General features: G+C 28.6%; 8 protein-coding genes across 12 annotated transcripts; 3 read left to right on the top strand and 5 right to left on the bottom strand.

Annotated features, from left to right (window-relative positions):
• The first annotated feature begins 10,613 nt into the window (after window positions 1-10,613).
• On the top strand, window positions 10,614-13,064 carry LOC113862121 (aluminum-activated malate transporter 13-like). The gene is made up of 6 exons (XM_027495258.1): window positions 10,614-10,947; window positions 11,067-11,213; window positions 11,347-11,622; window positions 12,185-12,285; window positions 12,484-12,624; window positions 12,714-13,064. Exons 1-6 carry the CDS (start codon window positions 10,614-10,616, stop codon window positions 13,062-13,064), a joined length of 1,350 nt encoding a protein of 449 aa, XP_027351059.1.
• A 1,155-nt stretch (window positions 13,065-14,219) lies between these two features.
• On the top strand, window positions 14,220-14,624 carry LOC113862123 (antifungal protein ginkbilobin-like protein). Its single transcript, XM_027495259.1, has one exon. It carries the CDS (start codon window positions 14,220-14,222, stop codon window positions 14,622-14,624), a length of 405 nt encoding a protein of 134 aa, XP_027351060.1.
• Window positions 14,625-15,469: 845 nt separating this feature from the next.
• LOC113861787 (protein trichome birefringence-like 10) lies at window positions 15,470-19,402 on the bottom strand. Of its 2 annotated transcripts, XR_003504338.1 has the most exons (5): window positions 18,488-19,222; window positions 17,355-17,744; window positions 16,516-16,674; window positions 15,878-16,339; window positions 15,489-15,714 (listed from the first exon to the last, which is right to left on the bottom strand). XR_003504338.1 is itself a non-coding variant. In XM_027494815.1 (4 exons), the coding sequence occupies exons 1-4, from the start codon at window positions 18,952-18,954 to the stop codon at window positions 15,970-15,972; spliced, it is 1,386 nt and encodes a 461-aa protein (XP_027350616.1). In that variant the 5' UTR covers window positions 18,955-19,402; the 3' UTR covers window positions 15,470-15,969. The 2 variants fall into 2 exon arrangements, 1 of the variants encoding a protein (XP_027350616.1); XM_027494815.1 differs by having other exon boundaries at window positions 15,470-16,339; window positions 18,488-19,402.
• Window positions 19,403-26,831: 7,429 nt separating this feature from the next.
• On the bottom strand, window positions 26,832-30,177 carry LOC113861770 (probable F-box protein At2g36090). 3 transcript variants are annotated; one of them, XM_027494795.1, is made up of 2 exons: window positions 29,951-30,163; window positions 26,832-28,088 (listed from the first exon to the last, which is right to left on the bottom strand). In XM_027494795.1, the coding sequence occupies exon 2, from the start codon at window positions 28,070-28,072 to the stop codon at window positions 26,948-26,950; it is 1,125 nt and encodes a 374-aa protein (XP_027350596.1). In that variant the 5' UTR covers window positions 28,073-28,088; window positions 29,951-30,163; the 3' UTR covers window positions 26,832-26,947. The 3 variants fall into 3 exon arrangements, with proteins under 3 accessions (XP_027350596.1, XP_027350598.1, XP_027350597.1); XM_027494797.1 differs by having other exon boundaries at window positions 26,873-28,088; window positions 30,096-30,177; XM_027494796.1 differs by having other exon boundaries at window positions 26,873-28,081.
• A 13,018-nt stretch (window positions 30,178-43,195) lies between these two features.
• LOC113863197 (outer envelope membrane protein 7) lies at window positions 43,196-43,706 on the bottom strand. The gene has a single exon (XM_027496684.1). It carries the CDS (start codon window positions 43,620-43,622, stop codon window positions 43,428-43,430), a length of 195 nt encoding a protein of 64 aa, XP_027352485.1. The 5' UTR covers window positions 43,623-43,706; the 3' UTR covers window positions 43,196-43,427.
• Window positions 43,707-50,728: 7,022 nt separating this feature from the next.
• LOC113862973 (small nuclear ribonucleoprotein SmD1a-like) lies at window positions 50,729-53,925 on the bottom strand. Its single transcript, XM_027496313.1, has 4 exons — window positions 53,827-53,925; window positions 53,643-53,719; window positions 51,452-51,643; window positions 50,729-51,339 (listed from the first exon to the last, which is right to left on the bottom strand). Exons 1-4 carry the CDS (start codon window positions 53,838-53,840, stop codon window positions 51,278-51,280), a joined length of 345 nt encoding a protein of 114 aa, XP_027352114.1. The 5' UTR covers window positions 53,841-53,925; the 3' UTR covers window positions 50,729-51,277.
• Window positions 53,926-55,214: 1,289 nt separating this feature from the next.
• LOC113860667 (mRNA-capping enzyme-like) lies at window positions 55,215-64,667 on the top strand. 2 transcript variants are annotated; one of them, XM_027493133.1, is made up of 17 exons: window positions 55,215-55,434; window positions 56,100-56,217; window positions 57,021-57,169; window positions 57,734-57,817; window positions 57,897-57,959; window positions 58,127-58,258; window positions 58,357-58,557; window positions 59,117-59,236; window positions 60,656-60,705; window positions 61,688-61,850; window positions 61,984-62,121; window positions 62,762-62,884; window positions 62,973-63,071; window positions 63,367-63,456; window positions 63,555-63,636; window positions 63,907-64,037; window positions 64,168-64,667. In XM_027493133.1, exons 1-17 carry the CDS (start codon window positions 55,420-55,422, stop codon window positions 64,309-64,311), a joined length of 1,902 nt encoding a protein of 633 aa, XP_027348934.1. In that variant the 5' UTR covers window positions 55,215-55,419; the 3' UTR covers window positions 64,312-64,667. The 2 variants fall into 2 exon arrangements, with proteins under 2 accessions (XP_027348934.1, XP_027348935.1); XM_027493134.1 differs by lacking the exon at window positions 55,215-55,434 and adding an exon at window positions 55,566-55,592 and having other exon boundaries at window positions 64,168-64,642.
• A 1,843-nt stretch (window positions 64,668-66,510) lies between these two features.
• On the bottom strand, window positions 66,511-67,803 carry LOC113862124 (basic 7S globulin-like). Its single transcript, XM_027495260.1, has one exon. The coding sequence runs from the start codon at window positions 67,801-67,803 to the stop codon at window positions 66,511-66,513; it is 1,293 nt and encodes a 430-aa protein (XP_027351061.1).
• Between the last annotated feature and the right edge of the window lie 4,286 nt (window positions 67,804-72,089).

Here is a 72,089-nt window from a genome sequence, read left to right on the forward strand (position 1 = left end):
TAACAAAAATTTATTATTTTAAAATATTTAAAATTAATTTAAAAAATTAATCTTAATATTTTTTTCAAAATATATTTTCTTTCCTCTGAAAAAGAGAAATATAATAAAACCAACAGATATTGTTTGGTCATTATTTATCGAATGTACGGAGGCTTTCCGTGGCACGGACTCTACGACAGAAATTGCCAAAAGCTGGGAACAAACAATTATAATATTTTCTTTCTTTCTTTTCTTACAAAACAACTATAAGAATCATCTACGCGTAAAACTTTATATTCTTTGCTTTTGCGTGAGTGATCTTTTGGTTAATTTTAATATTTTTTTTATAATAAGTTTGTTGTTTTGAAAATATTACTTTTGCATAAATAATTTATAATTAAAATTAAACTGTTGATTAAAATAGTTTAAAAATAGATAATTAAGATTAAAGATAAATTTTAATATTCTTTTTTCTTTTATAGTAAGTAAAAATATATATATTTTTTAAAAATGTTAAAATATTATGAACCATTGGTGAAAATTTAATAGTAAATAATGAAAGAAAAGTAATTAGTGATACAAATAATATGTTTAAAAAGATATACTAATAAATTTAATATTATGATCATCGTGAAATTTTCTTGATCTTTAACAAGGTAAATTTTTTTATATTTTCTATGTACATGAATATTTTTGTTTATATTGCTACGGATATAAACACTTTTTTATTCCTATTAACAAAATATCTCTTTTTTTTTTACTCTTCTGAACCTAATATAGAAATGAGTATTTTTTTTATGTTGTCTACTTTAGTTACTATGAGGTTTCAAGGAAGATCTATGCAGGGCACCTTTTGAGTGTGAGATGCTCCTTTAACTTTTGTATTCATCTTGTTTATGATTTACATGAGTGCATTATATTTTCAAAAGCTTCATGAATTGGCCAGATGAGCAGAGAAACATATTTGGGCAATGTAGCTAAAATAGTTTACAGAAAAAAATATTAAAAAAAAAAAAGACAATATTCATCAATGGTAGAATAATTTCTACACTTCTACCTTTTTTCTACGAAGATGGAGTCATTTATGGTGTACAAAGCAATAAAATATGATATGAATTAAGGTGTCAAAAAATAGTAATGCATGCAATTCCACGCTTTCATCATTTAACAGCGCCTATAGAATAGACTTGATGTCGTGTATTGTTTTTTAAAATTGTACATAAAGATTTTCGCATCGATTATAAAATTGAACTGATGTACAACTTATCCAGGTTTACGTTAGGAATGAGGTTAGAGTCTTTTATAACTGTTGGACAACAGAACTAATGTAGAAGTAATTATTACTTAAAAAAATAACTTTCTATATCTTTTCTCTCCATAAAATCAATGTAAATTTTTTTTTTGTTAAATACTTTCTGCATCATTTTTTCTGAGAGAGAACCGATGTAGAAATAATTACGTACAAACATAACTTTTTACATCAGTTCTCTCAATGTAGAAAGCTGTATTTAAAAAAAAAATACTTTCTACATCCATTTTCTAAGAGAAATAATATACAAAGTTGCAATTTTTTTAAATTATATTTTGTATGTCTTATTAATTTTTGCTTTTTTCCAACCCATTTCATCTTTTTCTTGACTTTATTAGAGGTCTTTTCCTTTTTGGTGAGATTTTTCTGGCCATATTTCAACCTGTTTTTTGTTATACAAAAAATTGAAACCCAGTTTTGATTGATAGAGCAGTGCATGCAATTCAAAAGAAATTGCGGAGGAAGCCACGGAGAACGAAGAAAGACCACATACTAAGTTCCAACGAGGAAAGACCACATTTTCATCTCTACGCAATTCCATTTTCATAAACACATGTTTGTATTTTTAAATTTTAAAAATAATAAATTAGACTTAATTACATACAATTTTAAAATTATACAATGCATTGATTTTAGAATTCTATGTTTTGGGCTTTATACACTCATGTGTTTCATCTCTACACAATTCCATTTTCATAAAAACATGTTTGTATATTTAAATTTTAAGGATAATAAATTAGACTTAATTACATACAATTTCAAAATTATAAAATGCATCGATATTAGAATTCTATATTTTGGGGTTTATACACTCATGTATTGGTCTTTGCAGATTGGTTTATGTAGAAAATTTAAAAATTTTACACATGTTTTAAGTTATGCAAATTGATTTGTGCAAAATCTAAAATGTCAGTTTTACGTTATTATCCCTCTTTATCTGCCTCACTCATAACTCCTTTCAGTATTTATTAACCTTTTAAACCTTTAATCTTAGCCATCCATTTTTAAACTACTTCCGCCAACGACTCAGACTCAAATATGAATCACTTATGCGAAAACAATGCTTTTAAACCAACACACTTATTACAACACAAGGGAGAATATTAGAATTCACCAAGATTAAAGATTGAAAAGGTTAACAAATGTAAAGAGGAGTTATGAGTGAAGCAGATGAAGAGGGGTAATAACGTAACAGTGTTTTGAAAGGGCATTAACATCATATGACCATACATTCGATGTAGATATGTTTAACATGAGATAATTGTAAAGAGGGGCTGTTGATTGAAATTTTTCCTCATCGAATGGTTAATAATAGATGATAAAAAACTGATAACCAATGATGCAAGTTATTCAGTAGCCCCTCTCTTCATCACCTTCATCAGTAAGCACAATAAATTCCTCTTTCATTTATGGTGTTTCTAACTTTCTCTTCTCTCTTCTACCAATCTATTCACATTCTGCATTCTCCCACAACATCTCTTCCTCTTCAACTTCCTCTCAAATCAACTCTAACTTAATCCTCATCACGCTTCTCAATTCCTATTACACTTAACTCGCTAAACTTCTGCTTTAGAAACTAGAATATCATTGACAACTCATAATCTAAGTCACTCCAAATACTCTTGATGTCTAACATTCTCCCCACATAAATCGCCTTTTGACACAAGCCCATAACCAACCTTTGCCACCTGACCTTCTCCAACCACCACCTCAATTTGACCACCAAACTCTCCAGCAACTCTTCCATGACATTGAACAACACCGCTGGCAATAAAACTCTTTGGTTTGTTGTGCTTTAGCTCCAATAATAATAATAATAAATCCTCCTCCTTTTATAACTTAACCTTATCCATAACCAAAATTGAAACCACAACTTGAACCTGAACTCAATTTCGCTCCTCTTTAGTGCCGTGAATAGGGTTCTATGGTTGGTCCGCGACCCCTGGATGCCAAAGGCGTCCTTGGGATGATCTCGTAGTTTCTACAGGGTGGAGACGATGGGGTCGGTCCATGGATTCTTTTTCCTTTTGCTGTATTTCGCTTAAAGGGTTGAAGGAAGATAATGCATCAACCTGTTCGCAAGGGCCAGCTTGATCCTCTTCCCCAGGATCCCAAATGAGGAAACCCTAGGAAAGTCACCGACTCCAACTACCGTCCATGTACTATCTTCTAGATCTGACCAACTGCCCATCCTACCTCCTCTACGTTCTTGACAACCTATCCTTGTCTCAGTAGAGTCTTTCAGTAGCATGTTTCGATCCTTTTTCCCATTACTTAGAAAAAGTGAGCCACCGGTCCAGGTACAAGATACTATCATTACCGCCTGGACAATTAGACATCCAACCTGTAATTGCAACGACCCAATTGCAAGAGCGGAGCTCTACCAACTGAGCTATATCCCCCCCCCGAGCCAAGTGGAATATGCATGAAGGAGTCAAGTCAGTAACCACATTCACCAATCCCTTCTATATCGATTCTCTTAGTAATGTAGAATTTTTTTTTTTAAATGTTACTTTCTAGATTAGTTCTATAAAAGAACTAATGTACAAAACTAACGTATACTTTCTACATCAATTTTATGGAGGAATTGGTGTAGAAAGTTAACGTCTCTACTTTTTACATCAGTCCTACAAAAGAAAGTAGTGACAGTAAGACGTTAACTTTCTACTCATAGAACTGATGTAGAAAGTTAACGTATACTTTTTACATTAATTTTATAGAGGAACTAATGTAAAAAGTTAACGTATACTTTTTACATCAGTTTTGTTAGTGAATTGATGTAGAAAGTTAAAAAAATTTAATAGTGTTAATTTTTAACGTTGTGAACTTTGAAGGTCTATAACTTTTGACACAATACTCGAATTTATGTGAATTATATGTTCATTTCATATAACTTTTCGAAATATGTTCAACGCAAACACTTGAAGAAGGGTAGGAAAAATTAGATTCTAAAATTTCAATGTTTTCTAATTTTTTTAAGTGTTTTTTTTTCATATTTTTCTAGGTAAGAGTTCTGTTATTAATGTTGTAGAATAAAAGAAGGAAGACAGAAAGTAAGACGACAAAAAAGAGGAATAGAATAAGAAAGAGAAATTACTAATATATCTTTTCATAAATATAACTTGTATCACCAATTTTCTGTCTTTCATTTTTAACCATTCAATCTTGATCAACTATCCACAATGTTTGAAAGCTTTTAAAAAAAATATTTTTTTCTTACTTCTTATAGAAGAAGGGAGAATATTAGAATTCATCTTTTCATTTACCTTAAAATTAAATTTATTAATTTAATATTCATTGCTAAAGTATTTACAACACGCAAAGAGTTTTTTTTTTTTTATAAAAAAACTATGAGATTATATTTAACACTTAATAAATAATTTTGATTATTTCTATCTAAAACTAGCTATGAGAGTCTTCACAAAATGTTATTTGAGTCATTTTTAATAAAGTTTTACTTTCTTGTACAATCTTACCCTCTTAATGTGTCATAAAAGCTTAAAAAATTAAAAAAATTACCATTTTTAAAATTGTCTTAAATCTGTCAATTTTGTATATTCTCTGCTGATAACTTACGATAATAAAAATGCATAAGCCTGTCGTTTTCTATACTATTTTTCAAAAGATTTATCATGTTAGTATATTCAAACGAGTATAGTATAATGCTATGAATGTATTTAGAGTATTAGTTAAAAAATAAAAAATTATTAAATATTTTCTGTAATTTTTAATACATTTATAATATAATTTTTAATAAAAATATTTTTTTATTAATATAATCATTAACAATAACGAAATTATTTCTTTTATCACCTAACATACAGAGGTTTTTTCTAATCCAAATAAATTCGTGTATAATAATTTAAAAGATTTTAAAATGAAAGCGAAGTTTTTAGATTAATTGTAAAAAGTTCTTAACCTCTTTATCTTTTTGACAAGTTTCGTAAAGCAAATCATTTTTTTTAAATAAAAACTTCGACCATCTTTTTATAAGTATTGAAATATGTTTTAAACTATCATAATTAATGTACCAAATTCATTTTTTTATAATTTTTTTTAAAATATGTTACACGTCGATCATTCAATTTAAATATTGAAATTTAACAAATCAATATGTTAAATGCATTATGAGAGTCTTATCTGAAGTTTAATTTACTTATTGGATATAGGTACTTACTGTAATCATTGTGTTAAATTTAATTCAACTGACATTAAAACTTAAGTACAAAATTCTTTTTTATGACCGTTACTAATGACACTCGTGTTAATTATAATAATAAAAGAAACCTTATTTTTCTGCTTGATTCTTTCTTATTAGCTCATTTTATTCATTTTGAACTTTTCAACACATTTTAATTATGTAAAAACACATAATGACAAATAAATCAATCCATTAATATCATATTAATTTTAATTTAATTTAACGATTGAACTTAGTGCTCTTGCAATTATTAACTTTAGTGACCTTCCTCTAACGCACCAGTGAAGTTCATCTCTTCCTCCTTTTTTTATTATCGTTCTTCTCTGTTATCCTAAGCATTGTTTGAGGAGTTTTACCGTTTTTAGGTTTGAGTGCACTAATCAAACTACGAAATTGTATAAGCTTTGAAAGCTAAGAAAGAAACCAAGTTGCATTAGATATTTATCAAAAATTGATTTTAGAACAATGATATTTACCGTGACACTACTCTCCTCTCCTTCCAACTTTACTTGTAAGGTCTTTTGAAAGATATTTATTTCCTTTCTTGAGTTTTGAGAGCTAATAAATTTATCATAGCCCCACTATAAAAAGTTTGTAGCATATTTCAAATTTTATCTTGAATGTTTTGATTTTGAGTCAACATTTGTGATGAGATAGACGCTGATAGTGTTAAACAATTGTTGTCTATATCTTAACATATGATAATTAGATTTTTTTTTTTTAAGACTCTGTAATTACCTGATTAAGATTTTGATATTTAACCCCAATATCTTTTGACTCGGAAAAGCTTCAAAGGATACAATATTTTTATAATTGATTAATTTTAACAAACTTTGATAAAAATATAAAAATATATATGTAGGTATAATTAACAAAAATAAAATTTAATGTAAAATTATTAATAGTATAAGAGTTAGTGTAACTTATACTAAGCTAAGTTAATTTATCTCTATCTTTCTCTTTGTTTATTTAGCTCTTTGTCATCTACTTTTAATAAAAAAAATGTAAAATGATTAATATAACATATATTTATATAATTTGATCCATTTAAAAGAAGTACTTATTCAAATTGAATCGTAACGCATATATCATAACTTTTGGTTTACATTATATTCTTCTAGGTTAACAAAAGGCCATTTGAAAGAAGAAAACTTCTATCATATAACTGATTTTAGATTTTTACCAAGTAACCTTTTCATATTTTCAAAAAAGGCATCAAAAGAAATCGTTATATATTTTTAGTTTGATAAAACTCATTGATGTATCATAAAAAAACATGGGACAAACACGGGGCAAGTTTAAAAAGCAAAATAGAGTTGAAGCCATAGATTGAATTCCACGCGTCTAAAACATTTGAGTTATTTAATATTTATTCGAGGGGATTAAGACAGACCAAAAACTGGCACTATGATATGCATGTAATGGCAACATAAACAGGGGAAACACTGAGAGTCACAGAGGGTGAAGCTTGTGTTGTGCATGGCTTTTAATGGCTTATCTTTCACATTTTCCTATTATTAAATGGATGAATCTTTCACCTCTGCACTCTTTTCTTTTACTTTATTTCTTATTTCAAAAGGATATTTTAGCGGCCAACAAAGCTAACGCGTGCACATATCTCGTTTGTGTGTCGACCACACCATGGACGTACATATGCAGTACACATCAAGCACAAAACTTATAGTGCAACCTTTTCACCATAAAATTATAAACCACGCACAGCACTATCAAATGTTCACTTTTCTTTTTTACAATCAATTTGCTTAACTTAATTTAGATTAATTAGTAGTGCTCAAAATGTAACATAGACTATCTTTCATAAAACTAACTAAAAGCTTATATCCTATAACTTTAACTTAATAAGTTGGTTGTTAAAAGCGAATAACTTGAAATTGAAAACATACAGTTTTATGAATTGTTTATTGAATTAGAGCTATTTAATAAAATTAGTTAAATTAAAGTAGTCAATTTTTAACTAATTTTACTGCATAATTTTAATTTTATAAGTTATTTATAAAATTGTAAGATTTTAGTTATAAGTTATAAGTTTTTAACTAATTTATCAACTATAAAAATTATAAAGGTTATAAGATTTTAGCTGATTTTATGAAACAAATACTTAGTATTCATGTAAAAAGAAATTATAAACTTATTCTACTTCTATAATAGTAGACCTATCATATAAACCTTTTATACACAAAGAGTTTTAAAAAGATACATAGTTACTATATTTTAAAATAATATTTATTGTTAAAAATCATAAAAAATATTTAGTAATTTTATATTTATTATGAAAAAAAAATATTTTTACTTATTCACAGATTATTTTTAATTTTTTTATGATTAAATATATTTTATTCTTTTTTACTAAATATAATTGTTTATATATATATATATATATATATCACCCTTTTAGAAAAATTAAAATAATTTTTTATATGAAATATCATCTTGATCATTACCTATAATTCTATTAAAAGAAATTGTTTATAAATTGAATTCATGAGTAGCAGAGGTACTCTGAAAAAAAAAAATAGAAGAATTTTGATGGATGAGGTCCAAAACAGCTGATGTTACAATTTTGTTGAGCCACATAACATGAATCTACATAATTACATTCTTATTGCTGGACGCTCTCCAGCTTCATCCATGGTGCCTTTGAGAATTATCTGCATAATTCCAACCCCCTGCACCCTTATCCTTCTCATCCATATTGTAAAAATATTTTTAAATAAGTTAATTTTAAAAGAGAATTTATTATTTAAATAGTTGTTGAAAGATTATGAAAATAATAATTTTTATTTTTATGTAAGTATTTTAAAACCTGTGCACGATATGATATTGTATGATTATAAATAAAAATAGAAAATAAGCTATTTTCCCAATCTAAATAAATCTTAACTGGAAATGCGAATCTACATATTTCATAAATCATATTCATAAAATAGTTTTGGCAATTAGGAGCGGGTCCCAAAAATGTTTGAGGGAATGGTCTAAAGTAAATAAATTTTGACTTAGAAAGTACAAATACGTACATAACACACTAACTCATAAGACATGACATAATTATAATAAATCATATAAAATTAACGCTTATAATTAACTCATACAATAAATAATTCATATTTTATGAAAATGCTATTACATAAATACATGTTTCGTATGAGTACAATAAGATAAGGATACTGTTTAAAAGCATTTGTATATATTTTCTTAAGTTAATTTTAAACATACAATTGTATCAATAACTGTAATATTATAGTTCTTTGGAAAAAAAATCTTTACATTTAAAGTATAATATATATATATATACACACGTGTGTGTAAAAGGAGGGAGGCGTCAGGACCACCCCTTCCCTTCCCTACATCTGTTCTTGACTGCTATTCATACATATAAAGGAAATAAACCATTTTGTTCATATGCTGTGAAAAGTTGTCTCCAATGTGATAACCTCCCACTATATGTTAGTAGGTGGTGTGATCACAGGTCAACCCAAAATAAATTACATTGGAGTGGATTGACCCATTTCATTGTAAAGGTTTTGCTTCACGCCAAGTTGTCATATATGATTATGGTCAATTAAACTAAAAATAGAAGGGTATTCCTTTCAAGGAAATTATATTTAGAATGTATTGAAAATCATGATAAAAGTGTATTAATAATATTTTTAATTTTTTTAACAAATATTTAACATTTGTCCAACTAAAATTGGCTTACTTAAAATGGAACTAAAATGTACGGGTTAACAAAGTAGACCTGCTAATTAATCACGTGGATCGCATCAGAACAATCTACCTAAACATATGAATCTTGTAAAACGCAACCAATTATTCATTTTAATGAGTTAAAAAAGTCAAATTAACTTATATATAGAAATTATACATGTTTATTTATCATCTCTATGGACTGAACTGTATTAATAACATGTAAAAACAATTTACAAAACAATGTTGTTTTATGTTAAAAGTTTTTAAACATAAACAAACTGATATAATCGAATACTCAAACCAAATGAAATTGGTTAGTAATTAATTAAATTATTAAACTAAATCCATATTATTTAAGATTGGTTCAGATGGGCATAATTGGATATTTGGTCAAATGAATACCATAATCACCCCTGGTTTGATTGTCCTGAGGGCCTACATGTGATGCACAGATATCCATACCCTACAGTGTTAGAGTTCAAATTAGTAATTAGAATGATTCTCGTAACTGTGATCTGTGGGAAGACCATACCAAATTTAATTAAGCATAAAGAGTATAATGGTTCACGTAGTTATCTTGTATTTTTGGGACTTAGACATTCTTGACCGGAAGGTCACCTAAAATATGATAATAGTTTGAACTTAGTACATATGACAAATATCTAGCAGAAGCACTAAGTTCACAAACAATCAGAAAGCTTCAGAAAGTTGTGAGACTTGTAATGTCGGGTTATGGTCTTTCTATGAGCAACATCTACTGAACTGCATGCTTTAGTGGGGTTATCTTAGGTCTACATTTTTAGCTTTTTTCTTAAGTCATCGGATAAGTATATCCTACTGCGGAATTCTCCATAATAAAAAGATAAGGGGCATGACTAGGGTGTTCAAGATTTGGATGATTTCTTCTATTTGTCTTCTAATTTTTAAATTAAAAAAAATTATTTCTTTGCAATAAGATCATTTTTTTCTCTTGATTAATTATTTAAATCTTTGCATTAAAGCAGTAATTTTATTTGCTATTAAGGACCGTTCTCCTTGTACGGAACGCTAGCTCGTGTTTGCATACGTGTTCCACTAAGGTCACTAATTCAGAACGTCCTACCAGTTCCAAATGAAGGTGTTGTGCATAAAAGATATGGGGGGTACTTGTTTCATTTCATTCTCTATAGTCATGACTTGGATATGAAGTTGGACATCCACTAATTTGATACTTCACATTTCAGCAACAGTGATTCATTTTATAACATGCTTTTTATTAATTGATCAAATTTTCATAAAATTCACGAATTTTCAATTCGATACTTTAGAATTGGATCTTCCAATTGTCTGGACTCATATGCCATAGTATAAATAGGGTCTCTCTCCAAATTGGGTTTCCCCAAGAGAATGAATTAAAAAATTCCTAGAAGAGACAAAATGGAATCAAGTCATGTAATAGCCATTACAAATGGAGAAGAGAATATTGCTCATAAGAAGGAGAATAAAGCACTTAAATTTCCCATTCCACCCTTTATTTCTCATATTAGGAAAAATGAAGTCCATTGCTCCACTGTCTCCATTACTTCCAATCTCAGATACAAGCAAATGAAAAGTGATCAAGGAACTAGGAAGATGATCCACAGTGTCAAAGTGGGAATCTCCCTGGTTTTGGTTTCACTCATGTACCTTGTGAATCCTCTCTTTGAACAAGTTGGAGAAAATGCAATGTGGGCTATCATGACTGTAATAGTCATCTTTGAATTCTCTGCAGGTACTTTCAGCAACATATACTTCGATTCCTTCTGTTCTTTTTCATTGCAAAGATATAGCAATAGCTTTGAAATAATGATCATTCTAATGTACACTTAATTAATTTGATCAACTTATTAGGTGCCACACTAGGAAAGGGCTTCAATCGTGGAATGGGAACTATTGTTGGAGGAGGATTGGGTTGCTTAGCAGCATTTTTCGCCCAAAGCACTGGAATTGGGAGGGTTGGTAACTCGATTATAATCGCTACTTCAGTATTTATCTTTGGTAAGCTTCTGATAAATCTCTTATAATTAGTTCTATTAGTATTAGAACATTATGTGTTACAGTTAAAGTATAACTAATTTGAAATGCATATCTTTAATAAACAGTTTTTGTGGCACATATAAATTAATTTCAGGATCACTTGCTACATATTTTAGACTGGTTCCAAGCATAAAGAAAAGATACGATTATGGGGTGATGATATTCATGCTTACTTTCAATCTAGTGGTGGTGTCTGGGGTGCGTGCTCATGTGAAAGTGTGGGAAATTGCCAGGGAGCGTCTTGTGACAATACTAATGGGTTTCATTGTGTGCATTTGTGTGAGTTTGTTCGTTTTTCCTTTGTGGGCCAGTGATGAACTTCATGATTCCATAGTCTCAAGATTCCAAGACCTTGCTAATACAATTGAAGGTATCTAAGTATATACGATCGTTTTAGTTTTTTTTCTTAGTTGGAATGAATAGAATAACATAGACTCAATTTATTTATTTCAAGTGAGTGTGAGGGAAATATTATTCAACACACTTTTAATTATTGTAAATTTTGTTTTAGGTGTATGTAACAAAAAAATGTTTTCTTTTTTACCGAATACATCATATACTAAATAATGTAAAATATATTTGTGAAAACTTACTTAATATACACCCACACAGGGAAAAGGATGAAAGATTGGTCTACACCTGTATAAGCCAGAAGTTTTCTGTACTATTCAGTAAGTTCTGAAAAGGATACCAAATTCAACGAAGAATTAGAAGTTTCTACATAAAACATATTTGTAAAACTATTTAGCATTTCATTTATGTGCATCAACATTAATAACATTATGTTTACATTTCAATTTCCAATAACATATTTTCATGCTCAAATTCAATTTTTGTTTACGAATGAATAGATGAAAATTAATATCAATGTGACAACGGAATAAATTGATACCTATGCCAAAAGGAAATTTAATTATCGTCTTTCACTGTAGCTTGTTTAGGGGAATGTACGAAATTAGTTGGCGAAAAGGAAGACCAATCCCTCAACGTTTGCAAGTCGGTGTTGAACTCCAAGTCAAAGGACGAATCATTGGTACGTCAATTTTCACTTTGATATCTTTCTCATTTGTCTTCTCCATTGTAGAAGATAAAGTATAAAAGAATAATCATTGATTAAGAAAATAACAGCTAAAATCTTAACTAAAATAATTTACATTTTAGAAAAGCCAAATTTCGAGTTAGAATGAAGCCATAACATAAGTGTAGAATCAAATATTGTTCTGTTTTTCAGGCAAATTTCGCAAAATGGGAACCGTGGCATGGAAAATTTGGATTTTCATACCCTTGGGGAAGGTACTTAAAGATTGGTGAGGTTCTTCGAGAACTGGCTGCGTTTATTCTTGCAGTGGGATGTCTCCAAACAGCAAAAGAGGTAGGTATATTTTATAGGGTTGCAAAATGAAAAGAAAAAAAAAAAATTGATGGGCTCATTTGTTTGGGTTCAATGAATCTTTTGGTCAGCCCATGGCCTATTTGAGGCAATCACAATCGGTGCAATTAGACACGTGCGTAGCAATTGAGTCAAAGGTTGCTGGTATTCTTCGAGAACTTGGAGAGAGCATGAAGCAAATGAGGAAATGTGAAGCAAAGTACAACATTTCGGCCCAATTGAAAGCAGTGAGATCAGATCTAAACTCGATAATTTCTACGTCCAAAATAGCACAACTTGAAGATGGTCAAGTGTTAGCAATTGCAAGCTCTGTGTTCTTGCTCATGGAAGTGGTGAGGAAGGTTGAGGAATTGGTAAAAGAGGTGGAAGAACTTGCAGATGTCGCTGGTTTTTCCACCCACACTACTCCAATGTCTTCGTAGACCCTATATACATACAATTATGTATGTATAAATCATTTCCCAATTTTGGGTCATAAATTAGAAATATGTGGTTGAGTGTATATCCATTTCAAGTTATTGACATATGATGCAATTTAACTGCCTTTGTATTAGTGATGATGAAAAAAATAGTGAAAACTTTAAAAGGAAGAGATGTTGTATGCATGTTTATCTAATACGTCTCATTCATCAGTGTGAATTTAATGCCATCACTATTTTACTTTATAAACCCATGAATTCTCATTTCATATTATAAACCTTAGATATTTGCACCTAAGTATTTTTCTATGATGAACCCTCCTTTGTATTGAACAAGTAAATTGAGTTTGATTGACAAACCTGTCCGTTCAACACAACAGATTCAAATGGCCGGCAACAAAGTACAGCATTGTCCTCCACTTGAAACCTCCGCTACGCTCCTTGTCATATCATAAATCACAAATTCATATAATTCAATTAGTTGCCACTCTATTTGATGGTCATTAATTTTTAAATAATAAGATACAAAAACAGTTCTGTTAATTTGAAGAGTGATAACAGCTTTTTATCATTCGTATACAAAGAAAATTTAGACTTGATCTATGAATAGAGTTGTAGTTATTTAAAACTTTTGACTAAGTTTTATTAAATATTAATTTTGAGCTGTGATACTCTTTCTTTTATTTGGTCGACCAATCTCAGCCGTCCGCCGATGAAGTTTATCTTGTAGCATTGCCTAAAACTTTCTCCAAGTGCCATGAGAAATCGTGGAAGAGCAAAGCCATTAAATTTTCAGCGTGATGAACAGCAACACGACTTGGTAAAATTATACACAAAAAATCATTACAACCAAAAACCAGTGTTGGTTTAGGTAATGTATGTCTGATTTTCCTTAAATAAAGTGTCAATTCAAATTTAATATATAAAACATTAAGAGTTAATCTCGTGTTGAAGAATCCTGTAATCCTAGACATAATAGAATCCTTACAAGTAACAAAAAAACAAAAGCATGTATTAAACGTTGGGACATTAACATAGATGTAGACATGTAGTATTTTAATAAACCAACGGATCCATTAAGGGACTCTCACATAGGAGAAAAAGTCTAAAGGTAACAAAACAAAGGCAGTGTGCTAGAATTCAATCAAAGATAAAAAGATGGGCATTCCTACAAAATGTGTAGCAATTGCGATTGGTTTGTTGTGCCTTTGGAGTGTTGCTGACAGCGTTCCCAACACAAGCATCACCAACGTTCTCTGCAACAACGGGGTGTACACCTCTGGGGACCCTTTTGCTATTAGTTTAAGCTATGTTCTTGGAGACTTAGAGAGTGAAACTCCAGTCCAGAAAAATTATGACTACTACAACATTTCGCCTTATCCTAATGCCTTTGCCTATGGACATGCTACTTGCAACCTTAATCTGACATCCTCTGATTGCAAAACCTGTCTTGGTGCTGCTAAAACGGCTATGTTCAATGCATGTCAGACACCACGGATCGGGGCTCGTTCAGTGCTCCATGATTGTACAATCAGGTATGAGCAATACCCATTTGATGATTAGTAACAAAAATTGAAGCTTTGGGTGTTCAACTTTCCATTGGCGTTGGTTTTCAAGTTTACATTTGAAAGGCTTTGTATCACCTCGAAGAAAAAAAGTAAGGATTCTGTATGACGACCAAAAAAAAGGGATTTTGCAAGTTTGTTTTTGTAACGCGCAATATGTATACTATATGCTGTTATTGTGCCTTAACTACGTCAAAATGCTTTGTGTTTTATTTCTGTAATCTGATTTTCATTTTAAAATAAATCTAGCTTTGGGTGATGATTCTTCTACATGTTTACTTCCCCCTTTTTTTTATATGGTACAGAACGTGGGTGTTCGAATTTAGATCATGCCTCTTCATTTCGGTATATTGATCAGTTTATTGATTTTAAAACTTCACAAGGGGAAAAGGTGATCTTGGGAAAAAGATTTAAGATGCCTCGTTTGCCTGGATTTATTTTTGGAACTGAAACTATATAGTTTAACATAACCAATCTGAATGCCTATAAAGCATAACGATCCCACCCCCCACCCCCCTCCCAAAAAAAAAAACGATAATATACGAAATGTTGTTAAATAAAGGTAATGCTGAGTATAGTTCACGCAAAGTAAACAATGTCGATTTCAAGAACATTAATTGTCGATAACGTATATGATTCGTGAGTATTCAAAGGAGCTTGAAAATACAAATACATCTTGGAAGTTGAAACCAGATTCCATGTATGAATCGATGATAGAGCCTTGATGATCTTCTAGATCACCGCCTTAGTTAAACATGTATTAATACCATGCATATGAATTATTCCAGGGCTTTTGTAAATGAAAACTTGATCAAACCAAAAAACAAAAACAAAAAAAAGAAAGAAAGAAAACAATCTCTTTTATATACAATGTACAACCAGCATCATCATGGGCTCAGTATATCTCCCACTACATTTTTGAAGACCAACATATGTGAAATTTACAACCAAAAAAAAATGTATGCCTTCTGATCCATCAAGTTTGAATCTCAGTGATTATTTTTTACCTTTTCCTACAAGCTATCCCCAAAATTCACCATCCAAAATTAAGTTTCCATGCAGATATGTTCACCTACAATGGCAGACCACTACAAAGAGGGTCAAGCAATCATTTTGCAGGAAATTAAAACAGTTTAATTTCTTTGGTTGCTATGAATAAAATTCTGTAACATATGGCAAACTAACAATTAGTTAGATTCACCAACTAGTGAGACTAACCACAAAGATGCCAGATTCAACTCGCAACTTTACCTCATTCACCAGTGGTAGAGAAGAGGCAGCATAGCTATGGTTGGTAAAGATTTGTATAACTTAGAACGTTCTCTGCAAACTGTGTAGACCTATTATAGCGGAACTTGAGAAACTTCTGTAGTATTCCGCTCGTAAAGCTCCTCCCGTTTAAGAAGAAGTGCATAAAGAATCTCATTCCATGAATCAGGAACACCAGGTAGGCACCAATGGCTACAGTCTTGCCGCTGCATAGGGGCTGCGCCATCTGGTCCAAGATAGTAAATAGATGCATGGCCATCTTTTCTGCGCAATGACATTTGGGTGATATTAAGCAGGTCCAAATTCAAGACTTCTGATTTAGTCGTGCGTTCTGACAAGACATCAAAGATGGTTCTGAAGTGGATGTCAGATAATGCTGGCAAGGAGCCTAAATCAGGTAGTGTTTCCATGTGACAACCACCACCAGTATTCCAGTTACCACCCCTGCTACATCCACCAAATGTGTTACAACTCATTCTTACCTTCTTTCATATGTTAGCAGTCATTTAATCATTACAGATACAGAAAAAGTCGTTACAAAAAGGTTTTGACAGTTTGTTCGAAAAAGGAAACATACAGAAATTAATGGTAAAACCAGATTAGCTAGACATGAACCAAACCTGAAATGGACAGGAGCATAAGTTCGGAAAAGGACATAAGTTTTGTTCATGTTAACTTCACTGGCAATCCAATCAATTACTGTCTCTACTGATTTTCTGAATGCCTCTTCTGTAGTCATGTTCATCTTCACTTCCTCTCCTACTTGGAAGTAACAACCCCTAAGTAATGAATTGAACCCAAGATCAAAGTCCATATAATAACAACCTCAATATTGATTGCTTAACCACATAAAGAGTACACATATTGTTATTAACAAAGTAATTTAGTCTATGCCCAAGCTTTTTTATAGCATGGAGATAAACAGAGAATAAATAATCACAAATATCTGAATATAAAACCTTACTACAAAACATTTGTACCAAAAGAGAACCCACTCCCTTTATAAAAGCTTTCATTTTGCAATGAAAATAGTTGCCAGTAAATATACAAAATAAACGAGTATATCTCAGCCTGTATATAAATCCATTCCTTCTTCTTGCTAAAAATTGGTCCGGCTCTTGCAGTGGTCTATGCTAAGACTGAAGAGGAAATAATATCGATCTATCACAAGAGATTCTCAGTCACCATGTTTGACAAATATTTTTTTCAAGAAAATATTTTTTTTTAAAGATCTCCGGGAAGCTACCAAAAACAATGCAATTATTTCCCACAAATAAACTAGTTCAAATATGCACTAGAAAACTTATTTCATTTGCATAAACCATATCAATATCACATGGTTAGTGCCTTCTTTCAAATGTCCTTGTTAAAAAGCCAAAACTAGGTGGCACTCAAAGATTGAATTATTAAGAATAACAATCCAGCCCATCAGAATAACAGATAAAAAAAAAGTCCTTACATTTTGACAGTTTTCTCGTAATTCCACCAATGTCCAGCATTGAGAACCAATACATCTGCATCTCTCCAGCGATGAGAAGTCCAGTCTATATGATCCACTCTTAAACTCATTTTTACCCCTTCAGGTGCTCCAGGAGGAGGCCGTCCTTGCACTACTAGATATGGTGATCTGTAGTATTCAATGATGCAGTTGAAATCTTCAAACTTGAATGCCAAGAAGCCTGTGTGCTTTGTAATTGGGCTCCCATTAACCTCATAGACACTAGTCTTGTTTGCAACTGCAGAAGAGAGCATACAAAGGAGCGATTCCCACTGGTTCCTTCCAATCGAATCACCAACAAAAACTAGCCGCTTGTTCCGCAGCTTTTCCAACATCTTATTTGCATCAAATCTGTTACAAGAGTAAAAGCCCCACATCACATGTCATTCCCACAACCGACCTAAAAGAACAACTAAACATAGTATTGTATGCACAAGCAAGATGCTCCCTAAGACAACTAAACATAGTATCCATTTAAGAGCAGGAAACACCAAAACAGCTTGCCCCCAAATCAAAAATGGTTTTTTTCCCCTTCCTTTTGAAAGAAGAAAAATAGACACTCAGAGTGGTTGTTGATCTTGAGCCATACGCCAAATTTATGGATAAGCAGGTAATGACAAATGAAACTAGCAACGCTTGACAGTGACAATTTAGGTATCATCATCACCAGTAAAAAACCAATAACAGAAGCGCCCTTCATACCAACATCTTTATTTTTCTCTATTCAACAATCCAAAAAAGAACAAACACTCCCTTCATACCAATCCATACGAAGTACCCCCACTGTTAATCACAAGTTAAACGAAAAGGGTACTCCATCAAAATAAATTGATTTAGGGGCACATATAAAACACACATCAACATATGAAAGGCGATCCCATAAGCAACCAACTACAAGCAAGACAAAATTTTAAAACCATTTTGTGCTCAGAGAAACAACACAAACCCCAATACCCAACGAAAGAAGACTCTTTTTTTTTGTCTTAATTTTTTTTTCCCCAGCACTATCTTCTACCAACCAAACCAAAATCAAAACGCTAACACCAAAACAACAAATCAAACCAAAAAATCGAAAAGATGGGGTTGATGGGCACCTGGGCAAGTTGCAACCTTTGGGTTGCCATCGCCACTTTGTGTAGAAGGTATCAGGCCTCCCATTCTCAGAGCATCGAAAACCTTGATCCAAGAAGGAACAATTTGAGGAATGGTAAAGGGGATATGCTTCATCCCAAACCCAATTCCCATCAAACACATCACATTTATCACCATCTTGACTCAGAAACTGAACCGGGACATTCCCAACGACAGGAGAGGCAGAAGCAGACACAGAAGAAGAAGACGAAGATGATGAAGAAAAATGCAAGCCAAGGAGAGTGGTGCCTCTAGAGCGCAACCCTTCGTAATCCAAGTAGAAGAAGCAACCAATGAAGAGAGCAGCAACGAAGAAGAAGCCAACGATGCCCAGAGAAGACTCGAGAGGGCTAAAGCGCTTAAATTTCTTGAAAAAATCGAAGTGGGTAACGGCGTCGTTTGAGTCCTTCGGAGCTGCGCTCTTGCTCATCTCGTTGGTTAGGAACAAAACAATGAAACATAAAAACTCATTCAATCATTCGTGGATGCTGAACTGAAAGTAGTAGTAGCATTAGTCCAAGGTGAAGGTTTAAAAGAGGTGGGGCTGTGACAAACAGAGGATGAGGAAGAGAGAGAGGTGGGGTCCAGAGCCAAAAAAAAGAGCATTAATGGCAGAGAAGCAAAGCACTGTGCATTTTTCTTTTTATTTTTTAATTTCTTTTAGCAGGTAACAGGTAGAAAACAAGAAAATGAAAGGGAAGATGAAAGAGAAAGTGTGTATGAGTGGAGGGTGTGGAACAATGAGTTTAAAAGGTTATTTTTTTAAGGTAGTGATTGGAAGGTTTTGGAGAGGGGTTTGGGGATAGCCACCAACAGTGAGGATTGCTATTTTCCTTATATTTTGGGGAAAGGGCGGCAATTTGTTTATCTGCAATAATCATGCTATCTATTAGACGTGCAACCATTTCATTATCCTCTCTTCTAATCTCAAATTTGACCCCCTTCAACTTAACTCTTAAAAAAAGGAAGTCTAAATATACATTTTTATTTTATCAAAGATTCATTTTAACTGATTGTAAACTCTATTAATAAAAGTTAATAAAAATTGTATTTTTTTTAACATTATCATATCAGTTTGCTTAATAATATAAAGAATCTAAATCTAAACATAAGTACTCCAAAATATATTACACCTATTTTGAGAGCTGAGTTAACAAAATTTGAAGAGTCAAAATGATTTTAAAAAATAAAATGAAGTAAATTTTCAAGAAAAAAAAATTAATCAAACGTCTTTATTGTACAGAGCAGTCTAAACATATGTTTTATATAATCTCTTCTTAAATGATTAAGGGAGTTCGTTCCCTAAATCGAAATAGCATCTGAATGTTAGCTTGCATGCTACCTCCACTTTCGAGTTGTATTAAGGTTAATGTTGATGTGCCCGGTAAGTTACTGATTGGATTTAGACTCAATTGGGGTAAGTTTTTGGATAAAGTTTTATTGGAGAAAAAAATAATATAGAAAATAATAAAAATTTTGTCATAAATTAAAGTAAATTGTATTCCTATGTTTTAGAAAAGTTAAATAATAAAGTTTTAAAAAATAAAAGTTAATTTAATTTATAAAAAAATTTCATATTTAATTTTTATAAATACTTATTCATAAATTTATCCAATTAAATGTTATTCTCATCAATGTTGATAAGTAACATAGTTTTTAGATTTAATAATCGCATAGAATAGTTTATGAGCAGTATATGAAAACAACTTATAAATTTGGTAATTTTTGTTTCAAATTATTTTAAATGAATCCATGTATGTTTCCTTCTTCTAAATCTTATTTCAGAGCTTCGCAATAGATGCAAGAGGGTCTCTTTTGTGAAGTTAATTGTAGCTGATATTGAAAAATTCATCACACTCTGCAACTGCAAACTAGCTTGGGTCCCCACTTTCTTCCATTTTCTCCTCAAAAATGTCTTCTCCACCTTCGGAAAGATGTTGCTTCCACCTCGCTCCCTCATTTAATCTGTAGCTAGGTTTTTTATGTGGGGCTGTTTCCCTCTTGTACAACAAAAATTGTCATTATATAACTGTTAACACACAAGTTCAGTTTTCATAAATTTTTATAAAAAAATAATAATAATAAATTTTTCATAAGTTTAAAAAATTATGTTCTCAAGTTTTTTTAAAAATATATAAAAACGTAAATTATTTATAATTTATGAGAAAAATTTTATTTTTTTATACTAATTTTTTTATAAAAATTTCTTTAAAAGTTTAATGAACCTGGGTCATATTATTAAACACTATATCTTGAACTTATTCATGTTGAGAGAATAAGGTCATCCGCGTATATTTAAAATTTTGGCTAATATATATATAAAAAAGTCAGTTTTTAAAAATAAATCATGAAAACACATGTTAATTAATTCAAATAAATTTTAAAAAATATTTGAAATTTATATGCCTTAATTCGAATTTTCAATTTAAAATATATAAAAATGTCATATCTGATATTTAAAAAACTGAATGAAAATAATTAATCATACTTTTTTTCATTTTTTGGTGGCCTGGCCTGTGTGGTCTCCAATGGTGATGGAGCTCATGCAAAGGCCTCCAATCCAGCCTGTCTAATTATGCCACCATATCAGAATAGCCCACTAGGTTTTGGATGCTTTGTTCCCTGCTCTTGGATTCTTTCATCTATTTTTGACATATAAATTTTATAAAAATATTTTTAATATGTTTTATATAATTCATTGGTGTTTTAAAAAGTGAAATCATAAATTTATTATTTTTAATTTTTTCAATTGATCAATTACAAAAAAATGTATTACAGAGTGTGTTTTAAAAAATTATTATTAAACATTGATTTTTACATAAATGGCATGTTTGATGTTTTCACACGGTTTTTTCAGGATTTTGTTAACTTTATTTTTAAAATTAAATTTAAGGATTCCTAAATAGTATATTTTATTAAAAAAATATTTAATAAAAAATAATCTCCCTTCGAAACGTTGTATGTCTAATTCAGCCAAATAAGTGTCCATTTACATAAAAGATTCGAGTCATCACAGCTGCAAAAATAACAAAACCTGATACACTTTTACCAAAATGGAAATATTCCTTTTTTTCTTCAGACGTAATTTTGGACCCCATGTAAACAAGACCATGGTTGTCGAAAAAACAAGAAGTAAAAAGTACAGTTGAAAAACAATTAGTTTAAAACACACAGTATCTCACTCAACTTTGTTCATTTGATAAATATACCGTGATTTCAATTTCGACAATCGAACAAAAAAATTGTTTTTTTATAATTCTGATAATTAAATATACTGTAATTTTGAATTTAAATTGTATTATAAACAATTTTGTATGTTCTTTCGTTTTTAATAGTTGAGGCATGGACACAATTAGCTAGTTGGGTGGAAAAACATTCAATATATCTGAACCCATCACCAGTCTTTAGCCAATCTAACCCTCTCTGCAAGTAGACATGCGTTGAGATTAGAGGCATGCAAGAGTTAAGCAAACGCATGGAACGGGATTCTCTCCCATTTTGACGCGATCTGAGTTCAGTTAAGTAAAATTTTATATTTTTGTTTAAACAAAAAAATTTAGCTTAAACAAAAATACAAAATCAACTTAACAAGACGTTCAGTTACGGGAGAGAATTTGAATGCGCAAACGCATACACAAAATTTGTATGCTGTCGTTGCAGCCACGAAGAAGTTCAAACTTAAAAACTCAAATTAAACAGGAATATTGAATTAAAAGGGATCGTAAAGCACAAGCTTATCCTTAATTTTTTTAATTTTCAATCAGAACTCATCCACATACACGAACTCACATCACAGTAACAAATTTGAATTAATTTCCATTTCACATAATTGCTTATTAAGAAAGTTGGTCATTAAGCACTATTCATTCTAATAGACCTGCCAACTTTATAGTTGCTTGTTGAATTTATTTTCCTATAGAACGTTGCACGTCCATCCATCTTTATTTTCTTTCTCACTTGATTGATATTTTATTTCATCGCATAGGCATCCAAGAAAAGTGAGGTTAGATAGCACAACAGACAGGGTAAGGAGTAGTTTTAATTATGATTCTATCGTTTTCACTAGACTGCTAAAGTATTCTACGTTTCTATTTCAATTAGGTCGTTGATTGTGTATAGGTCCCCTTTCTCATCATAGCAAGTTAAATTAGTTTCTTCATCTACTGAGAATAATTGAAGATAAACTTCTGACAAGCTTATCAAGACTTATCATCCAAGTATTAATTACTTTAACTCATTGTCACTTGAAACATTAATTAAGCAGAAAGAATGAAATTCACATAACAACAATTGAGTAAATTACTTTTTTAAATACAAATTATATGTCAATATACAATAATTGAATAAAATATTTTGTATTTTACAAGTCTATATATCAACGTATAAGTATGTAGAAAAAATTAATAAATTAAAATGTTAGGATTAGAGTTTACCCAATCCTCACCTAAGGACTATTTAGTTTCACAGAAGGTTTTCTTCTGCTTTCAATCTTAATTATGAAGTTATTGTTTTATCTTTTTATGTGACATTGTTTATTTTAGTTCATATTTTTTTTATTTCTTTCTTTAATGTAAATGTTATTTAAAAAGACATATACAAATATGTGAAATCGTATGGAATGGATTAGCACAAAAGGTGGAGTGTATGCATCTATTACAAATTTATAATAATGTGATGGTAGAATAATATTGCTGCATTTCGTAGTAGTGGACCCCAGAACATGTATGCATTGAATTTTTTATATTCTTTTCCCCCGAAAATGGATTGATTTTACATTTCCCTTAAAATGCTGATTGAGAAAATGGTCCATTATAATTAAGCACCCCTTCTTCACAATCAACGTAGCAAATGACCTAATATCTTTTTAGCAAATTACGCTGCATGTCAAATCACGGGTATATTTATATTTGTTCATATGTTCTCAATCATTTTGATATCAGGGTGCAGACGAAAACAGTGATCCTGCAAATGGGAACGGTCGAATACCGTAATGGTAATAGTTAACTTTGTTTAGATTAAATTATTTTGTGTTGAAAGTAATTTACAATTATTTAGTAAATTATTTTTGACCTAATAGTGATTTTTATTTTTGGCATGATTAATTAGTTTCTGTTTTTAGATCTTATTTCCAGTTGATGATGAAAAAAGAAATATTTGGCACACCCAAGTCCAAAATAAAATAGGTAATTTGTTTAGATAATACAAGAAGTTCAAATTTTATAAGTTTAATCATAAACTTATTAATAGACTAAGGGTAATAACTATAAACTAAATTTTTTGAAATATAGTATTATAATAGTGACCTAATATTGCATGAGACTAAAAGAGTTCATAAAATGCTTTATTTTTAAGAGTTAAAACTCATAAATATATAATAAAGTAAGCTACAATAAGGAAACTAGTGTAGTGACAAGTTTTTTAAACTACAATAGTAGAACAAAAAACTTCAGCTTATATAATATAAATTTTATAAACCCTTCATCATTAGCCCAATTTAAAAAGCTTAAACTTGTATACCAGCCTACATGTCTTTTTCTTTCTTCTTTCTAATTAGCTTTTCTTATTCCCCCTCACTGATTGGCTATATACATCCCTCAACACATCATCATGATGATAAGGTATAAATTCTGAATAACGCGAATACATTGATATTAGCATTCATGAAACATTGAAATCATGTCATACGCATTTAAATATTCAGCTTGACAAATATTTTATCGATATTCAATTCAACGAAGAAATCACGTAATTGTATAAATTAGTGCTAATTAATATTCTACAAAACTTGAATTCGTTTATAAAAAGATTAGTCGAAGAAAATGTATTTGCTTATCCCCTCAACAACAAAATTATTAATTGAAACTGAAGGTTATCATTATTAATATTATTAGACAAAGTGGGTGAAAAAATGACTAAAAAGAGGTGGAGGCACATGTGTCATGTTAGTGTCCATGGCTGATTTTGACTTTAGGCCTTTTGGGGCTATATCATGCTTCCCACTTTCGACCCATAAACTCGACCAGATTTAGATTTTAGGCCAAGAAGCATATCTTAGACATGGATTGAAATCCCATATCACACCCATATTTGTTTCCACTTCTTATTTTCGAGGAAGGAGTAATGTATGGTTCATCTTTCTAGCCAATGCAGATAACATTATTTCTACATTAACAACGACGTATGAGAATGATATTTAACATTATTTCTCTCGTTCTGAGCTATTTGTGATACATTAATTATTATTATATGTGTACAGGAAAGATGAATACGTATAATTACTTTCGTTAGTACTAAAACTTGAGAAATTTCTATTCACAAGTCATGTCTTTTCCATTCAATTATTAGAATTATGCTCTTTCCATCTATAATTAAATCATATTTATAGAGCATTGACTGGGTTAACGTTAAACTAATTCTTCTATGTTTGTAATTTCAGCCCCCGTGAATACGTGTATACATGATCATTATGCTCTAGATATCTTGTTGAGATACCTTAAATTTGTCTATAATTCGATTATTTTATTATTTCTTAAAATTCAGCTGTTATTGATTTAAAAGAACAACTATCTAACTATCGTTTCAGTTATTATTAAAGCTCAAAAAACATGAAAATTAAATGATGAACAATTATCTACTCTAATAATTTAATATAAATATGCATTTTTAGATTTTCTTAAAAAAATATGGTCATTAAAAGAAAAAAAAAGATAAAAAGAGAGTTTTAGTTTTAGAAAATTTTATGAAAACATATGTAATTTGTGCGATTTAAATAGTAAAAAAATCACTGTTAACAACATCGAAATTTGATAATTAATATTTTACAACAATCTGATTGCTATCAAGTGTTTGGTGATATAAATTCAGCTCTTTATAACTTTATATAATATTATTATCATTTATTAAACATTTAAACAATCCTACCAATTAAAAATCCAAGGCACAAAGCATTAGTCTCAATGGCCTAATGAATTACATGGCCATGCTCGGGCCTGATTGGTTAATGTTGAGAACTTGAAAACTAAAAACCACAGCCATCCAATATACTTTGCAACTCGTCTTCGTTTATTTATTAATTTTTTTAATAGACATTGGTCTAGGGACATACAATAAAAAATATGTGAAATTAGTTTTCGTTATGTAAATATATTATATAATTCAATATATTATAACATTAAATGACATAAATTTTAATAAAAAATTATTATTATTTATTTCTTAATATGTGTTCTTGTGTACATATTAAAAACAAAGTTTATTTATAAGCATATTTTTTTCAAAAGTCTGCGTTCAATCTAGTGGAAAACAAACAGCCTCCGTTCTCTTCACTCTTACGTTTCAATCTTGCCGACTTTCGAGTTTCAAACAGTGGTGGCACCCCTAATCTTAAAGCCAATTAGCCCATTAAAACAAAACTTGATGTCAGAGTAATTTCCGTCGATCGTGGGAAGGACCATGGCTCCATCAGAAATTGAGATGACACTCTCTTTGCGTCGGAGAAATTGTTGACTGGAAATTCTTGTACCACCGACATGCCAAACCTAAGAGTTTCGATTTCCACATGTTTTTATGTACCATGGTTTTAATTATTATGATAAATGCAGCCAAAATTAGACTCTTCAATCTGAATACCTGACAGTCTGACACAGAATTTTAACCAAAAAATAAAAAAAATCCACCAAATCTAATGACTATGAAGGCGTTAAGGATGGGACGCACGAAACGAAGAGTCCAAGAATCAGGTTGAACATTTGAAACACTTTTGTTGAAATGTTCAGTGCTCATTTATGGTTTTTTTTAATTATTATTATTAAATATGATGATTATTATTAACTTAATTTATAAAAGAGAGAATGTTATATAAAAATTATTTAACAAGAAGTGACTATATTTGCTTTACTTTTGAATAATACAAAATTTATATGCAGTTATTTATTTATTTGTAATGTTATTTTAATTAAAATTAGAATCAAATTTCATAAATCTACAGTAATCTTAGATGTTGACTTTTTAACAAAGTAAAACTTCAATTTTAATTACAAATAATATAAAAAATGCTTAAAGAATTACACAAACAGTTTTTTAAGTGCTTGTGATGTTATTCTATAATTAAAAATAAAACTTTACCTCAATAAAATATCAACATTTAATGTTGGAGCAAATTATCATGATAAAACGATGATTACCAAACTTCATAACTCCGGGGAGGAAAATATAAGTGAAAAAATAATATTTTTACCCAATTAGGAATATATTTACTGGAAGATTAATAAAGTTAGTAAAATGAATCTTCGGGAATTTTAACTCTTAGTTAATTGATTTCTTTATTAGGATAAGCAAAATCATATCTTACATGGGAGTGCCAAGGTCTAACATTTGTTAGAGCAACATTAGCTTATTCCACTAAATTACTACACGCTACCATTTCATAAAACGCAATACCAGAATGTCATAAATGCGGCAATGCCACTTAAAATGCAAAGTCTATCCAACCTACTTTCGTTTCTCATCTTCTCCTCTTTCAATTCATTCTGTACTTTTGAATACATGTGACAAGACTCAAGTACTTCACCATAATTTTTGCTCCTTCGGCTGCTAAGTGCTTCCTTAAGTATTTGCAAACTGTTTCTTCCATTAAGATGAGCACCTTCCATGTCTTCCAACTGCATGCTCAGCTCTGTTAATTTAAGAGTTGTTTGAAACCCATCTTCTTCGGTGTGAACAACTCGAAACTTCATAATAAGGATACATTCCACTACCTGACAAGGAAGAATGTCCTTGGCAGGTAGAACTGATCCAAAGCGAATAACAAAATCCTTATCTGTTGGCCAATGTCTTTGACCACCAAGAGGGCTCCAGCTAGCAAGATTCGCGGCTTGTTTTATTTTCCGGTTTACTATAATCCAACTAAGCTGGAGCCCTTCACGGAGCTCGCGCCACAGCTTACCATCTTTCCTTTCCCTCTCCAAGGATGTAATTGGTGGCAGACCATCAGATACAGAAAGGTTAACCACTCCATCATTGTTGTCATCTCTATCCGCACAGGTGAGAATATCGATCCGAAAAGGGCAGTTATAGAACCAACTATCATAGCCATTTGCATTTGGAATTCCCCAGAGAACTTTGGAACAGATTGTCTTCTCCTTGAACCTAATATCTACAATAGAAACAAAATCTGATGGAGAGATGCTTTCAGATTCACTTGTGTCCCCATAATATTCAGCTTCAGTCCAATTGTCAGGGTACTCCTCATGTTGGTTGTTCTGTTGATACTCTACAACCTCCTTGTTTACAATAAGCGGAAAACAGTCTGCATAGAATTTTCTAAATCCACCAACAGAAGAGATTAAACTTTTGACATCTTCTCTGTTGGTTGAAGGCCACATAGATGAACATACGTTCTCCCATAAACTTTCCTCTTTTGAGATGGAACACAATGCTGCACAAGTACACGCTGCACTGGCCAATGTTGCACCATCAAGTCGGCGTAATATGTCATAGAAGAGATCACTGCTTAATGAGGGGATACTATCAACTGGTGCAATTGACATGGCGATAATCTTTTAACTGCCAAATGAACATAATTTAAATAAAATTAAAAAAAAAACAAATGAAGAAACCTGCATTCCTTTGAACACCAGAAAGTAAAAATAGAGCAACTTTTTTAAGAAATTAGACAATAATGAGGCATGTAAATGTTTTGCCAATGGCCCAACACAAAAATATGAAGTGTGTCAAAGTGATCTCCAGGACAATAAAAAACGTTTTAGTTATCCAAACTGCCATCCTCAATCCAAAGATTGATTATGGCGAAAACAATGCATAAAGCTATGCTTGCTTCATCGCCATGTTTCAAAACTGCACAATGCTCCTTTACATTAAAATGAACCACTTTTAAAATGCCAAGTTCATTTCTGGTTGTTCAACATCAAAGTAATATAGTAGCATGAGCATAGATAGACATACGCTATCATGGTTTTCAACAGTTTAAGGTATAAAAACCATACAACCCAGAAAGGAAGGTAGGAACACCATATTTCCAAATTCCAATCTACCTTCCCTCAGTTTCAGGCTCAATATTTCAAACACAATCTATGATTCATGAACACTGGGGGGAGGGGGGGACCATTCATAAATACTGATACTAACATACAATATAATAACGTGAAGAAGCATGAAACATCCCCACCTAGTTCAACTCTTGTAGCTGCCTAAAAGACAAATTTAACAATACAACTTTGTTTAACAAAAAGATCAAGATTGATGGAGTCAAGAGAAACTGGATTTGTGTATATACTCAGAAATTAAAGCATTGGTATTAAATCAATTCAGAGTCCAAGACCTTAATCAGAATTCAAACACAAATTCAACAACCAACTGGTGCTATTGTTTTTTCATTTAACTTTTAAAACAATATCCCAAAAGGTGTGAGGTAACCTCGTAAGAACAAATAAGTTTAAGACAAGGAAAGCCCTCGGAAAAAGGTAAGCTAGTAGGGGTCTTCTAAGTAATTTCTTAGCCCTACCTAGTAGATAACTACATAACTATTCATAGCCAAAAGGCCTGCAAGGGAAAGGGGCTACACAGGATGACTTATCAAATTGAAATAACTAATACACTAATTTTGATTTCATTGATTTCTTATGGGAGACTTAGAATCTGCCAAACTTTCTGAAATAGCAAGGAAAACTCAAAATGTTGGTAATCTGAAAAACTCAGTCGTGAAATAGAAGGTCGAAATGCAGTTCTAATCCTATGCTGCAACTCAGGAGAATGTCAGCAAGCGGTGACATGTATTCTAAATACAAAAACAAAAATTAGGAAATTGCTATCAAATCGCTTATTATTGACAACTAAACAAACCTCTTCTAGAACTTGTTCCTATACATATAAAAAGCCATCAAATTACTACAGTGACCCGTTCTTTTGTAATTAAGTGGACAACAATATTAAGCACTGCAGCAGTACTAAATTCTCAATACAGCCAGGTAATGGTCACTAATCCAGTACTCACCCCTCAAGAGGTAAGCTTCCCAGAAACTCTAAAAACGTTGCCCTATCATTTAGGATACTAGAAATTACAAATGAAGCATAATACAAAACAAGAGGAACCTTCCATAACAATAAACTGAGTTAAATATCCTATTCCTAAGCAGACTGATATACATGTTACAATAATTAAAGAAGTCCAATCCACATAACAATTATGCAGATTTCCAAGGAGAACTCATACATTGAACACAACCCAATTAGTCCATTCCACACCCAATCGAGAATTCCAAGGAGGAGACACTATTTGTTTCATAATGCCAAATTGCCACCAATAACATGTAACACTTCACATGATTAAAGCAAAATTTAAAAACCCTTAAGCTGAAACATCCAGAAATTGCATAGCAAATAAAATAGAGTAGAGAGAGGGTTGTGACCTCAAATAATAGAGATGAAGAGCATGAGTAAGGTGAAACAGCAAGAGAAAGTGAAAGTAAAAAGCAAGATTTGAAGCAAGAGGAATTGAGTTTTTGGGTTTGAGTTTGAGTTGAGTTTGAGGAGGGATTTAGTGTTGTTGGCAACCTTAGACACGGTTTGGGATCTGAGGGGTTAGCGATTTAGTACTCCGTCTCCCACCTCAACGCCGTAAACTGCTCCTTCGATCAACCACTTAAATTGTGCCACGTGTCGGTGAGTAAGTAATAATAATAAAACTATATCTTTGACTTGTTTGTTTGTGTTTTGTTTTTTCTTTTTCAGCCATCAATCGAAAAATCTATTTTGTCTCGCCTAAAGCAAATATCCATTTGTCACCTTCCGAAAAACAAAAATTAAAACGTGTGTGTCTCTTTCCCATCTCACGTGGTTTGTCACTGCCGTGAACAGGGCTCCATATTCATTCCCATCAATTTTATTTTTTTAAATTAATTAACTCATATTTAATATATTTATCTATATTAATATTATTCGCATAAAATTATCTTTTAGCTGCATTTTTCTTGGCTTCTTATTGCCTTTATTAGGGTTCTGGTTTTTAATATCTTAGGTCGGAGGTAGTTTTATTTTGTGATTATAAAAAGAAATATACAAATTAAATCAATTTCATTATTTTAATTTTAGATTTTGTTAATCTCAGTTTTAAGGACTGAGTTTAAGCATTTATAAATAAAAAAATACATAATTATTATATTAAAGTTATAAAAATACAATAAATACTTCTTTTTTTAATAAAATTTTACTATTATTAGTTGTTTATTCGGCTTAATAATTTTTTTAATATTTTTTAATAACTATTTACTAAAATAAAATTAAAATTACACATATTTCCTGTCTGGGATAAATTTTTGTCACGTCAAATTATGTTTCATATTTAAACGAGATAAAAATAATTTTTTTATTTCTAATTTACTCATTTCATCTAAAATAGAGACAAAATCAGTCAGAACTTGACACATATTATGTGTTTCGTATACAAAAAAAATTTCACTAATATAATTTACTTATTTTTCTCTCTCCCTACCACCAATCTTATTTATTATCTTCTTACGACTTTACACCTTTCACACAGTACAAATCTTTTTTTTTTCTCTCTTCTCACTATAAAAATTCATTTATTTTTCTCTCTCATACCTGATTGGCTCACGTGTGTCCGTAGAATTGCAAACTTAAATTCAAATTTTTATTTTACTTTTTCGTCTCTATTGTATACGAAACACGTGACACGTTTTGACTGATTTTGTCACTATTTTAGACAAAATGAGTAAATTAAAAATAAAAAAATAAATTTGTCTCACTTAAATATAAAACATAGTCTACAGACAAAAAATATATTTGTTTTTAATTTTATTTTAGTAAATAATTATTAAAAAATTTATTAAGCCTGTTTATTCTCAACCCTAAGGGTTGAAGCTAACAAAACTTTTAATTTTTAGTCAAAAAATAATATAAAATTAAATGAATAAGTCAAATGTTTTCAAGTCACATAATTTATTTTGAAATGTAAATTAGACTAAGATGAGTAAACAAGTTGAAGTTATGTTTCATTTAATTAAAGTCATAAAATATATATATATATTTATTTATTTAAAAAATATATTTTTAAATTTTATTAGTTATCTAATAATTTTTAAATCAAAGTTTTTTGATCGATTTATGACCTTTAAAAGATTTGTGAACACTAAAATATTGATTTTAAAAAAAATTAAATTTTAATATTACAAAAAGAGAATAAAAACAAAAGATTTTAAGAAAAAAAATAAAAATTTATCTTAAAAATAGAAAAATTTCAAAATTATTTTTTAAAAGAAAAATAGAATATGACAAATAATCAAACTCTTAAACAAAAATGTTACTTTATACATAAAAAAGGAAAATTTTTAAATTTTTGACATTTTATGAAAACCTTAACAATAAAAAGGGAGAGAAACCATGAGAAAGGGGTTCAAGAATTTTGGGAGGAGGAGAATTTTCTGAAAAATATAGAAAAAAAGAGAGCTAGTGAAAAGAAGAAAGAACAAAAGGCAAGCAAAAAAATTCAAGAACATCAAATAAGCTTTATCATGCATTTTATACATTTTTTCTTCTTCATACATATTTATATTTTGAATAAATATTTTATATATCAAATCAATCTTACATGGCAAACAAAAAAAAATAAAGTTTCAAACCACCACTTCAAACATAAATTCTACCACCTCTCCATCCATCATCATCTATAAACATTAAACTCACCATAGAAGCTTCTTCCCTATCTTTCTTTCTTTCTCTTCCTTTTTTTTCTCACACTAACCTCCACCATCCAAAACCGTGACCTCTATTAACCTTATCTCTATCCTTTCATAACTTCTTTGTTTTTCTTAGAGAAAAGCACACCCTAACCATAAAGTCCTTTCTTCTCAAATTTTAAGATTTTAAATTTTAGATCATTTTACCCTTTTTATATTTTTATTATTTTTAAGTCTGAATTTATTTTTTTAATTTTATTTTTATTATTATTATTTAGCTCAACATACAATTTCTTATTTCAGTTTTATTTATTTATTCATCATTATTATTGTTTATTATTATGATAATTATTAATTTATTTAATGAATGAATTCTTATTATTTATTTTTATTTTTTGTTTTTTTTATGTTACGTTAATCTAGTTTAAATATTTTTTTTATTATTTTAATTTATTTATTTATTTTAATTTTTTGATACCATTTACTTTATAATATTATATTTGAGTTATTTCTTTAATTTATCTCATTCTAACATTAACGATAAATTCTTCTTCTTTTTTTCTTTCTATATTTCATTGTTTATATATTAATTATCATTGAATTATTTATTCTTTAATATTGTTATCTTTTATTTCATTTATTGTATATTTGTAGAATATTGATATGATTTAATTTTATATTTGTGATTACTTTCTCTTATATTGTGAATAATAAATTACTTATTTTTTTGTATAATCAATTAATAAATAATATAATTGTACCAATTTATAATACTAGTGTATAACTTCTCTATCGTAATGTATTATAAATTGATAAAGTCTATGTATATCTACGTTACCAAGACTTTATGTAATATTAATTTATCATATATTATCTTTAATTATTTAGTTAACCACTTTAATAATAAATTAAGATATATTCCTTTTGTAATTACTAACTTACAAATCAATCAACTAATTTAAATCTAAATTATTTTATTAACAAAGCAATTTATAATGCTAATGTGTAGCGATTTTACCTTTTATGTGTTATAAATTGTCAAAAATCTATGTGTACCAACGTTACTTTAGGTTTTATATAATATAAATCTATCAAATAAAATTTTTAATCTTTTTGTTAAATAAGTATCTTCTTTAATCAATTCAAATAAATTTATTTTTGTTAAAATAAAATTAATTTCATATTTTAAAATCTCTTAAGTTATACTTCTAATTTTGATAAATTAAATAATTAAACATTTATTTACTTATTTATACAAATTTCTACAATATTGATGTGTAATTTACATTACCTTCGATTATTTAATAAATTATAAGAGATTTATGTATAACTTACGTTATCTTAAATTCTCTTTCAACATTAATTATAATTTAAAATATCAATTCAAATATTTCATTTACAAATAAAAATATATTTTAATAATTTGCAATATGGTTGTATGATCTTCATTGACCTTCCATATTATTTCTCGTAGGATACATGTATAACCGCATTATCTCATATCCTAAATATTATTTTATAAATTAATCTCTAAATAAATCTTCTTTACTAAATTTAAGTTTAGCCAATTAACTTTGTAATTTTTAGATAGAATTATGTAGCTTTGAGTTTTTCATTGCACTTGGGATACATAGGAGCGGGAATCAAACCTGTTAAGTCAAAATAATTTTTAAAATAATTTTTCTTTTTTTAAGATATCTAGTTAACATTTCAATAAATAATTTTTCTTCTTCTAAAATAAAAATAATTAATGTTTAGGGATTAAATAAATATTTTTAAAAATTAAAATAAATTTGTACAATTAATTTTAGGTAACTATTTTTAAAAGAACGTTGTAGGGTGCTAATACCTTCTGTACACCTAAATGACTGTCAAACTCATTTTTTGTTTCAAAGATCATATTATTTTAAAGTTTTTAAAAAAAATTTTTTTTTTTTGATAGGCAAAAAATTTTCTTAAAATAGTAGCAACTCTTCTTATTTTTAGAAAAATATTTCTATTTTTAAAAGATATTTTTCTTAAATACATTTATTTTTTCACCGTACTGTTATGATTGTCTGGTTGCAACAAAATTAATCAAGTTTACTGTTAATTTTCAAAATAATAGATTTATCCTTCTCAAGTCGATTAAGCTTCATTAGTCTTACAGTAGCCCGTTTGGTCCGATGAAATAAAAAGAAAAAATAATAAAATAAAATAATAAAAAAAAAATTTAATGCTTAAATGCTTAAAACTAACTTTAGAATATTATTATTAAATTTTTGTAACATATGGCAAGATGATACATAATAAAACTTTATATGTAATAATTTTGTATTCAAAATTCATAATATCAAGTGCTATATTTTTAACACAAGGTTAGTGTTTATTAATTTATTTTTATATCGGGGTATTAGCCACTCTTTAAAAAGATTAAGTTTTGCATAAATTATCTGTTTCTATTTTGCTACTATAAACTAAATTGTTGCCATGCTCATGAATAAAGGGTTGTAGGGACGAGATAAAGATACGTTGAAAGCAAAAGCTAAGGCTGCAGGGATGAGTGGTTGTAATGGGTTCTTCAACCTTGTAATTTACACTCGTCGACCAAGCTAGTAGAAGCAAAACATAATTTCTAGCTGAATCGAAATTTCAGCAGCAAAATATTTAGAAGAAGGGCTATTTCCAATTTAACACTTGGTAACACCTCAAGTGTGAAACTACAAAACACCAATGGTGAATGAATGTACATATAAAACAATACAAGATTGAAGAATAATTTTGAATTAATTTAAAATAAATATGTTTATAAATACACTAAAATAATATAATATATCTATACAAAATAATATGCTATATGATTTTTTAAAAAAAATTATGAAAAATATAATTTTATTGCAAATTTATTGATATATAATTATATAAGTATGAGCAAAATTAACATACACTAGTTCAGTTTGGATTAAATTTAATTAGTTTTTAAAATGAGATTAAAATTTGATCAAATTATTTTATACAAAATATTATTTATATTTTATATTTCAATTTTTAATTAATTTGAATATAATCTCTTATAATATTTATATTTTAATTTCTTAAATAATGTTTTATAAAAATTAATCACTGAGACCCCTTTTTACAATATCTTATTAATTCGTATTTTAAGGCCGTTGATTAGTAAATCTATAAATATAAACTTAATTTTGATACACTATTAATATACAAATTTTTATTCTATTAATTAATTAAATTAAATAATAAATATAACTTTTAAATTAATTATAATAAATTTCAACAAATTTTTGTTGTCATATTATTTAATGATAATATGAAAATTTTTAATCTATCAGTGTATTCTAATTAAGTTTTAATTATAAATTCTTTACTAAAGATTAGGTTAAAGGTGAATAGTGATTTTTCACAACAACAATTACTTTTAATTTCTTAACTACTATCTTTAAAACACCGGTACATATTTATCTTGTTATATATATATGTCCACTTTTATAAAAAATAAATTATATTTATCTATTGAAAGACAATTTTAATTATTATTATTATTTTCAATTGTATTTTTTATTCGTTTTCTACATATTTTATATACTTATAATAAATAAAAAATAATAGTAAATATCATATTAAATAGTGCACGTTTGTGTTTGGGGGGTGGGGTGTTTGTGCGTTACATGCTAGTTCAAGATGTGATAAAAAAATTTGCTTTTATTTGTCTTTCTCTTTTTAAGGTTAACGATAAATTAATTTTCTTTTACCTATCATATCCTTAACTTAACATAAAGGAGTACTTAACTAAAAAAAAAATTAAAAAGAGAGATATAGAAGGATGTAATATAAAGTAATTTTAGTGAAACTAATAATATTTATATATTTATTAATTCTTAATCTTAAAATGATAGATACCAAATAAAAATTCTAGAAAGTAGTTACAATACTAAATTAATATTTTTAAGGGTTTTCATAATTATTTAATCGACATATTAGTTATATAATTAATAAATAAATTTTTTTCTTAAAAATATGCTAAAGTGTAATAATAATAATAATAATAATAATAATAATAATAATAAAAGGTATATTCTGATAAAGTTATAGAAAACTATTATATTTAAATTAAATAAAAAAATTTTAAAAAAATTCATTATCTGACTTTTTTTTTCGTCTCAGGAAAATAATATCATATAAAATTTTATCTTTAATTTTTTTAAATAATAATAATAAACCAAAAGTGACTAAAATTCTTAAGAGCCGATATTAGCACATAAATTATAAAGGAAATGTAATCAGCACAATTTTTTTAACAATTTTATTATTAGATGAAATTTTATGTTAATTCTACTACTAATAAAATAGTAGACTCGTAATATTTAATATAATAAAATTAATATAAAGTTTCATACAATAATAAAATATAAAATGAAAGTCAAAAGATTGTGCCTCAAACGTTTTTCAAACCACAAATAATGGAGAGAACAAGGAACCAATTAATTATGAACGTAAAGAGGAAAGTGAAGTGGTCCTTAGCTGTCATCTATGACTGCCATTGTGATCATATTTATGACTAACCAAACTCTCTACCGACGAAACCATAATGTCACTTGTTTACATATATTATTGGAAGAATAAATATCCATTTTAATCTTTTAAATTATGAACATGGATTAATTTATTCTTTAAAAAATTTATCTTATTTTTTAATATTTTAAAAACTACTTACTTTATTTTATTTTTTAGTATTGCTTTATATAAAAAAAGAATTGAAATAAATATTATTTGTGAAGTTAAAAGTTAAAATAATTTTTTTATAAAATTAATAATTAAAATGATAAATGCTTATAATATGAAGGATTAAAAGTAAATTCACTATTGAAATGATGAAAAAAAATTAACGTTTTTTTTTTGTAGTTTTGGAGCTTTGACCCTTCTTGTTTATGAAAAAAAAAATGTGACATTACTCATTAGTCTTAACCAAAGCAAGAATAATATGATTAAATATATTTACTTATTATGAATTAAAGTATAAATTGTTATTATTATTATTATTAAAAATTTAATCGTCAATAATTGATATATTACTTTCCGGTGATTTGATGAGACATGATGGTTGAATTAGCATGACATCCCAGAAGCAAAGGAAGTAGGGTTCATGCTTCAGACGTAATAAGAATGGATGTGATAAATAAATAATGTGATAAAAAAGATAATAAAAAATATATTGAAAAATATAAATGTAAATAATTATTAAAGAAAATATAGAGCTGGCACATTTTGAAAGTTGACTTCGTGCTGCCTCCAAATAAAATGATAGGGACGTGCCGTGAGATATCTTTTGCATGCTTCCTTGCCTATTGTTTATTGAACGCAGTGGGTGAGGAGTAATTAAGGATGGACATAGTTGAAAGCAACTTGTAAATCTAACTAATTTAAAATATTGAAAAATAGATTAATTTGGGTGTTTTTATTGGATTTTATAATATATATATATATATATATATATATATATATATATATATATAGTTTGAGGAGCTCTCGAGTAAATAAAATTTTATTTCATCTTATCCAATTTAACTTGAACATTTTATATTCCATTTTTATGATTTATCACTACTAAAAAGTCTGTTTATACAGATAGATTTACAGATGAAATTTTAGAGCATTACAGATGATTTTTGTCATTACAGACGGACATAAACCGTCTGTAATATCTTCATCGGTAAAGAATTACAGACAGATTTGACAGTTTTTGCCATTACAAATAGATTACTGTTTGTAAACAGACAGTAAAATTCATATGTAATTCGTCGATGATATATTTTACTATTATTGATATTTTTTGTTTATATAAATAGCAATTTCCTACTGTTCTTGATTATCACAATTTATAAACAAAATAAAAACTATAGATTCGACATCTAAACATTCCAAAATGATTTATAAAATATAAAGTTTAAATGTTATTATAAAGAAAGACAAAAAAGCATCTAAATAAATACATTTAAAAATAAAATACAAGTCTTCATTAGGAATAATATGTATAGTCATCAAGGAGCATCATCATCAGTAGACGAAGAGTCAGTAGAGGAATGATGTATGAAGGTGAAAACGGTGCTGGAGCTGGTGGAGGAGGAAGAGGTGTGGAGCTGCTTGTTCTCATGAGCTCAAAATAAGCATGCATCTGCTGCATCTGCATATGTCGTTGCTTCATCTGCTGCTGGACCTCCCTTTACATTCTCGATGCCACCTTCTTCTCTATCTTCTTCTCCATTTTCTTTGCTCACTTCTTCTTCCATGCACTTTCTTTGTTCTTCCACATCTCCTAAACCGTTCTAGAGCATATCCCCTTGTAACTCCACAACATGCATATTCTACAAACTTCACAAACACAAACAATCCTACAACACACAATAATCAGGTTCGGAGAAGGACCTCTACGCCCTTCCCCCAGTCATACAATCTTCAATTCTACAACTCTATCTTAGAAATTTTAAGTCTCTAAAAAACATAAAAAATTAAAAAACTAAACTGATTAAAAGTTAGAGTATCGTACCAGGAATACAATGATGCAAAAAAAACTTTCAAATAGTTGCTCCAATCACTCGCAAAGGCCAAAACACTGAGCTTCTAGAGAGAGAAGGGGGAGCGAGAGAGAGAATTCTGAGAAATGAGGAAGGGGAAGGGGAGACGCGGTTTTATGGGTTTCAATCATTACAGACGAAAAAATTCGTCTGTAATAAGTTTAATGAAACGGTGCGTTTCAGGTGGCACCTTACAGACAGATTTTTCTGTCTGTAAATTCGTCAGTTCCATTTACAGATGAAAAAATCTGTCTGTAATTTACCACCTGAAAGGTCGGTTAAAACGGCTATATTTACAAATAGAAAAATTCGTCTGTAATTTTTCACTATAACATTCCCTCCTATTTTCAAATTACAGACAAAAAAATTCGTTTGTAATTCTTGTCTATAATGTTTCACGCCAAAAGGCGGGCAAATTACAGACGAATTTTACAGACGAATTTTACAGATGAAATGATTTTTTTTCAAGAAATATAAATTTCAATTAACTGATAACCCAACCTAAACAAACCCAAATTTAATCTAGTTGGTTTTAGTTTAAGTTGAATGTAAAATTACAAAAAATAAAAAATAAAAAAAATAGTTCAAACCAAACGCTTTTAATTAGTTTAGACTAAAATTTTGCTTTAAAGCCAACCCATGATCACCATTAAGAATAGAAACCAACGTGATGCGATGAGAAGCTAGCTAGTTAATTTTGAGGTGGGACAATAAGGCAAAAATAAATTAGAAGAAAAAAAAAATATAGTTTCATTCTTTTTGACAAAAATAAATTGAGAATTAGTTAGCAAGTCCTTGATATTATGGTAGATATATGTGTAGGATGTTATTCCCTCTAAATACAAGAAGGATCTATAGGTTTGCATGCGTCAAGCGATACCAAACAATTTTAAGAGAGAGTAAACAATGTCAATTAAGATAAAAGTTTAACTACAAGAGTAAAAGTTACCATCTAAGCTTAATAATTTGATAGAAATAAATCATAACCCAACTAAGCTCTACAGGAGCAAAAAACTTAGGGAAAAAAATGATTTGAACTAACTCCTAAGATAAAGTTAAACCAAAAAAAAAATAAATTGGAATAGAACTAAAGACAATGCTAATATCAAGAGATAAGTAGTCAAACACACATTGAGACAATGTTCAAATACACTAAATATGATCATAATGTCCACTTAAAAATCAACTATGCACTAAGAAATTCACAAAGAACAATCATGAAGCAAAACACAAAGCAAATGCAAAAATCAAGATATGTTTGTGTTAGGTTCCACATTTGCCATTAACAAGACACTAGGGTCCATGTGCCTCTTCATTAAGTTCTCATGCACAAACTTAGAGTTGGATATATACTTATTGTTAATGTCATTCCTCAAAGTAAAGTCACCACCTTGATACATGAAGCTGGGGATGATGTGATAAAAGATATAACGGTTGTAGTGGAGGTCTTGCCATTAAAATTGACCCCTTTCTCACTAATGTAAAGGGTGGTAAGTCTCATCGTTCTAGGGTGGTATTAGTGTAGAGCTCAATGATTTTGTGATTCATAGATTTCATTTTTAAGTCGTTTGTATTCAACAAAATGAAATTATCTTGAGGAAAATACCAACCAAAATTTGTTTGTTATTAATAGGAGGGGGAAAGTAGCGGATAAATTATTATATTACTAACTTGTAAAAAAACTACTCTTATTTATCAAACTAACAAGCCTTGCTCAATACAAGAAATAAGAGAATGAGAATAATATTAAGAAGAAAGGAAGGCACTCTAGTTAGAGAGTGATACAGAGACAAAAAAAAGAGTCTTAAGTTTATTAATATTCTCCACATTAAATTCTTGCATGCTCTTCTCCTTTTATCCTCCTTTTAGATGCTTCATGTGGTATGCTTATTTTCACCTCACCATTATACCCACCAATATCTGTTATAACAAATTGATCACCTTAACATGTAGGTTTATAATATTAATTACCTCCTCCATTAAAATTGACCTTGTTCTTAAGGTCAAAAGCACTATAGCTATGTTTTTCAAGATGATAAACCTCTCTATATTTCCTTACACATTCTTTAGCAATTTCGATGAGAATAATTTATATGTTGTCCAATACAACAAAAAGACAAGCCAACAAAGTTATGATAGATTTGACAATGACATGAGCAACAATTTCCCCCTAATTGTTGATACAAAATGCTCATCCCACTAGTGTGAACAGTGCACAATAATTAATGGCAGTGCATCATCACTTGTTGCATTGCCAACAAAATATAGTGGAGGAAGATGGAAATTCAATTTGATTAATAATTATAGTGTTAATAAGTGGCTAAACAATGTATATAAATGTTTATTTTGGTGACACTCTTTCAGTTTTATTGATAGCCATGATTTCCAAAAACTCAAAGCAAGAAAAGCAGTTCCTAAACAACAATTAACACCCATAGAACAACAAATGAAGAAAGAACATAAAATAGTTCTATTTTGGTTCACCCAATAGGGATGTCTAGGAACAACAATAAGAGGGACACCATGAAGAAGTTTAAAAAATTTGTCTGAAATGTAATTTTGGTAGAATCAACCACAACTATTTCATGAAAATTTTAGGCTTTGACCAAAACAAAGGTTCATGTTGATGCTTGGCTAGACCAATAACTTTTCATGAAAATCAAAATACTTTCATGAGTATATATTATTTGTAAGTGTTTACTACAGTGTTCCTAAACTTAAAAGTAGATTGAATACTCTCTTTAAATTATACTAAAATATTAAAGGATATTTACGTTTTTTTTAAATATACTACTAATTATATCACTAAAATCAACGGTTATGATTGTTCTACATATACAAGAGTAAAGAATACTCACTCATTTTCTAAAGCACCGTAGAATTTACCTTATTTATATATAGGGAACATAGCTTCGCACAAGCCTTCCTCAAAAGGTGTAAGACTACTTTATTATGTCTCGTTGATTTGAAGAAGTCAAGCCACTAAAGTCAAGCTCCTTTAGTAACTATAAATCCATCCAAACTCTTTTACGATTGAGCATTGATCCATATAAACCACATTGGCCAAATAGGGTTGTGGATTTGAGCAGAACTTCCAAATGAGTTATATCAGAAGTATTTCGGTTCTTAGCAATTTAGAAGAAGCGTTTGAACAAAACTTCTAACTCATCAAGAACCTCAAATAAAATTTCATTAGCCAATAAAAGCACCAATGTAATAATAGCGAATAACCAATTAGATTACTAACCTGTAAAAGTTGCTCTTATTTATCAAATTAAAAAAGCTTTGCTTAGTACAAGAAAAAAAAGTATGAAAAAGATACAGAAAAGAGGAAAATTTTAGTTGGAGAAAGAAAAGGAGATAGTGAGAGGAATCGGGGTTCATCAATATTTTCCACTGTCAATTTTTGCATGATCTTTTCCTTTTATTCCCTATCTAGATGCTTCACATTGTATTTATTTTCAGCCCATCATGGCACACATGAATCTGTTGTTACTAATTAACCCAACTCAACATATAATTTCATAACAAGGAATATCTGCATTGTGCTCCCAAACATCATGAGAAAAACTAGTGCTTCAAAATCTCCTAGTTCCAAGACGCTTTGTATAATCAAATGTGACTGAAAATTGCACTTGTTTGTGCGATAAATCACCGTGCCATAGCTAAGAATTTGCATCCTACTAAAATTGGATATTATGGCTATTTTCCATGGTATAGTATAGATGAAACGAAATCCCATGATTTGCATATGCTTTTCCAGATAATTGAGTTTGCTTTTGGGCGAAGAATATGGACATTGTAATATTGATTGATATTTTAACTGAAAAAAAATTCCATCCGCCAAATATCAACATTGTTAATAAGTTGCCAATTCAATTGAACCATACCAAAATATATGAAGCGCGGAGCACCTTGTTCTTTAGGAATGCAAATCTTCTGACAAGTATAAAAAAATGACATTTCATTTTATGACTAGTCAAACCCTAAGCAAAATCTCTTTATAATCATAAAAAAAAAAAGGAGTGTTTATCTTCTGGCCCATGGCAAAAGGAGTCTATAATGTACGCCTTTAATTTTTAAATCATACAAAATACTGTTAAATTAATTTTCAAATTAGAATTATACTCATTTTTCTTGTTCCACCAATTGATAACACTATGTATAATTATAAACAAATTAATGAATTTTTTTAAATAACAAACTATATTTAATTAATTAAAAAATAGACATTCCGCACCACTCTTCCAACTGGAAGGTTTCCATGCTTTGAGTATACCACACCATATGTTTCCCTAAAATCTTATTCATTTTTTTCACTGCGAGTAGGGTGATAGACATATACATCCCAGTGTTCTTCCAATCAATAGCTGCAAACAGGCATGTCATAGCAATGGCTAAAACGGCAAAAATACCAATTGTCGTTTTATATCCACCGACAAAGGGACAGAACAACCAACCTGGTATTCAGTCCTATAATTCCACGAAATAGAAACAAAAGACTGACACAATATACAATTTCAACAAAATAAAAACGCTAACGTTATTCCACTTGGACAAGTTTCAGACATAACGAAATTCACAATATGATAAAGAAGAGAGCACCGACAACATGAATGAGATCAGGCGTCTCCGGCGTCGTCGTCGGTGGGCTTAGACTCAGCAGCGTCAGGAACATCATCGGGGTCACGATTGGGGTCGGACTTGTCGATGGAAGCACGGGTTTTGTTAAGGAAAGGTTTGAAAGCAATCTCAATAGCGAGCCACACAAATGCTAGGGCTCCCACAACCACCACCGCTTCTTTTGCCTTCCCCATAGTCCCTTTTCTATTCTCTTATCTTCTGTTCTCAATTTATGCAGATTGAGTGCTTCTGCTGTTTACCCACCACCACAATTTCCCAAATCTTAGCTCCTTCAAAACACGACACAACTTGGGGGAACTTGAAACTGACCACTTCCTCAATCTTTCTTTTACACGTAATAACCATAGCACAATAACTGAAACTTGTTTCCAAGTATAAATAATCTAGTTATTAAGCCCAATAAAATTCGTTTAGCTTTTATACTATCTAATATGTGTTTTATTTGTAGGCAATCTGAACTATTTAATATGCAATATTAAGGTTACATTATTAACGTACAAGTATAGAAATGAATTCCATTCCCTTGTCTTCCCATTTGAAATTTTATGCTCCGTTTGTTCTCGAGTTTTGAAAGGGCCAAATTGAATAATTATTTTACCCTTTTTCTTTATAAACATAAACATATCATTTAATAGGATGAGTATAGAATTAAATACAAATAAATATATTCATGTAAGAATTTGTACAAATATATTTATATTTTTTATTAGTTAATTTAATTTAAAAATAATTATAATTTAAATAATATTTATTTTTAATATGATAAAAAAATAGAAAATGTAAAATAAAAATTTTGATTATCTTTTAAAATAAATTTTATATAAAAAATAAATATAAAAGTTAAATTTAATTTATATATAATTTTAAACATTCTAAATCTTAATAATAATAATTTAATTATAAATTAATAAATATATAATGTGTTATACAAATTTTTTTATATTTTTTTATTAAATTCTTTTATTTTAAAATAAACAAAAAATTATAATTTAAATATAAAATATATAATTAAAAAATTTATTATATAAAATAATATCAAATATAATTATATTAAAAAATATGATAAATAATTTTTGTATATTTTATATATTTTTCATCCTCTTCAATAATAAAAAAATGTTATTCTTTTAATTGATGTAAACATAAAAAATAAATTTTAAAAAAAATTAAAGAAAACATAAAAATAAAAATAAACAGTAAAAAAATTTAGTTATTTTTAAATATAAATAATGTAAATCTATTATATTATTATTGTTATTAAATATTTTAAAATAAAAATAAAAATACATAAAAAAAGCATATATCAATGAGTAGAAATATAACAAAAAATATTTTTCAATAAACAATAAGTTTTAGTATTATACTCAAAGTCTAATTTTTTTTAAGAATTGAAATTAATATTAACATAAATTTATTTAATAAATTATGTATAAAATTATTAATTTATAGTTTTAAAATAACATATTTAAATATAACTTATAAAAAGTAAATGTATATTAATAATTAATTACTCTAATTTAAAATATTTTTTAATTTAAATTAGTATTAACTTTAAAAATATGATATCATAAAAAATTATATCAATACAAAAATTTATATTTATCTTATTTAATATTTTAGATATAATTTAAGTTTATAACTAGATAATAAATTGTAAGTCTATTACATGATTAAATACTCTAAAATTTTGTTTTAAGAGTATTTAAAATTTAATTCTAATATCAATTTTTTTTAATAATCACATAATTAGAATATAAAATATTAATAAATAAATAGTTTGAAGTATTAATATTAAAAATATTAAAAAATATTTTAAAAATTAATTTATGTCTTTATTTGATTGTAGATCTTTTTTTTTATAATTGTAAGAGAAGTATATAAAATGTGAAAGAAATATTAAAAAGTTGAAAAACTCTGATACACTATTAAAACAAATTATATATATAAAAATAAATATAATATTTAAATTTAATTTATATTTAAAATATTATTATTTATTTATTTATTCATTTATTATAGTATAAAAATATTAAATAGGCAAATTCAACAATTACAATAAAATTTTAATAATAAATTTATATATTATCTTTTTATTATAATGATATTTAATATTAGGTAATTTATTTTAATTATTATAATTAATTAATTTTAATCTAAAATTTAAAGTCATAACCATTAATGTAATATTTAAAAATAAATAACACTACTCTTAAAATTTAATTAATAAATAATTTAATTAAAGGATGAATAAAAGATGATAAAAAATTAAATTACCATGTCACTATTTAATTTTATTATAATCAAAATTTTATATAAGTTTTTTGAAATTCTCATACTTAGAAAAAAAATTATAAATTCTGTAGTATTAATATTTTTAATAATATATACATAATTTAAATCACAATGTTAAAATGATAGTAAATAATTAAAAATTTAGTTAAAAAATGAAAATAGTATCATTAGTTACCATAATAAAAAAATTAATATAATTTATATACTCAAATGAATTTATAAAATGAATAACATTTGATATTTTAATATTGACATAAATTTTTATGGATTTAAATGAAAAAATAAAAATATTACATATAATACATATTTGACACAAATTTAATAAGATATAATAAAATATAATACATAATATTATTTTGAAATAATGTAATTTTATGTTTACTTAATAAATAAAAAATTATCTTTGTATGATTTATTGCAACAAAATTATATATATATATACTTTAACAAATAACTCTTAAAAATTTACATTATTGTCGTACACAAATACGAAGTAATATAATATAAAAAAATATTAGCAAATTTTTAAAAGTTAAATAAAAATTATTTATTATATAGATTATATTGACAAAGATAAAGATATATTTAGTGATATATTACAAGATAAAAAAATTAATTTAATAAATGTTATCTTTTCATTTATATTATAATTTATTTATCTTTTCATCATAAAAATAATTTAATAATATGCAATACAAAATTATAATGTTGTGAGTGTGTACTTTTTTTATTTTAAATTTTTTAACACACACTTTTAAATGATAAATATATGAAACTAATTAATAAAATTATTTAACTCAATATCATTCAAATTTGAATAAGACCTAAATAACTTATATGATTTTTTTTAATAAAATAGTAACTGAAGAGGTTCGTTAAATTTTTTTGAGGTTATTTGTGTATGGTTTTAAATAATTTTTTTATTTTCAAAATTTATGGTGAGCTTTTTCACTTTTTTTTATATAATCAAATTCAATAATTTTTTATTAAATGCAATTTATTGCTGATTTATTATTTTCATTCTTAACATTATATAACTATCAATGTAAAATTTTTATACATAATTTTAATAAATTTTTCTTAAATACAATTTAAATATAATAATTATGAATCAATTATAATTTAAATTTCTAAGATATGTGAAATATTATAATTAATTTTAATAACTTTTTATTAAATGTAATTTATAGTTAATTTGTTGTTTTTATTTTTTATATACACCAAATAATCTATGTAACCAATCATTATATGTGACTTTAAGCATTTCAAAGTTTTAAATAAATTTTTATTAAAAATACAATTCATGATTAATTTGTTCTATTTTAACATATACAATCATCCATACTGATCATTCGTGTTACCAATATTATATGTAACTTTAAGTATTCTAAAATTTAATAAATATAAATTTTTTGTTATAAATTTTACATAGATTATTTTTTTAATAAATTTAATTATAAAAATATTTTATGAGTATTATAAAGATAATTAAAACTTAACAATATTATATTTTATTAATTATATTTTATTTACTATTAGTATGTTCAAAAAAAATTTTAAAATTATTTATAACATGAAATTTCATTATTTTTTAAAAGTATTTTTTAAATATATTTTAAAACATGACATGTATGGTACATCAACGTTATAATATAATTTTAGATAATATAAATTTATATTATTGTATATTAATTTAGTTAAAAAATATTAATTAATTTGATATAATTTAATCAATAAAAAATAAAATTTAATATATGATATTACTTAAAAAATAAATTGAATAATTATTTTACCCTTTTTCTTTATAAACATAAACATATCATTTAATAGGATGAGTATAGAATTAAATACAAATAAATATATTCATGTAAGAATTTGTACAAATATATTTATATTTTTTATTAGTTAATTTAATTTAAAAATAATTATAATTTAAATAATATTTATTTTTAATATGATAAAAAAATAGAAAATGTAAAATAAAAATTTTGATTATCTTTTAAAATAAATTTTATATAAAAAATAAATATAAAAGTTAAATTTAATTTATACATAATTTTAAACATTCTAAATCTTAATAATAATAATTTAATTATAAATTAATAAATATATAATGTGTTATACAAATTTTTTTTATATTTTTTATTAAATTATTTTATTTTAAAATAAACAAAAAATTATAATTTAAATATAAAATATATAATTAAAAAATTTATTATATAAAATAATATCAAATATAATTATATTAAAAAATATGATAAATAATTTTTGTATATTTTATATATTTTTCATCCTCTTCAATAATAAAAAAATGTTATTCTTTTAATTGATGTAAACATAAAAAATAAATTTTAAAAAAAATTAAAGAGAACATAGAAATAAAAATAAACAGTAAAAAAATTTAATTATTTTTAAATATAAATAATGTAAATCTATTATATTATTATTGTTATTAAATATTTTAAAATAAAAATAAAAATACATAAAAAAGCATATATCAATGAGTAGAAATATAACAAAAAATATTTTTCAATAAACAATAAGTTGTAGTATTATACTCAAAGTCTAATTTTTTTTAAGAATTGAAATTAATATTAACATAAATTTATTTAATAAATTATGTATAAAATTATTAATTTATAGTTTTAAAATAACATATTTAAATTTAACTTATAAAAAGTAAATGTATATTAATAATTAATTACTCTAATTTAAAATATTTTTTAATTTAAATTAGTATTAATTTTAAAAATATGATATCATAAAAAATTATATCAATACAAAAATTTATATTTATCTTATTTAATATATAAATTATATATATAAAATAAATATAATATTAAAATTTAATTTATATTTAAAATATTATTATTTATTTATTTATTCATTTATTATAGTATAAAAATATTAACTAGGAAAATTCAACAATTACAATAAAATTTTATATATAAAATAAATATAATATTCAAATTTAATTTATATTTAAAATATTATTATTTATTTATTTATTCATTTATTATAGTATAAAAATATTAACTAGGAAAATTCAAAAATTACAATAAAATTTTAATAATAAATTTATATATTATTTTTTATTATAATGATATTTAATATTATGTAATTTATTTTAATTATTATAATTAATTAATTTTAATCTAAAATTTAAAGTCATAACCATTAATGTAATATTTAAAAATAAATAACACTACTCTTAAAATTTAATTAATAAATAATTTAATTAAAGGATGAATAAAAAATGATAAAAAATTAAATTACCATGTCACTATTTAATTTTATTATAATCAAAATTTTATATAAGTTTTTTAAAATTCTCATACTTAGAAAGAAAATTATAAATTCTGTAGTATTAATATTTTTAATAGTATATACATAATTTAAATCACAATGTTAAAATGTTAATAAATAATTAAAAATTTAGTTAAAAAATGAAAATAGTATCATTAGTTACCATAATAAAAAAAATTAATATAATTTATATACTCAAATGAATTTATAAAATAAATAACGTTTGATATTTTAATATTGACATAAATTTTTATTGATTTAAATGTAAAAATAAAAATATTACATCTAATACATATTTGACACAAATTTAATAAGATATAATAAAATATAATACATAATATTACTTTGAAATAATGTAATTTTATGTTTACTTAATAAATAAAAAATTACCTTTGTATGATTTATTGCAACAAAATTATATATATATATATATATATATATATATATATATATATATATATATATACTTAAACAAACAACTCTTAAAAATTTACATTATTGTCATACACAAATACGAAGTAATATAATATAAAAAATTATTAGTAAATTTTTAAAAGTTAAATAAAAATTACTTATTATATAGATTATATTGACAAAGATAAAGATATATTTAGTGATATATTACAAGATAAAAAAATTAATTTAATAAATGTTATCTTTTCATTTATATTATAATTTATTTGTCTTTTCATCATAAAAATAATTTAATAATATGCAATACAAAACTATAATTTTGTAAGTGTATATTTTTTTTATTTCAAATTTTTTAATACACACTTTTAAATGATAAGTATATGAAATTAATTAATAAAATTATTTAACTCAATATTATTCAAATTTGAATAAGATCTAAAACAACTTATATGATTTTTTTTTTTAATAAAATAGTAACTCAAGAGGTTCGTTAAATTTTTTTTGAGGTTATTTATGTATGGTTTTAAATAATTTTTTTTCATTTTCAAAAATTTATGGTGAGCTTTTTCACTTTTTTTTTTATATAATCAAATTCAATAATTTTTTATTAAATACAATTTATTGCTGATTTATTATTTTCATTCTTAACATTATATAACTATCAATGTAAAATTTTTATACATTATAATTAATTTCAATAAATAATTATTAAATAAAATTCACAGTCAATATGTTATTTTCGTTTCTCATATTACTAACATTTATTTTAACCATTTATATCATTAACCGTGTAAATAAATTAAATAATTTTAAATCAATTATAATTTTTGTTATAAATATATATAGTAATAAGTAAATGAGAGGTAATATTTTATTTTCAATAATATTGATTTTAAAAATTATAAATCCTTATAATTATAAAATTTAAAGTAATAAATAATTATAGTTATCAACATTATAAGTAACTCTAGGCATTTCAAAGTTTAATAATTATAATTTTTTTCTATTAATAATCATAAATTTTATTATAAATATATACAATAACAAATAATCATTTTGATATAAAAGATAGATTACAAATACCAAACAAAATGAAAAAAAAAAAAAAAAACTTTGAAATCACAGTAAATTATGAAGTACTGTCGTTATCTGTTTTGACATCACGAGTCTTCATGTCTGTTTTAATATCCTGAACTAGCAGTGGATTCGTCTATTCTAGTTCAAGTCAAAATCTTTACTAGATATTGCATTAATAATGAAGTATTCACTGTAAAATAACATCTCAGTAATTGGGCTTCAATCGTCAAGAATAGGTCCAGCCGGCAAATAAACTACGTAAGCCCAGTTGTAGTCTCAAATGTATGGTTTTCTCAGACCGAAAATAAAATGCATGTGACAAAATGTATGGTTTGAAACCTACCCTCCCCTGGACCCAAAAAAAATGTGTGGTTTTCTTTCAGCCTCTTAAAAAGGGTGTCAACTTTACGGGCCAATGGATGTAATAGAACTCTTCAATTAACAGAAAACTACCACTACGAACAACATAATCATCAGTAATTCCTATAACTTCGCCTTATCCCACAAAACTACACATATAGGCAGTTTCCTTCAGATGAGAGGTATTAGGCATTATCCAACAGGAAGGAATTATACACTAGAACTTCAAAGCACTGCTGTAAGAAAATTGCAACATTGACGAAGTCTGCACGATTGATTAAGTAATTAACAATACCATTCCTATGACGTCTTTAAAACTTCAGAAAATTTCCCTACAATAAAGGTACAACTAAATGCCACAAAAGTTGGCATGCCCAGCTTAACGGCCACGACCTCGGCCACGGCCGCGTCCTCTCCCCCGCCCTCGCCCCAAAGGCTTTCCTGCAAATAAAATCAAAACTATGAAAATCATGATTCCCTAGATAACAGCCAGCCAAAAGATAATGGGTTTGCGTGAAATGTATTCCAGTGACATTCACAAACTATACAGTACCAGCAGTTGGCTTCTTAGGCTTAATACGAGGAGCCTCTTCAACCAGCAAAGTCTCAAGATTCAAACTGTCAGGAAGGATATAATAACGAATGTTGTTGCCTCTCACACTGAGATGATCCAAAGTAACTGGGTTTTTCCCTTTCAGGGTTAGTTTCACTGTTTTCAAATGTGTATTCATGCTGATATCAACACCTGTATCATAGCACAGATTCATGGATCAGTACAAGCTCCAAAACACCTCTCAGCTCATCCCAAATAAGGCTTAAAGACTCAAAATGGTGAACTCTTTGTTTAGACATGAGCTGATAAATATTCACAATCAAATCCTTGGCGCTTTATTTGATTGTTTTTGGATAATAAGTAGTAATATATTGCCCAATTATAATACAAGGATTCACTGTTTTCGTGAAACATATCCAATTACTAATCATAATAGCAACATGTAAAAAAGAAATTGACTGCGTTTGCTACTTATTTCTGTCAAGTTTGGCCAAGGTAAGATATGAGGTTGAAACTGGGCTTCTGTATCATAGATTGGAACATGTATAAAGGATAGGATTCAAAATAATGCAGATGCAGTATAGCTATTCTAAATTACAACATGAAGCAAACTTATTCCAGAGGCTAGGAGGTTGACAAATGTCATAGTGCCATATAATAAAATTTCAATAGATTTGCCACATAGGCCATTCAGACTCCAGAGTTTAAGATGCCTCTTACCCAAATGTCATACGTTTAGAGTTTAAACAGTAATTAGTTGTTTCTTTTACATCAAACATCATAGAGAAGTCTATAAGGTAGAATAGAGGGAAAGTGCAGATTAGCCAAGAGGACATTGTTCAAAAATCAAAACAGAAAAAAGACAAGACAACCCATTCATTATGGAAGGGGTATAACAGTGAAATGAACAAGTCAAACATGAAAAAAATCATGAGTGCAGGAAAGCTGTTCAATCTCTCTACTGTGTCAGAGTTCAGGTATGAGCTATGACAACTCCATTTGAAAAATCCTGGAAGAGACATCTAAAGAAAATCCATAAAAAATGAATATTCATGTTATATAAAGTTTAGGTGCACAGGGATTAGTGATACTTCAAAGCTCAACATTATTAATCTAAACAAGAAGCTAACCAGGGGCTACTAGCAAATTTATTGCTGAAAAATCTCAATAGATACAAAGAAGCAGAAACTACAAGTGACTCAGTGAAACAAAACATCACGCTCAGTCCCACCAAATTAAGAAAAAAAGGATTCCAGATCATATGCTCTAAGTTGGCAAATTATCAAGCTGATTGCTAAACTCCAATCTTATTTTCTCTGAGAAATGACAGGGTAATTAGCAATTCACCTTGAAATGACATTAAGTTGTTAACAGAGGAATTACAACAAGAGGTCATATACAAATTGATGGAAACCAATGGAAGTTGCAAAAAGGTTGAAAGGAAAAATATTAAGTTAAAAAGTGGATCTTATTTTTTAGCACGTCAAATAATGCTTTGCAAGTGACACGGATTATGAATTTTTGTTGGGATAAGAGATTGCTGATCATGATAAACCTACCATGATCAGCAACACAGATAAAAAATCCAACAGATTTCATTAGAATTGATCCACTTAACGATAAAAAATCAGAATATTTGTACCTTAATACTGATGTAATATGTATTATAAGGCCTATTGGTCTATACATAAGAAAAAGCGCTTGGTTGGGTGTCATCCATAACATCACAGGCATAGTTACAGGCATATACTGAGGAATGCGCAAATGCAATTCAAACTAGTAAAAGAACAAGTGACTTTTTTTATCTACAAACAACCAAATCTGCCTCCTGCATCACCTTGTTCCAACTCTAACAGAATGAAATCCGTTGGGTACAAAGTCATGATAGGAGATCTATTTACAAACTACCATTCACAACCTAATGATAAGTGAAATCACATAATTTAAATGCTAAGTACCGAAAAAAAAAAAGGTTTTGAAATTCTGGGGTTACAATTAGAGAACGCTGTCAAAAGCTGCATTAGGTTTAGTAACTGAAAAGCCAGTGAGCATCCCTGCAACATGCCATTCATGACTAAATCATAGCATAAAAGTTTAAGCGCAAGGCCAAACTAGGGTTTAACAAAAGCAGCAATAAAATCAGGAAGCGAAAAACAAAGCAATCCAAAAGGAGCAGAAGAGAGAAGGGTGCCTGTAATGGTGCCATGGACAACTGTGCCGTTCTTGAGCTCGATTGATACGGTTTCGTTGTTCAACTTCATGAGAAACCTGTTGGAGTTTCCATGCGAAGATTTTAGCTTCAGAACCAAAAGGAAATGAGTAATGAAAAAACAGAAAAAATAAAAGAAATGCGAAATGAGAATGGAGAGCTGAACCTGACGAGCTTCATGGTGGCAGAGAAGAGAAGAAGATGAAAGCAGGGTTTTCGCACAGAACACTCTCTTGTGTCGTCCTTTTGTTGTTATTTTATATGCAAATTCATAAATAAAAAGTAAATATATTTAATATATTAAAATATATAAATATTTAATACAATATCACAATTCCTCCTACGTTAGAGGATGATGAAGATGTTATTTCTACTGATTGTCGTTCACCTTCTATTTCACTTGTGTTATTTTTTCAGTAGAGATTTATTTACTTTTAAGTATTCATTTCTTTTAGCTATTATCAATTGTATAGTCCAGAAAAAAAAAATTAAATTCCATTTATAAAAAAAATTAACTTATAATATAAGTTTTGCAGGTGAATAAATGACATCAAATGTTTAAGAATGATGTGATCTTAAAGTTAACAATAAATGTTATTGTAAATTATGAAAATGTTAAAACAGTTAACTTTAATTGTTAACTTTAATTTTGTTGATCTCTTTCATTAGTGTGAGTAATTTTTTAATATAAATCTCTTGAGTGGCTTTGATTTGACTTTTCTTAAAAATTGAAATGATAACTTGAATATTGATTAAAATATTATTGTTGGTATTGTTGCTTGAATTATGCAAGAGATAAAAAAAAAATATTTCACCATGGATAAGTATTCAGTTTTTAATAGCATTCATTGTATTATGAGCTAAATATCATTAAGCTACTAAGCATAGATTCCTCTAAAAGATTTATTAAAATTGAAGATTTTTACTGTAATTTTGTACGCAAAGCTTTAGGCATTCTTTGGGGCCTTTCACATTCTTGTAGATTTTGAATCTCAAGTTGCACTAAGTTAGTGTATGTTAATTGTTATGCCTCCACCATTAATATGATCTGATTGTTAGGATGAGCTTTTGTCACTAAATAAATTGACTCATTGAGCCATATATGGAGACGAGAACATATAACGTCTTTGTATTTTCATTTTTGCAATGAATTTATGTGAATCAATTACTAAATATGTATTCAATACACACATAATGATACAAATTGAACGGTAACTAATAATTTTAACTTTTTTATAAATTTGATATGGAGAATAAATCATGAAGACTAAAACTAATAAATTTAAATTTAACAATGATTAATGATTAAAATTAATAATTTTTCAAAACATAGACTAAAATAAAAAAATAATTTTGTAAAAACTAGAATCAAAATAGAAAAAGTATATTTAACTCTTGTAATTTTAACAAAATAAAGAATTTTATATTCTTATAATTTTTTATATCATAATTATAAGATTATTATTTTAATTTTTTATTAAAATATAACTGTGCCCGATTTTTATTTTTATAAAATATGTAAAAGAAAAAAGAGTGATGATGAAGAAATATAACAAGAGATAAATGAGGGTATGGCTACGTCGGTTCTCCACGAGGGGAAGACGTGGATATGAATGGTGGCGCAGAGCATAACAGATCTTTCAACTTTAGACCTTAAACTTTCCTCTTCCGAAAATCGATCCTATTATCCTTCTTCCAAAAACCCTAACCAGATTCTTTACCTCGTCACTCTCCTTGTCTCTCCCAACCCATTACTCCCATGAGCTATCACATGGTAGATTCCTCTTTTCAAGAACCTTAATCTCTACTTCATTCATATATTTTGTCTTTTACCTGTTGTTGTTCGGTTTTGCTACTCGCAACTTAAATCTCGGTAGATAAAGCGTTACGATTCATGACTAGTACGAAAACCAAACCCGAAGAAAAATTGAAGCGATTTTTCTCTGCTAAAACAATGTTCATATTTTCCTATAATCGAAGGCGCGGTGTTTTCTCTGTTTTCTTTTGGATTATCATTCATTGATGCAATGTACCGTTTGTTGGTGACGTTTTTAAATTTTAATATAAGGCGGTTAAGCTTCACTAATCACTACCCTCGCAGAAGTAAGAATTCACTTGGATTTTGTTTGTGAGAATTCGTCTTAAGCACTCTGGCTTGTCAATTTACTAATGAAAGTGTTAGCGAGTGACGTTTTGCTGTTTTGTGTTGTTCTGTCAATGAACTTCACTATGCAGAAGTGTGTGCAACTTTTGCTTGTTCTCTGATACACGAGTGCCTAATCAATTAAACATTGCCCTTCAGTTATACTCGTTCAACTTACTTTACTCTTGGCAATCTTATGTTAAGTGCTGTATTAGATTATTGATGGAGTGTTTCTCTTCTTGCTTTTTTTAAGATAGCTTCTTGTTGTTCCTTATTTTGAGTTGTCTATGCATCAGAATAATGAAGATACACACAGAGGTTTGAAAAGAAAGTTGCCACAGATGAATCGAGGGCAAGATCAGGGATCTTTCAATATGAATTCTAGACCTTATGATAGGAACATGATTCCCCCTGGTGGGTTTTTATTTTTATATACAATACACATGGATTTGGTTGTCAAGTATAGACTATTACATTGTGCTGATATATCACTGTAATTTAAACTCATTGTAGTGTAAGAATGGTTGGATTTTTTTTTTCTTTTTCTATTTTACTTTGTTGAATTTAACCATACAAATTAAGGAGAAACTGTGTGACTAAACGAAGCTGCAAGTTGGCTTTGATGCTAAAGGGTTTTCTTTTTCCTTGCACAAACTAGAGTTAATTGTGTTTGGTTCAACTTATTTCTGAGGAACAATCACCTTTTTTTAATACCATCTCCCTGGGAGCTTTTGGAAAAAAAATATATTCCCCAACAAAAGCATGTCAAACATGGGCTTATATGGAAGATGGTTGTATATGTTAAATGTCTCGATTGTTCACTATGGGTAAGTTATTTTGTGGGAGTGTTAAGTATATGTTGTAGAAATTATAATATATAGGTATGGTTCATGGCCGTTATTATAAACTAATACTTTATATTTTAGCTATTATTGTTCTGCTTGGAATTATTGAAGTTGATTACATCCCTTGCAATTATAATTGCAAGTCCGTATAGCATGAAGAAGACGGTTTTCTTTAACCAATTTTAGCTATATGTGCTTGGCTTTCTTGTTAGCTCTTTGCATAGTTGGCTTCAGGATACAATTTTCTTTAAAATGTTGAAATATTTTTTACTGTTCTTTATGCTTATAATAATGTTAGTTGTTACCACTATAATGTTGTGCTTTACTTATTTTTAATAGGCTTTTATTTTAGTTGATCCTATATAATTACAGGTTGGTTAGACTGCCCAGCGCATGGGCAAGAACTTGGATGCATAATCCCTTCTAAGGTTCCACTTGGTGAATCCTTCAATGATCACATTCCAAGTCAAAGATATACTCCCCAGCAAGCGATTCATCAGCAAAGAATCTTAGGTAGAGAAGTAAGTACCCCAAATGCACAATAACGTTCAATTTACTCAATTACATATGTTTCCCGTTGGGAAGATAAGTATCTGTTTTCTAAGTACATAAAGGGATATAATATTAGATTGGCTTGCACAAGCTGCTGATATTTAATTTAAGTCACAGCAGTTTTGTTTATGTGATGTTTCATCAACTTTTTATGTGATTGATCTTTCTATTTGCTCAAAGTTGTATAAAACTATTAAAACATTTTCTCATTTTATTGCTTCACAACATTAGCTTTGCATGTTGGTTTTCCAAGGGAACTTTTATTGACAAGAAGACAGCATAGGTTGCAATATAGATTTGAGGAAAAGGACATAGAAGCAGGAAGAAATGAGGATAATAAGTGTTTATATTTCAATTTTGTGTTAATAAACGGAAATAGCAATTTCTAGCAAGCAATTTAAGAATATCTTTCATTGTTGAGATTTTATGTTGTGTCCCATGCATAAAATATATGAATACTCGTTTGCTTTACCGTGATATACAGTAACTTGTTGCATCCAGCATCATAATGCTTAACTCTATTGATTTTGCAGCTTGGTTTAGTGATTGATCTGACAAATACTACTCGTTACTATCCAATATCAGATTGGACAAAAGAAGGGATTGGGCATGTCAAGGTAAGTATTTATTGTTCATCCTATTGTTTATGAAATGTTAATTGCAATTGTATTTAGACTTATGACTTGCTTGTGGCAGATAAGATGCAAAGGAAGAGATGCTGTACCTGATGATGAATCTGTAAAAAAATTTTGTGATGAGGTAACTTCCATTTGTGGCGTTGATATAAGAATTACTTTTACTTACTCTTTTGACTGATGCTCATAATCTGATAGTCAAGTCTTTTCTTCTTGTTAGTGTTGTGTGGTACAGTTCCTCATATCTTACTTGAGGTTTTATGATTTATACTTGTTAGACCTTCATTTTAGGTTTTGGATTTTTGCTCCCAAATAACAAACACAAAGAAATATATACTTGTACATTGCACCCATGGGCATAATCGTACAGGCTACATGATTGTTCACTTTCTTGTGCGTACGGAATCTATTTCTGTCACTGAGGTGAGTAATATATAAGATAGTTCATAGGTTTGTTTTCAATGCCTGCTTGACTCCAGTAATTGATGTGTTGTGAAAATTTTGTGCTGGTTATATTCCAGGCAATAAATAAATTTGCTTGGGCACGTCGCCCTGGAATTTACAAGCAGGACTACATTGATGCCCTATACATGTTTTATCGTGAAAAGAAGCCTGAAGATCTTGTTTGTCCTCAAACTCCTGAATGGAAGAGACTCTCTGATCCTGATTTTCATGGTGTGGCTGTCCCAGCTGTAGACAATTATGGACACATTCCTGAAGAGGTGCATGTATCTTCTTGTTGAAACAGTTTGCTTACCTTGTTCGTGGATATGATTTGCGGTGCTACCACACCTTGTCTACATGAGCATGAGTCTGCCGTTAGTTATACTTTTTTTTATGTTGAAGAGTAGATAAGGCCTATAAAAATATTTTGCTGCCCATTTACATCCTTCTGTTCTCTTTGTTGAGACTTTGATGTATACACTGATAACAGAACTTTTTATATGCTTTCACTGAGTTATAGAATTTCCTTTATTGTTACAGAAAATAGGTATATTATATTTTTTTGTTGTCATTTTTCATGGCCTTAATTTGTGAATAATGTTATCCTTATTATAGACTTGTATTTTTCTATGCAGTTTTTTTTAATTACAAGCTAGGTGATTAATATGGGGTCACATTGAATATTGGATTTCTTTCCTCACCTCACTTTCATTTTTTGCTTAAGTCAGTGTGCTCTGTTGAAATATGGGATTCTTTAAGAAACTTTAAATCACTTCAATTTTTCCTTGGAGTTGCATACTTATGTGGGTTTTCCTTATGTTTGATTTGATATTCTAGGAGAATATTGTGAGGAATGAAGTATTGACAAACGATGATGTTTTGGGAGATCCAATTCCTTCAAACCAGCTGCGAGCAATGCAAGAATTTTGTTATCAACTGCTCAAGTTGGGCACTGTGGTGGTTTTCTAAAGCAGCTTTTTGTTGAATTCTATATATTTTTTTGGTTAGCTCAAACTGAACATAATTTAGATAGTCAAGTGGAATCAAGAGACACTGTCATATGAAGGGAGTCACCAAATCATGCTTATGTTTTTGTCATATGGCACTTCTTACTATGTTGCTTTTACTGATCCCTATTTACTTGTCTTATTTAGACAATTATGTTATCCCATAGTCAAAGCTAGTAATTTATATTTTTTGTTCTTAATGTACTTGGTTTTAATGTATTAGTTTACTCAAAAGGCAATTATATTTAAACAAAGGCTTCTATTCTTTTACAAAAAGTAGAAAATATGACAATTTGGCAGGAATATTGTGAGATTGTAGAACAGTCTTTTTCCCCGTTGGTAGTGTTACTAATTGTCCTCACACCCCATTTGTCACTTTGCCCCTTTCATATTTGCTATTGGCATGTATGTGGTCTATTTTTAATTTCTGCTCTAAATTTCTAAGAATTCATACTTTTGCACATTTGTCTTTTCTTAGCTATTGTCTGTGGAATTATGTCTTGAGTGTAGACTGTCTTTTCAAGGCATCAGTAGATACTCCACTGTTTTATAGTTAAGATTCTCTGACATTCCTATTCCATACTTGTTGAAGAGAACAAAATGATCATCTAGTACACAATTATATACTAATAATTTATTGTTGGAATAAAGTTGTTTGCACTAAAATTATTGTGGATTTTGAAATTGTAAAGTAATGAGTATTAGTATGAAGTGTCTGCTAATATAAGCAACCTAACTGACGCATGATTTGATATTTGTGTCTTGACAACTTTATGATATGTATTAAACTTTCTTATGAATCATTACGTGTAGGATAAATGAATCAAGTGAAACACTATAATTTTAAGGATAATTTTTGCTTCCATCTTTTATGTGCAAAGTGATTGCTATGTTTGATTCATTATGATGTTTGGCTACTGGCTTATTTAAATGTATTTTTCTTGGTTGTCTGCTTAGAGTTTGACAAGCTTGGCTTAGTTGATGTGTATTTATGGGATGAATTGATTATTGGCATCCTTTGTTACTATATTGCTCTATTTCTCTTCTCTAATAGAACTTGCCATATTAATATGGAGAATTCTCATAAGTATCCTTAGGGTACTGGTTCAGAAAACAAAAGTAGAAAGTATCTAATGTAAAGGGAGGAATTTATTAATATAAAACCCAAAAATCATTTTAAATTGCCTTTTTAAGTAATTTGAAGCATTTGGGGTTGTAGGTGATACATCTCAATAAAATTCAAAAATAAATTTGAAGCCAAATAATTATTTGATTTGTAAACATTAGTTTGTTATATTATACATAAATTCATTTCATGAATTGATTGCATTATTTTTGTGTTTTCAAATTTAATATTCTCGCTTTTTAGGGAAGAGGACGTTCGCAGTTTCCTGGATCACACCCTGTTTCTCTGAACAGGTCCAATCTTATTGCATTTGATCATTTTGATTTCTATTGAATTGGGAATTAATTGTTATTTCAGGATGAACTTGGCTATTTGACTGAGAAATGGGCATCGTTTGTTTTTCTAATATATTGTCTAAAGAATTAAGAGTACCTAAAGTATGTGTTCTCTATTGTTACCACGCTTTTAACTGTTTAATTGGAATTTTGCTTCAATAATTGATTGGAAAAGAGCATCTTGTGCTGCTGATAAGTTTTGTTTAGCATCATTTTAGCTGAAGTTCTCAAGTAAATGGAGTGACTGGTATTTTATTTGCTACGTTAGAACTTCTATTTTTATTCTGAACCTATGTTTTGAATATTAACAATTGAATCTGATGGAGAAGAATAACAACTTGTGACAGACTTAGCAACATAACTGGATCTTAGAGATATACTATACACCTGGATGTCAATGAAGAAGTCATGGTTTCATACTATATGGAATTTCTGTTAGTTTCATTTTGGGATTAATTATTTGTCAAATACACCAGATCCAAATGGTGGAAGTTCAAACTTCAAACCCCAGATTTCTACCGTGTAAATTTTAATTTACCTTTGATCAATTAAACAAATTTCTTCATCTAGTATCAAATTATTTCTTATCCATATTAATATGATTCTTTATGCAGTAAATTTCTATCATCCCCTCCTTGGTGCTTACAAAGAATCACAGTCAGTCTCCTTAGTTTTTAATGAATATTTACAATTCTACCCAAATCTCCTTTTGTATTTATAAGATATGCTACAATCAACTTCAAAGTGCTGTTTGTCCTTTTGATATGTTGGTTTTGGTTAATAGTTGTGCATAATCAATATGTTTAGAAAAAAGGGAATAACACACTCATTTGATGCAGTTGAGTTCAAGTGGGGAGAGTAATTTATTAAAAACTTAATGTTTGTTAATTATCTACTTTGGTTTTTTCAACTGATGTCAGATCATGTTTTTCTTTTGCAGGGAAAATCTGCAACTCTTAAGACAACGATATTACTATGCAACATGGAAAGCTGATGGGACACGATACATGATGATGATTACTTGGGATGGATGTTATCTCATTGACAGAAAATTTCTTTTCCGAAGGATCAATATGCGGTTCCCTTGCAGATACTCAAATGGGGTATATGTTTATTAAATTTACTTATGTTGCCAAGTGAGTCTTATCCCTCTGGGTGTCTAGTGCTTGGCTTTGTAATTTTATCTTAGATTATCTAATGTGTAACTCAAAATATTTTTGTTGCTATCTTTTCAAGGGTACACCTGAGAGGAATCACCACTACACATTACTTGATGGAGAGATGATTATTGACACAGATCCACTTACACAGAAGCAAGAGAGGAGATACCTCATTTATGATTTGGTCGCAATCAATCAAGTCTCTTTGACAGAGGTACACATGAATTGACAATGTCAGGATATTATTGACTTCTTGGTTGGTTCATCCTACTTTATGAAATTTAAAATTTAAAATTGGTTGATTCTTGTTTATGTTTTTGCTATTCTGAATCCCTGCATTTAGTGGTCACTGGTCAACCAAAAAACAAATTGTATTGCAATTAAGGTATTTGAAATTTTCAGTTAATTTAAGTATCTCCTAACAATACTGCATTAAAATGAGCACCTGTAAGGTTCTAGTTGGATTTGTAACTACCTCTGAATTGTGGGCCCTTAGTAACCCTGAAAATCTGGAACCACAAGGTATCCATATCTCTGCTTCTAACTAGACATTACAAATAGTGAAATAATTGAAGCACCATCATCAGAGTAGTAGTGCCTAATTGTAAACTTTAGATTACTTATACAAACAGAATGTCAGATAATATTCAATATTTCCAGGGGGGTTCTAACTTTTGATTGAAGTTTGGCTACCACTGTAACGTATTCTCTCAAGAGTATTTGGATAGTTGGTAAAACATTAGAAAAGTGGCATAAAATCCAAAATAATACATGTCTGGAACCTTGTGAGTCCTTGTATTGATGTCCACACAAGTGCTTGGCTGACTTTTGTCCTGATGGTCTATATTATGCAGCTGCCATTCTATGAAAGGTGGAAATTGCTGGAGAAAGAAGTAATTGAACCTCGTAACATGGAACGTGAAGGCCTTTCAAAGAGTATAAGTCCTTATTATCGATATGACTTGGAACCATTTAGCGTATGTATAATGATTTTACTATTCTATTTTCAGAAACGTTTTACAGTGGGATTAGCTATTTGTTTATATATCTGTATTCTTCTTTCAGGTAAGGAGGAAGGGGTTTTGGTTACTATCTACTGTGTCAAAGCTCCTTCATAAATTCATTCCACAACTCTCACATTCAGCAGATGGTCTTGTATTCCAGGTAATAATTAGTATCTCTAAAAGACTGAACCTCGCAAATTGAGATTGGATGTCATGTATAGGATAGTTGAATCAATAAACATCTGGCTTTAAGGAAACACCATGTCTTTTAGGACGATGTACTAAATTAACGCTCTAGTAGGAAACAGTCCAAATTTTTCGGTTGTCCTTATTTCGTTGTATTTGAGTCAATATCAACTATTGACTCACTGGCAGAGAAAATGCCATCACAATAAATCATACATTCTGTTTGGTTTATCAACTTGTCTATTGTTAATAATATCAGATTCTATCAGGGTTGGGATGATCCGTATGTCCCTCGCACACATGAAGGCCTTCTGAAGTGGAAATACCCTGAGATGAACTCTGTTGATTTCCTGTGTGAGGTTGTACAAGTACTTTTTCTCAAGTTCAAAAATTGAATTAGTTTATGTGGCATTTCTCTATCATGACAATCCAAACATGTTGATGTCTTTGTTGACAGGTGGGAGCAGTTGATCATCCCTTGCTTTTTCTGTTTGAACGGGGAAAGAAGAAGTTAATGGAAGAGAATGTTATTTTTAAAGGTTGTGCTTGTACACGCTACTTTTATTTTATGTCATCATTATGTAATTAATAGGATTATTATTATCATGATGATGTTGATGATGGAAGATGTCAGCTACTTGCATGTATTAACTGATTTTGGCCATACTTGAATTGCCTTCTGGAGTGAAACTCCTCCTGCAATGAAATCTGTCTAGGCTACATAACATTATCCTCTGGTTGATTTATCTGAATTTTGTATCTGTAAAAATCAAATCTTCACTTACTTCTTGGCACCAAATACTTTTCAGATGCATCAGATATTTCCTCCTATTCAGGAAAGATCATTGAGTGCTACTGGGATTCTGGGGAACGTCATTGGGTCTGTATGCGGATCAGAATAGACAAAGCAACTCCAAACGATATCAATACCTATAGAAAGGTTATACCCATTATTTTTTCCCATTCTATTATGCTCTCTTCTTTAGGTTGTCCATGATTCAATGTTTTTGTTTAACTAGCTCATGTAAAAAGCCTATTGAACAGTTTATTTTGCAAATTTCTTAATACAGGTAATGCGAAGCATAAAGGATAACATCACAGAAGATGTCCTGTTGAATGAGATCAATGAGATCATTCGCCTACCGTTGTATGCAGACAGAATACAAAGGGATATCAAGGCTCACCAGCATATGGTCTCTTCAAGGCGCAAGTGAGTTTTAATAAAAGCTAAGCATGTTGAATGTGGTTAACGTTAATTGAAGAGTAAGACAGAGACTTCTTAATGAAGAGCTAGAAGAAGAGCTTTTGTATTTGTGCGACGCCATTGTCAGCCTCATACCTCCCACACATACCTTAGGATAGAGGTTTAGGTTCTATGATTTTATTTGGTTAACAAGATTTTGGTCGCATGTGTATATTAGCAATTTTGCCTATTATTTCCTTACAGCTTGGAAAAAGCTTAATACAAACGGTTTTGATAGGATACAGTAATTAAAGATTTCACGAGTTTATACTATTTATTTTTTCAATAAAGTTTCATTTATTAAAATTGATACACGCTCTTGGACAGCTACTTGTTCTAGTTTTTACATTGTTGTGCACAACCATTGAAAAGTAAATCAATTGACGGTGCCCTGTTTTATATTTTAATTCGCATTATTTTAAGTGGGTGTTTCTTTAAAAAAAAAATTTAGAGAGGATTTTCAGCGTCATAAGATAATCTTTAAAAATAAGTATATCTTTAAAGTTAAATGAAAATAAACATGCACTAATTCTTTAATCAATCTCTTTTGTTTGTGATCATGTGAACAAAATACAGTCATGGCGGGGAGGGGGATGTTTTATTTTAGTAGAAAAATTATTTCACGTCACTTTGAAACCATTTGCTTCATCGTTAACTTTCAAGCAAATATGCCACACAAAACAAGCAAATATTTTATTTTTCGCTTGTTTCTGTGCTTTGTGGGCTGAAGTACGATCTCCAAAGAAAGATTTGCTTTTATGTTTTGGAGCTACATAAGTAGTGTAGTTTTTATATACAACCTTTTTTAAATTAAATTTGGAATATGACTTTTTATAAAGTTAAGAGGTTAGTAAATCCATCAAAGATTTGTATCAAATCAGTTTTATAAAAAAATAAAATTAACAAGTATTTTATCGAATTATTTTATTTTAGCTAATATTATATTTTTAAAATATAAATATTTATCAAAATTTAAATAACATAACTATAAATATTTAAATTGTATGAAATTCGATATACATATTTATAAAATAATATAAAATGATTTAACAATTAAATTGGTTAATCTTATATTTTATAAAAAATTATTAAGATATATAAATGTTAAAGGTTGACATCAAATATAAATAAATTATAACTCTAAATTTTAAATTAATTATTATAAAAATTGATTTTTAACTGTATAATAATTTATTAGTAAATAAAAATTTAAAATTTTTTACATTATTATTGTATTTTAATTCATTTAAATGATAGTAAAGAAATGGAAAATGATCCAGTTCTCTTTCTATATATAAAAAGAAAAATTATTACAACATAGTGTTTAGAAAAAAAAATCATAATAATATAATTTTTTTAAGTTGTCCATTATGTTTCTTAATATTTAAACATTTTATTATTATTTTTTTAAATCGACATTAACAAGTTTTGACTTTTTAAATTATCGAATTTTAATTTTTTAATAATTTTTAAAAAATCATTCAACAAATTTTAAGATTTTTAAATTTTTATTGATTTATATTTAAATCACTGTACTTACATTAAGAAATTTTATATTTTTATAAATTTTCTAAAAACATATATATTATTTTTGAATATTGTATATTAAAAAATAACCAAATGATCAATACATATTTTTTAAAAAACAAAGCAAAGTGAATGACTGAGATGAGACATCTGAACAAAGGTAAATGGAAAAAGTAGTCATCTCGAGGTTTGTGTCTTTAGAAAATCTTGTGTAGTAGCATACAACCTATTTCGGCTATCATTTCTTACGCAATGAATTCGTGTCTGTCTATTGGATTCTCATCAACTTTTGTCTGGTTGTCTGTTTTAAGAAAATGAAGTTATTTTAATATTTATTTTTATTATGATCATATTTAATATATTTTCTTAATTATCACTTTCTTTTTTTATTAAATATTTAAAATATTTAATATATTTTAAATTAATGATATATATGTGTTTTCATATAATATTTTCTTAGATATTAGAAATTTTTTTAAGAGTACAGTAATTTTTTTTCATATTTTTGGAAAGTATAGTGATATACTATCTGAAGAATTTCTCTAACAATAATGAATAGTAAATTAAAATTTAAATAAAAAAGTAAATGAATAATATATGGTGTGATCCAAAGCATAGAAGCAAACCATGGAAAAGCATAGAACTAAACGGTGGAGGTGAAGTTGAAGTTTGCACAAGTGGTTTGTCTCCCAAACAGCAAAGAACTAAAGCCCAATCTTGAAGCTTCCAAATCAAACTGCAAAAAATTGTTCTCCAATTGATACCCTCCAATGACGATAGAAGTCATAGGGTGCTTTCCTCCATTCACAAACCCCAAACATATCACTTCATTACTCACATCAACAACCGAGTTCGCTCCAAAGACACTCCAAACCACACTCTCATTCTGCAAAACAAACTCAATAGTTGGCACGCCCCACCCCAACCTTGTACTCAACACGTTCTTCTTACTAAAGCACGCTTCAAACGGCGTCACAGAACCCACCCTCGTGATGTTCCTTGCGCCACAAGCTTCCACAAAACCCTTCACCACCGATTTAAAAATGCTCTCCTCCAAAACCGAGTAAGGGTTCACCGTGCTTATCTTTGTTCCACCGACGCCGTTTTTGTCTATGCTCAACAAAGAGGCGTTCAACGGCACCGTTTTATTGTCGATCTTAATAGATTTAACGCCGATGAAATACTCAGCCGAGGCGGTGCTGACGCGGTTGGTGAACAGAGGAGTGAAAGTGAGGGATTTAGAAGCATCGACGTTGGGGAGGAAAACGTAAGGACCATCGCCGAAGAAAACGACGCCGTTTGATCCGTTAGAAGCGAGGCAAACGGCGAATATTTTATGGAAGCTGAAAGCGGAAGCGAGTTGCGAGGGGAACGCGATTTTGGTTCTGCCGAGACCCGCCATGCCGGAGACACCGGCGGCGAGGCCTTTTAGTAAGAAGGAGGGTGCGCATGAGAAGAGGAAGCCCGAAACGGTGACGTTTTGGGTGGGGTTGAAGCCGTTGGTGGATTGGAGGGAGATGAGGTCTTGGGAGAGTTCACCGGAGGTTGAGGTGTGGGTGATGGGGTTGTCGGGTGTGAGGGAGCATGTGTTGTTGTTGCAGCCTGGGGAGGGAGGGGAGAAGCAGTTGCCGCATGCGGTGGCGCCGGCGAGGGAGCACTGGGAAGAGTGGCAGCGTGCGGGCTTGTAGGTGGAGGAGGTGTAGTTGTGGTCGCAGGTGAGCCAGAGGAATTGGCCTCCGAGATCGATAACTAGGTTGATGGTGATGAGTGGGGTTCGTTGGTGGATTTGTGTTAGGTATTGGAGTGTTGAAGGGTCTTTGGTTACTGGGATTAGGAGGGCTTTGGGTTTGAATGATTGGGAAGATGATAATGAAGTGGGAATGAGGAATTGGATGAAGAAGAGTGGAAGGAGATGTTTTATTATGGAGTTAGCCATGAATATGAATATGAACATGAAGATATATGGAGGGATAGTGCCATGCCACATCTATTTATAGGGACTCACCCATGAGATGATTCGAAAAATAAATAGATAAATATATATATATATATATATATATATATATATATATATAAGTGAATCAAAAGAAATGTTTCTAGGTGTTAATTTTGGGTGTTGATAAAATATTTTCTGATTTAAAGATAGTTTTTTTGTGTTTTGAGATATTAAAAATATTACATATTATATTATATATGAGGTTAATTTTTAATTCTTTAAACAATAAAATTATTGTAAACATGGCACTTATATTGAGTTCTTATATTTATACAACTTTCACTTATGTTTATATTTCATTATTTTTTAATTATAGTATTTTTTTTTATTTTCTTCTTAAGGGGTAGCATTATTGATATTTGAATAATTTTTATTGATATAGTTACTTACTGTAAAATTTACATTATCAGTATATTTAAGTGAATTATATTTTTATTAGAATATTTGTAGATATTGTATTTATGTGTAGACATTTGTTGGTACAAGAGAAAGAAAAATAGTTGATAGAAAAAAGGGTTAGTTGATATAATATAAAAAAATTGGAAGAGAGATATAAAAACGAGGGTTAGGTGAGTGCTTAAAAGTTATAATTGTTTTTATTATTTTTAAAATTTAATTAAAATATATTAATAATATAAAATTATGCTTTCATTTAATTTTAAATGATCATATCAATACAAATTATTAAATTTTGTAATGCTTAATTTAAAATTTATATTTATTATACATTATAATTAATTTATAGCGTAAAACTAATAATATGCTAAAATCACACTAATTTTTAATAACATTAAGAAAAGACCCATTTCGAAGAGTAACTTTTGTTAAATGTTTTGTCACTTTATCAATTAAATCTATGGGCCCCTTTTTTAATTTAATATGTGTCTGTCAAAGTTGAGCAAAGATTTAATATATAATTCAATCCAATTGAACGAGGCTTCACTCATTTATTGTGTTCAACAGTGGAAAATTTAATGCAGCGGTGGCAGATGGAATTGGGACATTTATATTACTACCACATATGTAAACGTCATATGTGGCGCATAAGTCTACTAACAAGTTTGCTTGAAAGAGGAGAAGAAAGTACCTGAAAATATATAGTTAAGTTAGAGTCTAGTTCACTGGCCTTGAGAAGATGAAGATTTCAATGTCTTATCCATTTCTTATATATATGTGTGAGTGCCTATTTATAATTTTCAAATCATATAACTATATAAAAATGGATTGAACTATTTATGATTGTCAAATATTTGGTGGGACCAGTGTTGTGGAGTATTAATACGAAACGATGATGTTGATTAATTTGCTGACCATCTTAACGAAATTGTCTATATTTTCTCTTGTTCAATAAGACACGTCACCATCTAATCCAGAAACTTCAAATTAATGTTTAATACCAAAATTGCTACGTGTATATATATAAAATTAATTTGAATCATAAGGGTTTGCATTTCATTGATCAAAATGGTCGAGCCCATGCTCACTTTTCTCAGTTCCGTAAGAACTAAAACAAAATAATTGGCGTTGATGAATCATAACATTCGTGTTTCTTTGGTAAAATGGAATATAATTAACATCTGTATACACCGCAGTGTTTCCTTCCGTTTGACAACAGAAATCTTAAGTGTGTAGGAATGTAATATCGACTGTGCTATTTCCTCATGCTTTCTATTTTTAAATTTTGGCTGTTCACTTTTGAGAAAGCAGCCACTACCACCTTGTTAAAGATGATACGACACTTCTCTTTTCCTCTCTTCATGTGTGTGTTTGGAGGAGTTGAATTTATTTTTAATGATTAATTATATGTATAATTAATTTTATAAACTGTTTTATATTTAGATTATGTTGAATGAATTTTTTTTCAAATAATCTCGTGTTTTGATTGTATAAACACATGCTATTTTAAGTTGAAATTACAATAATATAATTATGTGTAATAGTTAATTTTGTATTTAAAATATTTAATTATAAAAGAAAAAAAATAGGTTGATAGCTTTCCACCTTGAGTTTTAAATTTTGTATATTAAATAATTTTCTTCTTTCCTTAAAAAATAATTAAAATTTCTAAACTGATTTTTATAATTCTAATTTTCTTATCTTTCTTTCTCAATCATGAATCTTGTCGCCTTTTTCTTTTTCTTCTCCTCTTATTTATCTCTAATTTGTAACAAAACAAAGTATACACATTGATTGTAAAAAAAGAAAGTTGTACTTTAGATTTACAAGGAAGTGATATTTATTTGGCAGCAATACATGTTAACTAAAATTTTAAGGATATTAGTTAAGAAATTAAAATAAGTATTTCTTTTATTAACAAGTATTATGAAGATATTTTATTGTAATTTTTAACAGTTTTTTATTAAATTTTAATTAATATTATAAAAATATTATAAAAGTTTGAATTTTGATGATTTTAATTTTATGTTCCTTGAGAGGTTTTGAAGAGTGATTGATAAGTTTATAATTAGACCATATTTTACAGCCCATATATTTATATTTGACCTTTATTTTATTTGGTGTTTACACTAATTTATATATTAATTATGCAGTTTGGTATAAAGAGGCCGTAAGTAAACTTTGGGTGCGTTTTTGGGCCTAAATTGAAAAAAGATTAGAGTTTCGCAGCGGTTAGCATGCCCAGACTCTTCCAACAAGCACGAGGTGCTTTGAGCCCATGCACGGTCGTGCTCATCTGCGAGAAGCACAATTATCAAGAGTTTTTAGGGTTTTCAAACCCTATTAAAAGGATATCTCAAGCATCGTAAATGAGACCACTTTTACATCTTGACTGTTGCTCTAGAATATATCTCATCTCGTCTCTCTTGCACGAGATCCTCGACACATACTTGGCGAGACTTGGAGCTTCAAGCGATCGTACTTGAAGACCAGGAACATATCTCATACTCTAGTTTGATATTTCTTTTGATTATGGTTTTGTTTATGATTGTTTTAGTTCTTTTCTTTAGCATGAGTAACTAAGTCCATAATTAGGGCTATAAGAACTATTGTTCAGAAATTTATGGAATTTTAATGTTTGAATCTAAATTTGATTTTCGTTTTGTGATTAGATTTATCCTATTACGCTTCTCTCTTAATCCTAATTAATTATATTGTCAGATGACTATACCTCGATTAATTAATAGATATATAGGATAAAACGAGACAAAGGATTAGGTGGACCAAACCAATCTTTCTCTTCTAATCGTTATTAAATTAACAAGTTTATAGGTTCCTTAAGCTTTCTCAATTTGATGTCTTGCATGACCATTGGAGATGTTAATTTAGAGAAAAGAATATTAATATTGCATGACCATTGGGTATTAATAGTATTCGTATGAATGATTGGTAATCACAAGGAAATCGGATTTAGAATTAAACAGAAAAATAACATAAAAGATTGAATGAAAAAAGCCATATGCCCTAGGTTCCTCTCCGATAAGTTTAACCAAGAAGTGCATTGTATTTCTTGCTCTTAGTTTTATAATTAATTTTATAAATTCTTGTTTTTAATTAATCTCGTATCTTTGAAGCTTAAACAATTGAATTAGGAAATTCTTAGTAATTAAAAATCAATCCTTATAGGATGATATTTCGGGAACTTAATTTAAGAACTCTTTATTACTTTTCGATGGGTACACTTTCCCGCCGAACAGTGATCAAGGGAGAAGTGATGGGTATGCTTGCTGAATTTTTTAGAAATGAGAAATTATCTAAGTTTTTATTATCCTACTTTGTAGCACTTGTACCAAAAATGTCTTAGCCACAATGAATCTTTGATTTTTGGCCTATCTCATTACTTAGTTGCCCTTATAAGATTGTTTCTTAGTTTTTGGTGAATAGGTTGAAATGAGTTCTAAATTCAATAATTTCATAACAACAATTAGCTTTTATCCCAAGAAAAAATATGTTAGATAATGTGCTTATGACTAATGAGACAGTTGATTATGTGTGGAGGCATAACAAGAGGTGTTTTGTATTAAAGCTTGATTATGAGAAGACTTATGACTCGGTAGAGTGAGAATATCTTTTGTTTATGCTACGTAGCTTTAGATTTTTAGAAAAATGGGTCACTTGAATGGAAGCTTGTGTATGTGAGGGTAGCTTGTCAGCTTTGATTAATGGTTGTCCTACATTGGAAGTTCATATTGAGTAGGGCCTAAAACATAGGGATGCTTTTGTCCCTTTTCTTTTTCTTATAGTAGCGAAGGGGTTAGGTGTTCTTATAC

Source organism: Abrus precatorius, unplaced genomic scaffold (assembly GCF_003935025.1).
Source record: "Abrus precatorius isolate BTA unplaced genomic scaffold, Abrus_2018 Scaffold3, whole genome shotgun sequence".
Classification (NCBI taxonomy): domain Eukaryota; kingdom Viridiplantae; phylum Streptophyta; class Magnoliopsida; order Fabales; family Fabaceae; genus Abrus; species Abrus precatorius.

Bases quoted from the DNA above. Each gene is read 5' to 3' on its own strand.
- LOC113862121 (XM_027495258.1), top strand. From the start codon at position 10,614: ATGGAATCAAGTCATGTAATAGCCATTACAAATGGAGAAGAGAATATT. The intron at 12,286-12,483 runs GTACGTCAATTT...TCTGTTTTTCAG, and splicing joins AGTCAAAGGACGAATCATTG to GCAAATTTCGCAAAATGGGA. The intron at 12,625-12,713 runs GTAGGTATATTT...TCTTTTGGTCAG, and splicing joins GTCTCCAAACAGCAAAAGAG to CCCATGGCCTATTTGAGGCA.
- LOC113862123 (XM_027495259.1), top strand. From the start codon at position 14,220: ATGGGCATTCCTACAAAATGTGTAGCAATTGCGATTGGTTTGTTGTGC.
- LOC113861787 (XM_027494815.1), bottom strand. From the start codon at position 18,954: ATGAGCAAGAGCGCAGCTCCGAAGGACTCAAACGACGCCGTTACCCAC. The intron at 17,745-18,487 runs GTGCCCATCAAC...CTCTTGTAACAG, and splicing joins AAAGGTTGCAACTTGCCCAG to ATTTGATGCAAATAAGATGT. The intron at 16,675-17,354 runs GTAAGGACTTTT...TTCATTACTTAG, and splicing joins TACGAGAAAACTGTCAAAAT to GGGTTGTTACTTCCAAGTAG.
- LOC113861770 (XM_027494795.1), bottom strand. From the start codon at position 28,072: ATGTCAATTGCACCAGTTGATAGTATCCCCTCATTAAGCAGTGATCTC.
- LOC113863197 (XM_027496684.1), bottom strand. From the start codon at position 43,622: ATGGGGAAGGCAAAAGAAGCGGTGGTGGTTGTGGGAGCCCTAGCATTT.
- LOC113862973 (XM_027496313.1), bottom strand. The intron at 51,644-53,642 runs GCACCCTTCTCT...GCTATGATACAG, and splicing joins TGTCCATGGCACCATTACAG to GTGTTGATATCAGCATGAAT. The intron at 51,340-51,451 runs GTACTGTATAGT...TTTTATTTGCAG, and splicing joins GCCTAAGAAGCCAACTGCTG to GAAAGCCTTTGGGGCGAGGG.
- LOC113860667 (XM_027493133.1), top strand. The intron at 63,457-63,554 runs GTTGTACAAGTA...CTTTGTTGACAG, and splicing joins CTGTTGATTTCCTGTGTGAG to GTGGGAGCAGTTGATCATCC. The intron at 63,637-63,906 runs GTTGTGCTTGTA...AATACTTTTCAG, and splicing joins AGAGAATGTTATTTTTAAAG to ATGCATCAGATATTTCCTCC.
- LOC113862124 (XM_027495260.1), bottom strand. From the start codon at position 67,803: ATGGCTAACTCCATAATAAAACATCTCCTTCCACTCTTCTTCATCCAA.